Raw genomic sequence first — 72,089 nt, 5'->3', positions numbered from 1 at the left:
GGAGTTTGAGCTGTAGAAATTCACAAGAAGGTGTTTTGCTTTTACCTTGTGGCCAAAAGACCTATTATGGCAGCCTGCTGTCCAGACTGGGATGACTTCTGCAGGCGCAGGCTTTGTGGCTGGTACAGGGAGTCAGCTGCAATTCACAGAGACATTTGGTGGCATAAACCCTACTCTCTGTGCTATTTTCCATTGTCCTCCAAATCGTATTCAGATTACTGTTTTCAAACTTCCTTCCTCCAGCAGTCGTGAAATATGGCGTGGCACTGATTCTTACAGATTCCAGTGCTGATTCACCCCTAAAACACTTTCAGGACAGTTTCTACTGTAAATCTCACGAAAAAAGCTGAAACTTTTTTTGGAATGTGCTGCAGATCCATGCCAGCATTTTTCTTACTCAAATCGAGGCTGAGAACTGCTGGTTTTCCACCCTTCCTTGACCTGAAAGTCAGGTGTGAAGATAGTCTGGCCAATCAGAACTAATAGGACTAATTGTTAATTACCTTGGAGAAAAGAAAACAAGGACTGGGTTTGGATTCAAGGCCCAAATTTGAGTATCCATGACTTGGAAACTGCCAGATAAATAAGGATATCCATGTCTTGGATCACATTAATATTTGTTTATATTTGTATTAACAAACAGTGTTGTGTTTAATACCAGCAGCCATTGGATTTTAATAGGCCATATTTTGTAGCTGGATGGGCTTTACTGACACTCACTAACTGGTTTATTTCTTGTCTGTTGACCAGACAGTTTTTGTTTTTGTTTGGCTTTTCTGTGTCTTCTTTGGCACCAGTGACTTGTGCTGTCTCACAAGGGTCAATATTGGCACCTACTCTATATTATTAATTATTTGTATGCTCCTTCTCTAAAGGGCCATACATAAGCATAAGTAAAATACATATGCAAAAGCATTAGCACTTCTGCCCTTTGCTTTGCAGGTCACACTCAACTGTATTTGTCAATACTATTCATCCCTCGTGCTAGACTCAAAACAAAAGGGGATTGTGCCTTTTTCTATAAAAGCTCCCTCACACTGCAAGTAGATTTCCAAGTGAGACCAGGAAGACTCAAGTTTTACCTTTGAATTGTTAGTTTTTAATTTTTATTTATTGAAATGTTTTTTCTTCTTTTTTCCTGTTTCATTCCGTGTCTTCTTTTATCCATTTTTTTTTAAAGAACTTTGAATGCCTGGCATTCACACTGATTAAAATGACTAGTGTGGGAGGACTGCTGTGTACCATGGACAATAAACACTAATGCTAGACTGGAAGTGTTAAGGTCCCTCAATGTGTGAAGTAAGAAGCTGCTTACTGTAAGTGAGATCCCAGGAAAGCAGACACATTTCCCCTATATGTGCAAATATCCTACTGTACGGAATAGATTGAGGTATTTAATGTCTTATGAAAAGAGAAAACTGATGCTTAATAAAGTGACCATATCTTGGGGCTCATTTCAAAGTCACTTCACTGACATTATTGTAATAATTGTATTGCAGTTGGGTTTCTTGGCTCATGGGAACTGGCCTGTTTCTGTGGTAAATGCTACTTTTTTGTGGTCACACAGTAGTTGTGGCAGTTATATAGATCATTCAAATAACCAATACCCTCGTAAGCCTCATAGTCCACATGCCTAATTTAACATTTTCAGCCAGACACCATTGCGATTTGCAACACTTGCAAAACTGTAATACAGAAAATAAAAGAATGGAATGGAAATTATAATAGAATATTTATTAAATATCCGGCTCTTGATAATCTCTTACTCAATCTACTAAAGACAGATAAGACTGCATATTACTTTTTTAGGGTAATTTTACATTAATTCATATGTAACCAGACAAATACCAATGAAATTATAAGGCAGCGTTCTAGGTGTATCCTTTAATTCAATGGAGATGGGGTGCTTAATTCTAGGGACAATGGAGTTTTTATTTTTAGTGAAACCCTTTGAGATTTAATATCTTTATTAATAGTCACAATCAGACCTAACCCTCCTAGTCTATTTGCCACTGAAAATGTGTGAATGAGACAGGGAATTAAGCCCGCTGTGATTAAGCTGGTAGCCTGGTGAGAAAAGCTTTGGCTGCTTTGATCATCTGTAATTTCAGTATGAGGATCCCCCATGCGGACCGAAGCAGAGCAGTGCTGTCAGCTGTAAACCAAAGTGCTGCCACCTGCCCTCCGCCGCTGTTAACACACGGGGAGCCATCTTCGTTTATGTGATTTTGTTATGGTGGGGGTAACAGAGGAACCAAAAGCAGACAGGGGTGCAGAAAAAATGGCAGTTTTAAGTGCAAAAGCAGGGGCTGACAGAGCAGAGTCAAAAAACAGGCCAAGGTAAAAAAAAAAAACTAGGGGGTCAGTCCAACAAGGCAAAGGTACAGATATCCACAAAAACCAAAGAAGAGTCCAGGGAAGCAGGCAGGGGTCAAAACAGGAAATCCAGATAAACAAGGCAGAATGCCACTAGGGCAAGGGCTAGGGAACAGGGACTCGGGAACAAGGGCTAGGGAACAAGGGCTCAGGAACAAGGAGGCTAGGACTGGGGGACGAAAGAAAAGGGCTCGGGACTCAGACACAGGACAAGACGAACTAGCCAGGTGCAACAGAAAAGGACAGGTATAAATACACAGGGGAATGAGACAAACTAGGCAGGGCATGGGAGTGAGGGCGGTCTAACAACTGAACATCAGGTGAGACACATGAAAGGGTAATAGCACAATAACGAGGGGGAAACAAAAACGCGGACTGGATTCACAAAGACACACATGTAATACAAACAGCTCCGGACTAGGGAGTAGACAATTGCACAAAATCAGGAGATGCAGAGATATGGAGAGACAGGTGTGAATACTTTCTTGAAACTAAGCAAGTAATCAGTGATAGAATAGGGAGGCAGAGTTACAGAACAGATTTGAAACTGGAAATGTGTTAGTAAGTTAGTTAAGTGATTTGAATTACACATACCCAAAACTAGTGAATGTTAGTTTGTTAGTTTGATGAACATATTAGTGTGTTATTATAATTAGTACTGTACAAATTCTATGTTAGTTAGGATTAGTATATTAGTGCTATGTACAAATATGAAATGGAGAGAAAGCAGGAAGTAAGGAATGCAAGATTGGAAGGTTGAACCCCGGAACTACCGTAAACACACAAGTACAGGGGCACGCAGACAGGGGAGTGACTGGGCTCGTAAACATTCAGACTCAGACATCACAGGGGAAGACGAATGCAAAGACTAATGAATATAAACAGAACACCAGACATGAATATGAAAAATGACAATAAACTATGATAAACTAACAGACAGAAAACAGGAACATAACAGATTTAGTCATGTGTAAAAGGTTGTTTTGTAATCATTGTGTTGCTTTTATATTAATGCTATACCTTATTTTACTTTTCAGGCAACAATATACTGTACATTGAAACCTAATAAAGCTTGTATTTCATATTAAAGAATTACGTATTTGATACCTTCTCACAATGTGTTTGCAAAATGCAAGTGCCTAAAATCCAAAAAGTGTCTTTCAAGTTTGATATGTCAAACATTACCATGTCAGACAACATTGTTGGTTGTCTCCAGGCAGTCATCTTTCTCCAAAATATGCTACAGCTCAATTATCTTCTAAGGAAAATATGCACTCAGCTCCAAATCATAGCTTTGTTTTTACTCTGGTATTTAAGTGTGAAAGCAAACTGATATGTCAAACATTACCATTACCATGTCAGACAACATTGTTGGTTGTCTCTAGGCAGTCATCTTTCTCCAAAATATGCTACAGCTCAATTATCTTCTAAGGAAAATATGCACTCAGCTCCAAATCATAGCTTTGGTATTTAAGTGTGAAAGCAAACTTCTCCTCTGACTTTATCTGTCACTTTCCCGCTCTGCCTCTGATTCTCTCTATTACTGACCTGTTCTGCCTCTGACTCTCTCTGTCACTGACCCACTCTGCCTCTGACTCTCTATCACTGACTCGCTCTGCCTCTAACTTTCTGTCACTGACTCACTCTGCCTCTAACTTTCTTTGTCACTGACTCACTCTGCCTCTGACTTCCTCTGTCACTGACACGCTCAGCCTCTTTTCTGAATTGCTTGGTCCGGAGGTGTGCTGATGCTGTTGGGGAGTGGCAGACCTCAGGCTCTGCTGCATGGCAGTGTTCAGCTGCACATTCTCACTCTGCCCCTAATCCGCCCCAGTATGTCACTTTTCTTCATGTAAACAGTCTCACAGTTTAACTGGCTTTTGGAGATTTGTGAAGTAGACACATTTTATGATTTACAGAGACATCTCAACACACACTCCTACATTCTGTGAATTAGATATTCATTTGTAATGGAATAAAACTGTTCTGTGGATTTACTGAAAACTATATTTTTCTTGTGATTTAAAGTAAATAATAAATTGGATTCGAACTTCACAGCCATAAAATATGAATGTGAGCAAGGTAACTAAAGCAGTTCTTGAATATTTTAGCGAATGTAATTTTATTCATTTTGATCTGTGACTTTGGAGTACAATGTATCAATTCATATATATAATATTTTATATTTTCAAGGGTATTTTACTGCTTGTCATAAACTGTAATATTTAAAAATACTTAAAAATGTTCACACAACATAACTCCCTAAGATGTTGAGTAGATTTTTTCTACTTTTTTATTCATGACAGGTAGCATGACTCTGTATGGCCATTAAGCCTTACAGAGACAGGCTGCTGAGTGACATAACTAATAAAAAATAAATGACCAATTAAACTCTGTTGGTCCACTTCTTAGCTGGGACACCCTCGCCTTGGGATTACACTTGAAAGGTGCAGGTTTAACCTAAGCACTGGAGTGTGATGATAATGCTGGCGTGACTAAAATATGAAAATCTATTCAACCAAACAGTCCTAGTCCCAGATACAGTTTCAGTGGTACACTGTGGGTAGGATATGGTACAGTTAAAGTAGGTTTCCTTCTCTAATTACTGTTCCTGATTGTGGATTGATCAGGACACTTTCTGAAAGTATGGGGCATATTGTCACTCCTTTCACTCTTTCTTACATTTCTTAAGCACAAATGCATCAGAATGGAATAAATGTCATACCAAATAAAAGAATGCAGTCTCGGCACTGGTTTTGTATTCATTACGTCTTCATATTGTCAAGCACCAGAACAATGAACCCAATAGCAAAGTGAAACGAATGACTGTGCACAGAAGGTAACAAGAAGCAAAAACACTTAGGACTTGGACAAAAACAGATTACAGAAAACACAGATCCTGACTCATATCTTATCTCCATACAGAGGTGTAGACAGTTAAGTAGGGGAGTGTGCTTTTGTGACAACTTGCCCCATAAGTGAATAAGTTTTCACACTATGTGGGGTAAGTTGTCACGTTGGATCTTTCAACAAATAAGAACACAGCCAAGCCAAGTGAATATTGTCGAAGTAACCCTGAGCAAGACACCTAACTCCCAATACCTCCCACCGAGCTGATTGGTGCCTTTTGGTGTGTGAATGGGCAAATTAGAGATAATAATTGTAAAGCACTTTGGATAAAAGCACTGTATAAATACTGTCCATTTACTAATTTTGCACTGCTGAAAATGGCAATGCTGTAAAGTGGTAAAACACATGCATGTAAATAAATACATGTGCATGTAAATAAAATATATATATTGTCTGTACTTCTCATATTCATATATTAATCTCAAATCAAAAAATATATATAACAAAAATAACACATTTCTCTGTGCTGTCCCAATACTTCTGGAAGGCACTGTATCAAATACAGTAGCAGTGTACTCTACACTCTGAAAGACTGAATGGCATAGTTGAAACACACAACGCAGCTTTTGCAAGTTCTAATGACCATGCAAATACCCATTTTTGGCTTGTTCTTGACTTGACATTTCAGAGGTCAGGAGGCCTTGCAACACTTATTAAATATGATTGATATATTGCAGACACAAATTTAATGTGTTTATATTCATGAAAAAAAAAATCTGAATTGCAACTGTATGATTATTAAAAATACACATTGTTCAACATTGTTACACCTGGATTCATACTGAGGTAATTCATATGAGGAACCGTGCTCCATTGTGTGAAGAAGCACACAATGATGCACAAGTTGATGCACATCCTCTCGTACTGGTGAGAAAAGAATAAAAGCTTTGCATGAACACCGACTGAAGTTTTTATTGGTCACATAAAAAAGCAGGGCAATGATGCGTAAAAAAGAACGTGGTAGTTATGTCCATAAAGAGAATCCACTAGAATGGGCGGCCCTATTGCACAATGTAGCTGTAAAACTAGAGTGCTCTGAAGACAGGATGATGCTACAGGCAGTGTTTGTAATTGTGTCATTTAAATCCATTATGAATTCTAAAAAGCCTTGCCTTTCATCTAGATGAGTCTTCTACAAACATGGAGTCAAAGGTACAGTACAGAGTGCTTCAGCTAAATTGGTCCTCTTCAAACAGATTGAAAGTACAGTTCTATCAGAATTTACCATCAACTCATTCCTACAGCTGTACTGTATTACATCAGCTTTTACTTGTTGTTAAAACATCTGACTGTACAAGTGAGTATATTCAGATCATACAGCATACAGATAAGGGTATGTGCTAGCAGTTGAGCATGCCATGGTTACTGCTGCAGAAGTCATTCAGAACATCCCCATTAATCCAATCTGGTAACACACCTGGACAAGCGTAGAATAAAGTGGTTCTTACTTCCTTAAAATGTACTATTCTATAATGTGAATAATTTCCTTCCCATGTGTGCACTGAATGTAATGTAATGGGGGAAGTGCACTCCTTGGACAACAATAAACCTCTCACTGTTTCCCCACTGCACTTGTAAATCTCTTTGGATTAAAAGCGTCTGCCAAATGACTAAAATGTAAATGTAAAATATTAGCTGCGAGCACTTTTTGATCCATTGCTTAAGTTGCAGCAGCTTTCACCAGTTTAAGTGGTTACGGACTAAAGAGAGTATAACATCATTGCATGTGTATACCATATTCCACATTAATTCCAGAAAATCTCCCCATTCTTAAACATAATTATTATTCACAGTGCTGACGATGTACCATGGGGGTGGCAAAACACAGCTGGGTCTCTCACTCTGCTGCCAAGCTTTTTGTCTCCAAAGAAGTTTCATCAAAGCTTGAAATCCTCCTGCAAATTGCAATGTATCTGACTGGCTATGGGGGTTGATGGGAGTTTCAGCCCTTTTCTTTTTCAGATCTGTGCTCGTTCTATTTCCTCTCACATGCTGGCTTGGCCAGATCCTCCCTTCTCATTTTCAGAACTGCTACCCATCCTGAAGGCTACGAATATTCTGAGAAATTCTGTGAAGGCAGAATTTTAACGAGAAGGACAAGAAAAGGACATTGAGGATAAGTACCAACATTAGGAAGCAGATTCAGCAGCCCAGCCCTCTCTGATCTGTGAAGGTGAGGGTACCCTCATTGTGCCCTCATTGTCCCCTCATTGTGCCCTCATTGTGCCCTCATTGTCCCCTCATTGTGTCCTCATTGTGTCCTCATTGTACATTGTGCCCTCATTGTGTCCTCATTGTACATTGTCCCCTCATTGTGTCCTCATTGTACATTGTGCCCTCACTGTGCCCTCATTGTACATTGTGCCCTCATTGTGCCCTCATTGTACATAGTGCCCTCATTGTATTGTGCCCTCATGGTGTCCTCATTGTGCATTGTGCCCTCATTGTGCCCTCATTGTGCCCTCATTGTACATTGTGCCCTCATTGTGCCCTCATTGTGCCCTCATTGTACCCTCATTGTACATTGTGCCCTCATTGTGCCCTCATTGTGCCCTCATTGTACCCTCATTGTGCCAACCCAGCAAATCTTATTTTATTTTGCTTAGGCTTGCATTTGACATGTCCTGAATGGTGGTTTTTAATTTGTCTACCTCCGTGGATATATAAGCCTGCTGAGAAAGCTTGCTGGTTCCCCTGTCCCATTCATTTCCACTTGAAACAGAATACTGTACACCGCTGCTCTTGTGCATCACACCTTTGAGAACAATCAGAACAATTTCATTTCTCCTAATGTGTGTGACATGGGTACACTGATTTCAGACCTGGAAATGAGATGCAAAATGATTTAAAAAGAAATAAACACAAAACACTATTAACATGTTTCTGAAGTTTCCCTGAGTGATCTTTCTCTGCGACACAGAGCTCCTGTGCAATAATTAGTCGCCTTGAGTGAGATTATTATTGCTTTTTGAAAATAAAAGCATTCTTAACAGTAATTTCCCTTTAATTTAACTAGCTGTACAGAGGAACGGTAGTCCAAGCAGCATCGGCCTTTAATATAATAACTTGCAGTGATGTGATAATGTGAACCTAAGTCAGAATTAAAAACACCAGGGGCTGGTTTCTGTAGCATTTGCATTTCCTGCATAAGCTTTCTTTAGTGAGATACATGATAAAAAAAAACATGGAAAAAGCTAAACTAAAATAAACTAGGTCATTTCAAATCATGAGTGTGATTAATTGAGGAATAATCACACTGGATAGTTGATCAGTTGATTTAAATTGAATTGAATTACATTTTGGTTCCTTAGACAAGGATTAAGCCTTTTTCTAGAATTAAATTTTCTGGATATCTCCACTGGGGAAAGGTGTTTAGTCTAAGAGGCTTAATACTTAAGGGTAACAGCCCCATGGTCATTTATCACTGAGACCTAGTTGTATCATGTTGACTAGCTCATTTTAGCAAATATTCTGTTTTTCATTCTGTTATCAAGTAATTTGCCACTACCATTTCAGGCTAGTGTCCAGCCATTCCAAACAATACTGCACTTCATCTATTCTGTATTACCCTATGTAATGCAAGGTTCTCTTAGGCTTGGGTGTATGCAATATGTATGACATGAAGTTATTTCATAACATGTACATTTTAAATAAAATGCCATCATTCACAATGTTGTTATACCAATGATGTAACCTATAAGGACCTAGAAGGCTAACATAAAGGGTATGTTTGTTTGAGGTCCAAAGGAATCACAACCAGGGCATTGTGTCTGAAACACAAATTGATTAGTCATTAATGAATTGCTACCTAAAGTTCCCGTTCACATTAAAAATGCATGGATAATTAAGGCTCTAATTCACCATACACAGCATAAATGCCAGTGCTTTCCATGGATGGAGAAGCTGCACACACATAATTCAGTGTTAGCCTCTTTCCATGCTGCACACATATGATTCAGTGGTAGCCTCTTTCCATGCTGCACACACATGATTCAGTGTTAGCCTCTTTCCATGCTGCACACACATGATTCAGTGTTAGCCTCTTTCCATGCTGCACACACATGATTCAGTGTTAGCCTCTTTCCATGCTGCACACACATGATTCAGTGCTAACCTCTTTCCATGGATGGAGAAGCTACACACATGATTCACAGTGCTAGCCTATTTCCATGGTGGGGAAGCTGAAGAAGCATTTTCATATTTCATTTCAGTGTTGAAATATGTTATCTAACATTTTTAAATCCACAAATATGATGGACAGGAGAACTATGGAGACAGTACACATAATGGCATCATATCAAATCAATTAGCTGTTCAGAGGAAAATATTTTAACACAAGTATGATAAGATCCTGTTTATTGGAGAGATCAGATTTTTTTAAACAAATGTGAAAAGTTTAATTTAACCTCATGCCATCGCTTTTCATGAATAATGCATGACAAACACAACACTTACAACTGATATACAATAGCTGCACTGTGAAACTGTGAGGTTAAGAGATGTGTTTTTACAAGTGCAGTCAGCCTGGTTCCCAGATGGTCTGAGTCAACAGCAAGTTTTTATTAACTTTGATTTACCTACACAATGAAGGTCAGGTCCCACCTGTAAATCCCATAAAATCAATACCCATAACATCCTTAAAATGTCCTTGTAGCATTCACATTTATTGTACAGGCCATTTAGAAAAAAACTTTCCTCACAAACTGACAAAAACAAATTTCATGGTTTAGCAGTTTGCTCTGTGGTGTTTGTTTTATATTGGATGTCATATATATTACAGTCCATATTAACAGTAAATAACTATAAAAAAAAAGACCATAAACACATAAATATGTGTTACAATGCCTTTGGGTCATAACAGGAACAACAAACATATTTTTGTAGGATATGAAGTTTTTTGCATCATCTATCCCCTCTCATTATACACAGTTTAGAACATGCATAGTTAACGTGGGTGATGGCCTCTCTTATGAAGTGTTTCCACTGGAAATGATACATATTATGGTGGGGATAATGCTCAAGATAATTATAAAATTTTCAGAATTGTTCCAAATAGTTTATTTTGGTACAAAATTTGACAGTTTGATTGACATATGCTTCTGTTCTTAATTCTAGCCTCATAATAGCTTCTTTGAGATTGGCACATTGGTTGACAAACACCAATTACAGACTTCAAAGGAAATCAAAAGACTAGAATCAAAACTAGATGATGAAAGCTCTCCAAACCTGCACTAAAGTGACTAAACACACCTGACTCATCAGAAACACCAACAAATCCCAACAAATTTGTCCCAAGTGTTATGGCACCTTGTATAAAAAGGGTTGAAATTCCTACACAGATCACCCAATATGGATGTACAGTCTTCACATTAACACACAGTCTTCACATTAACCTCATTGTAATGTTATTTCATTTCAAATCAACAGAAATTATGTCAATGTCCAAATACTTACAGACCGCACTGTTCTGCATGCTCCCCATAGGTCACCTCACAAGTAATTTCAAGGTCAACTGTCCTTTCAAAATAACTTTGAGACAACAAATGTTACTGTAGCTGAGGTAGAAATACAATAAACTGTATGAGCAGTATCATATGGGCAAATTGTATATTTTTGGCTACACAAGTTAAAGGCAAAAGTAAGCTGCTATTATGACATTTAATATCATTATATATTACTTTGGTTTGTTCATGATACATATTTCTAGAGCTTTTGTATAGTCAGTTTTTGCCTTTATTTGATTTTAGACTAAAGTTTTGTTGCAACAGTTTGTTTTGAATAAGATTCCCTTTTAACTTTAAAAGCTCCAGCTGGATCCTCCATTAGTCAGCTGCAGCATTGTCGAACTTGATGTGATGCAAGCCTCAGACTTTGGGTTTGGCTCGGGAGTGGCGCGATTATCCTGCCGCAATATGCAAAGCATTGTTTGCTTTGTTTCTCTCCCTGCTCTCATTATCGCTGACCGGGCTTTTAAGATGCTGCGCTGAGATTTATAAATGTAAATCCATTCCAAGAGGTATAGCATTACCATGTCAACGGCACTCTCTCTTTCAATTTAAGGGTCCTGTTTATGAGGGAAGGATTACTGAAGCATGTCACAGGATGAGAATTACTCTGGCTAGGTCGGGTGGGCGTGCAGTGAGACTGAGGGGAAGGGAGAAGATGCAGCTTACCATTAAAAATATCTCAATGGAGAAGTCATGTTAAAATTCTCTCCCCAGGTGTGTTTTGAATTAATTGGCATTAACCAATGTTATTGTTATAGCATGAATTAATGATGTACAAATTCATTGACAGAGCTGTACAGATTAACTTCTTAGTAGTAGTTACTACATTACTACTACTACATTAGTTCATGCCAATTCATGGAACCTTATTGTAAAGTGTTACTTCCCCTGCATTAATCACACTCATTCATAACCAAGTTTATTGTGTGCACTATTATACGTTATTCAAATAGTTAGTCATAGGCATGGCATGTGTTCTCTTTGCAACTCCACACCACTGGAAATTAGATTTGTTGCTGAATTCCTACCATGTGAAATGAGCAACAATCTCAGAATAATTTCACTGTAGCTGCCTGCCACCCTCACAGATGTGCCTCCACCCCCATATTGGGAAATGAAAGCTGTCCCTTTGGCTCGTTGTTCTATTCACCCCCAAGTGACTTTTTTGATATTACTTTTTTTCCTGAAATGTTGAGCAATAATTGCGAACATTTTTACAGCTTGATCAAAATTAGTAATGAATGGAAAAATTGGCAGACCATGGTGTGCTCACATTACTGGCACCCATATACTGTGCAGATTCCCAAATATGCATACATGATTGTGAAATGCTACTTCCACAAGGGCTCAACACAGGAACGCACTGAAAACCAGCTCAACTACATCTAACTTCTATGATGTATTGATATGGATATTTGTAATAATATATTTAAAATAAAAGTCAGATGAAAATGAACCTGTTGCTGGCGCATAACTATGTCTGTGTGTTCTGTATGCAGAGGACATACCAGAGAAAGCTTCAGGGCTTCGATACTAAGATTGTCTTCTTGCATAAAATTCACCTGCTGTGGTCCACTGAGCTGGTCAGACCACTTGTTGAATATGAATGAGATGGAGGGATGGGAACAGAGGTAATCCCACACAGCGGGTGACCCCTCACCTCCTCTACCACAATCAACACTCAACGCCATCCTGCCATGCTTGCTTATACTGTGTGTGTCACGTTTTCCAAAAGGCTTTCAGTGCCAATTTGTTCATAATGTGTAAATGTCCTAGCCGTAGAAAATGTCGGCCCCTACAAATGCACGCGCGCACACACACACACATACATGTCCCACTCCTACACTGCTTGCCACGCCTACTGTTCTACACAGCCATGTTGAGTGGGACAGCCTCCATCCTCAGGGAAGAAGGGCACCAATCAAAGAGGCAAGATTCTCTTTTGATTCTCTTTTCATGTTGTTTGGTCATCCCTCCCGGGGTGCTGTGCAGCTGGCTCAGGTATCGCAGAAGTGGAGTCTAATGAATCAGGAGCTGGAGAGGAAGGCCTCCCAGATGTTTCCTTGAGGGACGCCTTCCAGCGACAGAATATCCAAATTCATCCCTCAGATTCTCTCCCTTCTTTTCTGCGCCCTAATGCTTTCAGTAAAGAAGTCAGCTTCGCTGATACATTAGTGAGTGTGAATGCAAGCATTTGTGTATGTGTGTGTGTGTGTGTGTGTGTGTGTGCATGTGTTTGTGTATGCAACTCGTACATTGATGTGACTACTTTACTCAAATGTGTTAACACATCACACCTTGGAAATATGTCACTCGGTACCCCAGGTATTTAAGTTTTGCTCTTTTTCCTCTTTTTGTCCATTCTGCAGTGTTCATCACAATTTTGGAAGAAAACAGACAAGCATTTGCTTTCCAATCCAGGTGCATTTTACCCTCCAGAAAATGGACTATCCTTTTAACAAGCAAGCTTGCAATCGACCCCATGGCCAGCCTGCGGGGATTGCTGCTACAAGATGACATGCTGTTGTCCTAGCTCTAATAACTAATTCTTACATTTTTTAACCATTGCCACAAGGCCATGTCACCACTGCAGCATCTTCCATCCGTCTGAGTGAAAGCAGAACCCATTGTGCTTCTGCTTCTTTCAGCTTCACATTCGAGGTGCGCTGTCATCACGTCTGAGGGGCCCATTTCATCCCAGCCATACTGCAGGTGCCTGTCTGAACAAAGGCTTCCATAATGAGCTACAAACCCTGTCTACCTTAATGATGCTAAGGCCAATTATCCATCTCCCTGTGGGGCTGCCGGCTACAGTTGGCAGATCATTCCCACTCTGCCATGCGCTACCTCAGCAGAAGGAGCCGCCCAGGAGCCCTATGTCTGTCCTCAATGCATTGACTGCATCAGATACCAAAGCCTTTAGCCTTTAGCCTCACTTCCTTTCTACGAAAATGCTTTACATGGGCCAAGAAGAAAGGGTCTGGTTACCTTATGTTCCTCAGTATTGTCTGAGCTAACAACCTTCCAGTATCAATGCAAATGCTTCACCTCAGGGACAATGAAGCAGGATTTCTCTTGTTGGCATGTTAGGGAGTATTCTGATCATTTATCACAATGTCCCAGCACAGGTCATTAACAGAGGTCCATGGGGACACCCTGACAGTAAGCTCGGACAGCAGGTTCCCGCTCCTTGCGACTGAGGCAGTGCAGAGTGCGCCGATTGGCTGAAGTAGAGACGGCTGTCTCTTCTGCTCTGTTCTCCATGCTGATCTCCTGTGTCGCTAAGCAGACGAGTATTTATTGCAGCACTTTATCTTGAAGGCACAGTGGCAATCGTCTCATTTGTTTTTCTTCGGTTCGATTGCCCTCTGAGCTCAATAAAAAAAAAACTTCTCTTCCCTGTGTAGTGTCTTCCAGCTCTATTACAAATGACAGTCATTCCGCTTAATTGCTTGGGCTCTAAATTACGAATATGCCAGAAGCACACTGAAATACCTTTATTAAAGTGTTTCTTGCTTGTTTTCTCATTCTGTGTGCTTTGTGCTGTATGTTTGCCCTGCAAGCACCATCCTCATTCAACTGTCCTTCATAAACACCAACACTATTGATAGAATTCAGAGGCTATGCACAATATTAAATGTAGACAGGCCCTGGAGAACCAGTGTCATTGCTCTAGAAAGTGAATGAAGTAAAATCTTATGACTTAATGGGGTGTTTTAGCAGTTCACTGCCCTGGTGATTTGTGTGTTTATCTGCTTTATTGGTCACTCATGCAGCTGATCAGGATTTACGATACTCGCCAGAGCTGTGCACAGTTAAGGTTATAGGCTTGTTTTGTTTTTGGGTTTTTTTGGGGGGGAGGATAAATTCTCTCTGTATTCAAAGCAGGTACACAGTGTATACAGCTTCAATCCCAAAATTACTAGTTTCAGTTGTTTTTTCAGGTTGGTGATAAAGGAATTGTTCATGAGGTTGTAGGTTTACGTCATTCATACCAAAGGAGAATACATCGTCAGGTAATGTAACAACCAAGGGTTGTATTATTGACATACGGAAAGGCATTAAAACTGAAAACATAATTAGTTGGGTTGCTGAAAAACGGACAACTTGTCATTGATGCAGCACAAAGGTGATAAAGTGAAATTACTGGCCAGATTGGCCAGGGCTCTCTACAAAGAAAGAGATTGTGTATCTCAATGGGACTCGCCTGGAAAAAAAAAGATGATGAAACAAAGTGTTAGACACAGAATCTGTTGTTCAAGAAGCTCTGCCTGATACTGTTCATTTTCTGTTCATCTGATAATTCTTCTCAGTTCTCCACTAGATAATCTATAATTACAGAGAAATATGTCCGTGCATGGACATTACCTTTACAGTGAGAAAGTGCCTCTAAATGTATATATTGACAGACTGACTACAGCTCAGAAGTTTTGTGAATCTATTAAGATAATATATTAATGAATTGTTTTTGGAGTTCCTTTCAATCATGTTCCAATTAAGGCCTTGAGAACAAGGTGTGTACATTCTTTAGCCAATCAAAGACTTAAATTAACCACTGTCTGGGGCTGAGAACATCCAGAAAACCTGCAGATGCTGCAGCCCTCCAGGACTGGCCTTAAACCTGCAGACACTGCGGCCCTCCAGGACTGGAATTAAACCTGCAGACACTGCGGCCCTCCAAGACTGGAGTTAAACCTGCAGACACTGCGGCCCTCCAGGACTAGAGTAAAACCAGCAGTCACTGTGGCCCTCCAGGACTGGAGTAAAACCTGCAGACACTGCGGCCCTTCAGGACTGGAGTTAAACCTGCAGACACTGCGGCCCTCCAGGACTTTGACACATGGGTTCTATGCTATGGTATTATTATACAATGAAAGTCGTATAAATAGGATTGAGGCTTATACTGGGGAATGATGGCTATATGAGTTTTGACCCTAAAACTTTGAACTGTGCAGGTATATATTGCTGAATTTTAGGAAAGATGTTCAGAAGAATTTAGATCCTTTATAAATGTGCTACATTATGCATGAAGCCACCAGTATCTGCCAGTCTATTTCTAAGGATTGGGAATATAAGATATAATATGCCTGAACCTCAGAGGTGTTGGGAGCTATGGCAGGGCAATCTACATGCATTACATCTCTCTCTCTTTCTCTCTCAGTCTCTCTCAACCTCACTCTCTCCCCCTCTCTATAATGGATTAAAAAATCTTGAGTGCTATATAATTCTAGATAATTACTAAAACATTATACTAAATACTTATATTAACTATACTATAAACTATAAAACTATATTATCCTGTGGTCTCCTTCTGAAAGGGGCATATAATGAAGTAGTGTGAATTGGTAGGACCTCATCTCACCTCACCTCTGCAATTAAACAGTAGGGATCATTTGTTTGAAATTATGCCTTGTGTACAGTGAGCCAAACAATGACAATGACAACAACTATGACAATTCAGTAGTACATCACAATTACTAAAAGTGTAAATTATTAACGCAGTTCTTTCTGAATTAAAATAATTTTTTTCCCGAAATATTTTGTAGCCTGTTTGAAAAACCTGATACTGGAGGCAGGGTAAAGATTTACACTGTGATCTTGTATATTATCTATAGAATGAAAGGTTTTTGAATGAGCTGCCGCAGAATTGCTCATGTTAGTCAGGGGATCTATTATGTGGTGCCATCAGGTGGGAAGAAAAGGTACTATCTTGGGAGACTTTACCCATTAAACATTTTCATCAACAATTTATAAAGTAAAAGTATACAAACAAAGGTTTATGGACTGATGAGTCCAAGGTTAACTTCTACCAAAGTAATGGAAAAGCCAAAGTGTGGAGAAAGAAGGGATCTGCTCATGATCCAAAACATACAAGCTCATCGGTGAAACACGGTGGAGGAAGTGCCATGGCTTGGGCTTGCATGGCTGCTTCTGGAGTGAGCTCACTAATCTTTAAGGATGATGTAACTCATGATGGTAGCAGCAGGATGAATTCAGAAGTCAACAAAAACATTCTGTCTGCCAATTTACAGAAAAATGCGTCCAAAGTAATTGGGAGGAACTTCACCATGCAGCAAGACAATGACCCAAAACACACTGCCAACACAACAATGGACTTCATTAGGAAGAAAAAGTGGAAGGTTTTAGACCAAGTCAATCATCAGACCTTAAACCAATTGAGCATGTATTTCAAGTCCGGAAGAAGAGATGAGATGAGGGATGAGATGTCCATACAGTATGTTAAACACCATATAAAATAATAAAAATGTTGAGCATTTGTCCCCCAGTTGCTATACTAATTGCCCATCTTACCCCCTTGCCCTGGTTATCAGCCCCCTCCCCAAATACTCCCAATCCATTATTCCAAGCCACCCAGCCCATATAGTACCCCATGATTAAGAGAGAACAAAATAACGAATAATGTTCATTAAAAATATAAAGTCAACCAACATCAGATTGAATGGAGGGGAGAATGAGAGAAAAAGAAGAGAGCACTCCAAACAACCATATAATTGAAACAGATGTTCTCAATGGTCATGATAATACTCTAGACTTATGACACTGAAAGCAAGCATATTTAGGACAGTTAGACTAATTGTTTTCTCATAAATGGTTCTAGTTTTTGGGAAAGAGCTTTGCAGATATTTTTTTATGTCACAGTAAAGCATAGATACTGTTATGTAATTAAAATGTTCAAAGTTAAAACAATCTATGCTGTATTCATGTGGTATGATAATGTAGAGGTTAAAAATTATTTTATTTACTAGCTCATGAAATTAGGGAGAGAGAAGAGGCCAGAATGTTTTATAGAAGAGAGAATGGATGGTCAATTACCATAGGTTCTTCTGTGGAGAGTTTGCAAAGACTGGTGTTTTTTTAAAACTATCTGACTGTGTGGACTTCACTGAGAGGATAAAGCTTCTGGTATAATTATATTAAAATGTAATTTTGTTTTCCCTCTTTTCTTCCTTTTATTGCTTGAATGTGATATAATGTTGCCTGTAATGATTGCCTTTCCTGCTTCCAATAGGGTGGAGGGAGCTCATTTGGGGAATTAATACAAGAAAACTCTTCCTCTTCTATTCTGTTTACTGACGTTTTGCAACTGGTTTCCTTAAAGACTGAAATCCCTAACAGTTTAAAATTGTGTTCGTTATCGCAAGTGTTGTCTCAGCTTATTGATTATTATTATTATTATTATTATTATTATTATTATTATTAGTATTAGTGTTTTATTTTATTATTATTATTATTATTATTGTTGTTATTATTATTATTATTATTATTATTATTATTATTGTTATTATTATTATTATTATTATTATTAATTTATTTATTTTTATTCTTAATGGAATTACCAAACGCAGGAAAAAATACATGGCCATCCATTTATAAAAATGGTCGTATTACAAATAGACTATTTGTCACCCAATCCAATAGAGGGCGCGCGATCAAATGAGCGTTTGAATTTTATCTGCGTCAATGCTTTGCGCTTTGGTTGCTGCTGGGAAATATTAATGGCGGAATTATAAAAAAACATCCAGGATTCATCAAACCGGTTGCGCTGCTCTAGATATTTTTGTTGGTTGGCTGACTTGATCGTTCTTTAATACTTAAAAACGCTTTACGTTTGTAGTAGCTGACTTGATCATTCCAACCGGTTCGCTTGAAAAGTCGTTTTGACTGGCAATTTAATAGCAAGCTGACCTACCTAGATAGTTAGCTAGCTAACTGTAAGCTAAGATAGTACCAAGGTAACATTGGGTAGCTCATGATAGCTGTCTAACATCATACACAGTTTTGGCAGAAATGGCAGACAACAATACAGGTTAGGACTATGTGATCGCTAAAATGATTCATTTTGTTTCGGCTATCCTGAGTTATGTATCGTTTATTTGCTATCTAGCTAGCTAGCTACCGTTAAGTTACCTGTTAATAATCAAATTTATCTAGCTAACGTGCAGATTCTGCTACAAATGTTATCTAGCTAGGAACTGTCCATCTGACTTTGCTTGTAAGTTAGACTTCCTAGCTAAAGTAACTGTACAACAAACGATATCTTATATGGGTTACCTGGACGGCTTGCTGTCAACCGTTTAATATCAAGAGAAAAATGTAAGGTCGCTGATATTAACACGATGTATCGTGCTGTTTTCAAGCAATACAGCTTCTGCTTGTTGGTAAACAATGTTAGTTGGGAGTGTGTTCGCTCTAACGTTGTTTTGTTTAGTCTTTCTGTTAGCTATCAATGAAGAGTACGATATGTAATTTAATGGAATAAATCCATTCGTAGTTTAATTCAGTCCATCAGATTGAACAAATAATTATGGTAGTCCGTTACACCATTAGCCATTTATTATTTATTGCTTCAAACGCAGCTACAGAATGGTGTAATCTGCTATTTTCACAGAACAAACAGCTGAAATGAAGCAGGACAATCATGCGTCCACTGGGAATGCAGACCAAGAGAAAGAGCTGGCAGTTAACGCGTTTGATGCTTTTACGGTAGGTAACTTGCCGGTTGACTTTATATTTTTGGCAAGGATTGGCTGTAGGGAAGCAAGCAACTCAAGTAACGTTAGCTAGAAATTCACCTAGGACTGGATTTGCCAAAAAGCTTTCTCATCTGTGAAAAGTCGGTATTTTCTGTGCCGATGAGCCATCGTAAAATAATGTATTTTCTCTCTGCATTCACAGTCTGGAAGCTACGACGACTCTCTGAAGCATCTCGGAACCCTGCAAGACTTAAACAAGGAAGATTATAAAATAGCAATGAACAAGGCCACAGCAGAATTTTACAAAAGTGGCCAAACTACCACGGACACCTTAAAACAGGCACTGCTAGCCATGAAAAACCAGGTGATGCAATATCTGAAAATGTTTTTGTTTTTTTACCTCGATAAAGAAAGATTTCATGAATGAAATGCCACTCCAGGGCTCATGTCACTCCAGCACGATTGTATGAATAGGTTGTACTATATATGTAAACTGTCTGGATATATGTGTAAACTGTGTCTGGATGAAAGCATCTGCTAAATGCTTAAAATGCTAACAATTAATAATTTGTGAAGCTTTCCCCTCAAATGTGGAACTAGCTTTGCTGTAGAGTACTTTCATTGGGTGCTGCATAAAGGTTAGATTGTATATTAATAGATTGCAGCAGTGCATTTAAGATAATACTATCTTACACTTACTGTGTTTCCCCCTATAAGGTCCATACAGCTGTTGAAGACATTGATGGTTTGGATGATGTTGAGAACAGCATCCTTTACTACAATCAAGCGATCATACACTACCACCTCAGGCAATACTCAGAGGCTATTGTGATTGGGGAAAAGCTATACCAGTTCCTGGAACCTTTTGGTATGTTTTGTTAGCATATCAAGTGAAATGGGAAATGTCAATGCATGGTGCCGGTTGGTTGAATGTAGATGGAAAAGGGGAAGTTAAATGGCAAGATGATGGTGGTCACCATCTTCATTGTGTGACAGTGGAGGTTGATGAAGTGTGTTTAAGCTCTCAGATCAGCGGTGAGTGAGTGAGTGTGTTTAAGCTCTCAGGTCAGTAGTGAGTGTGTTTAAGCTGTCAGGTCAGCAGTGAGTGAGTGTGTTTAAGCTCTCAGGTCAGTAGTGAGTGAGTGTGTTTAAGCTCTCAGGTCAGTAGTGAGTGAGTGTGTTTAAGCTCTCAGGTCAGCAGTGAGTGAGTGAGTGTGTTTAAGCTCTCAGGTCAGTAGTGAGTGAGTGTGTTTAAGCTCTCAGGTCAACAGTGAGTGAGTGTGTTTAAGCTCTCAGGTCAGTAGTGAGTGAGTGTGTTTAAGCTCTCAGGTCAGTAGTGAGTGTGTTTAAGCTCTCAGGTCAGTAGTGAATGAGTGTGTTTAAGCTCTCAGGTGAGCAGTGAGTGAGTGTGTTTAAGCTCTCAGGTCAGCAGTGAGTGAGTGTGTTTTGCTCTCAGGTCAGTAGTGAGTGAGTGTGTTTAAGCTCTCAGGTCTGGAGTGAGTGAGTGGTTAAGCTCAGGTCAGTAGTGAGTGAGTGTGTTTAAGCTCTCAGGTCAGCAGTGAGTGAGTGTGTTTGAGCTCTCAGGTCAGTAGTGTGTGGGTGTGTTTAAGCTCTCAGGTCAGCAGTGAGTAAGTGTTTGAGCTCTCAGGTCAGTAGTCAGTGTGTTTAAGCTCTCAGGTCCGTAGTGAGTGTGTTTACGCTCTCAGGTCAGTAGTGAGTGTGTAAGCTCTCAGGTCAGTCGTGAGTGAGTGTGGTTAAGCTCTCAGGTCAGTTGTGAGTGTGTTTGAGCTCTCAGGTCAGCAGTGAGTGTTTAAGCTCTCAGGTCAGCAGTGAGTGAGTGTGTTTGAGCTCTCAGGTCAGTAGTGAGTGAGTGTGTTTAAATTCTCAGGTCAGCAGTCAGTGAGTGAGTGTGTTTAAGCTCTCAGGTCAGCAGTGAGTGAGTGTGTTTGAGCTCTCAGGTCAGTAGTGAGTGTGTTTAAATTCTCAGGTCAGCAGTCAATGAGTGTGTTTCAGCTCTCAGGTCAGCAGTGAGTGTTTAAGCTCTCAGGTCAGCAGTGAGTGAGTGTGTTTGAGCTCTCAGGTCAGTAGTGAGTGAGTGTGTTTAAATTCTCAGGTCAGCAGTTAGTGAGTGAGTGTGTTTAAGCTCTCAGGTCAGCAGTGAGTGAGTGTGTTTAAGCTCTCAGGTCAGTAGTGAGTGTGGTTAAGCTCTCAGGTCAGCAGTGAGTGAGTGTGTTCAAGCTCTCAGGTCAGCAGTGAGTGAGTGTGGTTAAGCTCTCAGGTCAGTCGTGAGTGAGTGTGTTTAAGCTCTCAGGTCAGTAGTGAGTGAGAGTGTTTAAGCTCTCAGGTCAGCAGTGAGTGAGTGTGGTTAAGCTCTCAGGTCAGCAGTGAGTGAGTGTGTTTGAGCTCTCAGGTCAGCAGTGAGTGAGTGTGTTTGAGCTCTCAGGTCAGTTGTGAGTGAGTGTGTTTAAGCTCTCAGGTCAGTAGTGAGTGTTTAAGCTCTCAGGTCAGCAGTGAGTGAGTGTGTTTGAGCTCTCAGGTCAGTAGTGAGTGAGTTTAAATTCTCAGGTCAGCAGTCAGTGAGTGAGTGTGTTTAAGCTCTCAGGTCAGTAGTGAGTGTTTAAGCTCTCAGGTCAGCAGTGAGTGAGTGTGTTTAAGCTCTCAGGTCAGCAGTGAGTGAGTGTGTTTGAGCTCTCAGGTCAGCAGTCAGTGAGTGAGTGTGTTTAAGCTCTCAGGTCAGCAGTGAGTGAGTGTGTTTAAGCTCTCAGGTCAGTAGTGAGTGAGTGTGTTTAAATTCTCAGGTCAGCAGTCAGTGAGTGAGTGTGTTTAAGCTCTCTGGTCAGTTGTGAATGTGTGAGCGTTTAAGCTCTCAGGTCAGCAGTGAGTGAGTGTGTTTGAGCTCTCAGGTCAGTTGTGAGTGAGTTTAAATTCTCAGGTCAGCAGTCAGTGAGTGAGTGTGTTTAAGCTCTCAGGTCAGCAGTGAGTGAGTGTGTTTAAATTCTCAGGTCAGCAGTCAGTGAGTGAGTGTGTTTAAGCTCTCAGGTCAGCAGTGAGTGAGTGTGTTTAAGCTCTCAGGTCAGCAGTGAGTGAGTGCGTTTAAGCTCTCAGGTCAGTAGTGAGTGTTTAAGCTCTCAGGTCAGCAGTGAGTGAGTGTGTTTAAGCTCTCAGGTGAGTCGTGAGTGTGGTTAAGCTCTCAGGTCAGCAGTGAGTGAGTGTGGAAGGGGGTGAAGCTGTTCGGCATGGCTTGATGGTGTAATTTGTCCTAGAAGAGAAGTTTGCTCAGGCGGTGTGCCTCCTGCTGGTGGATCTGTACCTGCTCACCTTCCAGCCGGAAAAGGCTCTGCATCTCCTGGCTTTGCTGGAGAAACTCACCGTTCAGGGGAATAACAAGAATGGCAAAATGGATGTGAGTGGTCTCCGTTCTCTTGTTTTCTGGTCTGCACTCCAGTTCTACTTCCTGTGGTCCCTTCTGCTCTTTATATTCTAGGTTGTGTTCCCAAATTCTGGTTTTACATACTGTGTGTGCTCTCTTGACAGTAGGTACTATGGTCATTTGTTAATATTGAGTACATTCCACCCAGTGCTCCAAGTGTCTGTATATCCCCCTGTCATGAAACATCTCCTGCATGATTCCATTTTAATGAAAGTAAAAATAGATGCAAATTAATTTAGTAGAAATGTATAAAAGCTTCTCAATATTACTCATGAGAAAATTAAATAGCTGATGAATAAGAATTGCACATTTAGTGTGCGAGTTGTTTGTATCATTTGGAGTTAAGTAGCACCTCTACATTTACAGTAACCTAACTGTGGAATCAGCAGATGGGTCCATGTTCCTGACCTGAATCCTGACTGGGGATCATGTTTCTGAGGCGGCCCTAATACTGGACACTAGTGTCCATAAAGACCTGTAGGCCAAGTCCATGGGGTCAAATAGGAGGGAATTTGTTCTACAATAATGTTCTACAATAAAATAATGATAATGATGTTGCCTAAACCAAAATAGATAAAATCCTGCAGACTTTCCAGGTAACTCAGTGAATCAGTGGACAGCATTTAGTGAAGAGGAAAAAACATGTTTCTTTTGTTTACTGGCAATAATGAAATGGCAGACTGGGACAGTGCTGTTTACAGGTTTCATGAATTGTACCGGGGCTTTCTTCCAAACAGGCAAACAAAGATGCCAACCAGAAGGCTGACTGCACAGCTGTGATTGAAGCTGCAAAGTCAAAAATGCATCAGGTCAGTCACTGGAAAAAGCAATGGAGTCATTTATTACATTATCACAGAAAATAAATGAAGCCACATTTTTCCAGCTGTGAGATGGAAGGTATGGTTGGCTGACTGGTGGTGATTTTGTTGTCTCTGCAGTATAAAGTCCGAGCCTACATTCAGATGAAGTCACTGAAGGCGTGTAAGAGGGAGATCAAGTCTGTGATGAACACAGCAGGAACTGTGAGTCTTCGCCCCGGCTGTGCTTGTGTGTGCCATACGCTGTGAGCTTCTTGAAAGCACACAAATCAGCATGTTTGAAAAGATGATGCCATCTTGCCATCTTATGTGTATCAAGTGCATTAAGAAAAAACTAGGTCTGTATTTGAGTGTTAGTAACTACACTGGTTTCTCTTTCTGGTCTGTAAATAGTTTTGACTGCATTTCGATTTCATATACAGTAAATCATGTACATGTAAACGGTAAACATGAAAGATTCCACCTCACTTCCCGCATTCAGAAAAACTCACCTTTTCAAACTCGCTTTTAATGTATGACTTTGTCTGATGTTTGATGTTTTGTTTTTGCTTTTTTAACGCTTGCTTTTTATTTTTTATTCTTTGTTCAATTACATCTTTTTACTATGTGAAGTGTGTTTCATCTCTAAAGTCTTCACCAATTGCATGATGTGTGATGCCAGTCACATTAATATTTCCTCTTCTACTTTGCAAATTAATAAGCGTTTCACAACATTGAAAACCTCCTGACGGGTGAGTAAACGTGATGCTTTTTGTCCTCCTCCCTAGTCGGCTCCATCCCTCTTCCTGAAGAGTAACTTTGAGTATCTGAGAGGAAACTACAGGAAAGCGGTGAAGTTGTTAAACAGCTCCAACATCGCAGAGCACCCCGGGGCTCTGAAGACCGGTAACTATATGTTCCTCATACTCATAGCCTTGTGTCCAGTTCTAGGCCATTGTCCCCCTCATAGCCTTGTGTCCAGTTCTAGGCCATTGTTTCCCTCATAGCCTTGTGTCCAGTTCTAGGCCATTGTTTCCCTCATAGCCTTGTGTCCAGTTCTAGGCCATTGTTTCCCTCATAGCCTTGTCCAGTTCTAGGCCATTGTCCCCCTCATAGCCTTGTGTCCAGTTCTAGGCCATTGTTTCCCTCATAGCCTTGTGTCCAGTTCTAGGCCATTGTCCCCCTCATAGCCTTGTGTCCAGTTCTAGGCCATTGTTTCCCTCATAGCCTTGTGTCCAGTTCTAGGCCATTGTCCCCCTCATAGCCTTGTGTCCAGTTCTAGGCCATTGTCCCCCTCATAGCCTTGTGTCCAGTTCTAGGCCATGATCTTCCTTACAGCCCTGAGTCTATTGCAGCGACTCTCCACCCAGTATCTGGCACAGTGTTATTCTGACTGGCCGCTTCTAACTTTTGAAAATCAAATCCAAACAATTGATTTTGTTTTTCTTCAGAGTTTTATTGTAATGATAGAATTCCCATGGTGTGGTAAGGTTTTTCCTCTGTTTCCAGGTGAATGTGTTCGCTGTATGTTTTGGAATAACCTGGGCTGCATACACTTTGCGATGGGGAAGCACAACCTGGGCATTTTCTACTTCAAGAAGGCCCTGCAGGAGAATGACCACACGTGTGCCCAGATCGGGAACGGCGGAAACGGTCAGAGTAAGTGGATGTTTTATGGATATAATCACCTGCTAAATGTGGTGGGGGTGTTTGTTATTATGCACATAATGAATCATGTTTACGTGTTGTGTATATAAGGTCTGGTGTCAGATGTCGAGGTGATGGATATTGCAGTATGCAAAACCTGACTGACCAGTCAGTCAAACCGGGTATGAACCGAGAAGTAACAGCAGCAGTTATGCCTTTTCCACCATTTTATTATGCAATACATAGATTTTTTTTTAAACTGGAAATTCTTTTGTGGTTGCAGTTGTGCTGCAGTTGCACACCAGGGACCGGGGTTCGATTCCCGGTCCTGCCAAAAGCCAAGTTTGTCCGACTCTCGTGGAGCAGCATAATTGGCTCGCTGCTCCAGAGGGAAGGACTTGGCAGGGTTAGTAGATCACCACACACGAAGCACCTCAGGCGCCTCGGAATCACAGTCACGAGCATGAGACAAGACGGCTTGAAGAAGGCCTATCGCTCTCCTTCGGGCCGCCAAGGGACAGGGTGTGGGCGGTGTATCTAATACTGGCTCTAATTGAATCAGACGGAGTACAATTGGCTACCAAATTGGGAGAAATTTTAAAAATCTGAAATAAATTTATAGAAAACTGGAAATTCTTGTTTATTAATGTGTATTAGGTCCATCTAAAATCAGTGAAACATTTGCATTAGTCGTAATGCAAATCACCGTTCGATAAGTGATTTGGATTATAATTGGTCAAATTTGTTTTTGAAAGTTACAAACATTTCCGAACTCTGAACAGCCCCCGTTCCCAGCGGGTTGGTGTTGTCCCCCCGTTCCCAGCGGGTTGGTGTTGTCCCCCCGTTCCCAGCGGGTTGGTGTTGTCCCCCCGTTCCCAGCGGGTTGGTGTCTCTGAGGTTCTGCGGTGCGTTTATAATGGCCAGCGTCACAGCCGCCCCTCTGCCGTGCGTGTCGTTGCAGCGAAGTCGTTCTCTGGCGTTCCCATGTGTGCCCTGCTGGCCAATAAGCGTTACGAGCTGCTCTACAACTGCGGGATCCAGCTTCTGCACCTGGGGCGCCCCCTGGCGGCCTTCGAGTGCCTGATGGAGGCTGTGCAGGTGTACCACTCTAACCCACGCCTGTGGCTCAGGCTGGCAGAGTGCTGCATCTCTGCCAACAGAGGGGTGAGTCAGGATACACACTGCTACACTATATTTATTTAGCTTTTATCCAAAGCCACCTACAAAAACGTGCATACCGAGGTCATTAGAACAAACTACAGAACAGCTTGTGTACAATACAACAGAATCAGTCTACAGCCATGAATATTAAGTCTAGTACACATGCTAAATAGGCTAAGTAATAAGGTCAGGAACTGCAGTACCGGGATTGATATAAATGCGACTGTCCTAGATTAAGGGGCTAAATTATTGAGACTGAGGTGAAACAAGTGGCCCTGTGGTATGAAGTCATGACTGTGAGTCCACTGGGAATCATGTTCCTCGCTCTAAGGAATTAGGAAATCAGTGTACATGTGTAGTACATGCTGAGAGCTAAACTGAATGTTCTTTACCAGTTATTTTACATTGCATTACAACGCAGTGATTGCATTAAATGTAATGCTGCTGGAATTCAAAAGAAAAATGAAATGATGCATTTTGCCCGTGATGCTGTTATCTATAAAACAAGGGGCGCACGAGATCTTTGTGTTTCTCAGTCTCTTCCTAATCTTCTTCTTTTCATCCTCTTCTCCCCTCTCCCTTGGCCCTTCCCCTGCCCCTGTGTGTGATCTGTTCAGAGCTCGGAGCAGGAGAACAAAGGTCTGCCCAGTAAGAAGGGCATAGTGCAGTCCATCGTGGGTCAAGGCTACCATCGCAAGATCGTCCTGGCCTCTCAGTCCACACAGAACACGGTGTACAGGTCAGGGACCAGCCCCTCTCGCTGTGCTACATTCACTAAGGTTTTCAGGCTGCTGATGAACCCAGCCTCGAAGTGCTGGTCTTCCTCCTGATCAGCAGGTGGTGCTGCATTACAACGTGTACAGTAATATTCTGAAACTAACTGATCTTGCCAGGTAGTAGGTTTAATCCTGGGTTAAAGTGAACATGATTGGATAAATTTAGCATCATAACCGTTTTCAGTGCAGTGTCTCATGCCAAGTGCTTTCAGTTGAAGGCTAAGTTTGACAATTGATAGTCCGTGAGCCTCTGTGACAGCCTGGCTTTGATGACTTGTGTAAGGTCAGCCAGAAGGGGGCGTGAAAGAGCTTTACAGTGGAAAGATGTGTGAAATGTAGCTATTGTAGCTGATTCGATTGGTCGTCGCTGTAGTGACGGGCAGTCTGCAGCCATCCCTGTGGCCAGTATGGAGTTTGCTGCCATCTGTCTGCGGAACGCCCTGCTCCTCCTGCCTGAGCTGCAGCAGGAGGTGAAGAGTGACTCCTGCTCCAAGAGCTCCAGTCTGTCCGGCAGCACCGAGAGCGGCAGCGAGAACAGCGAGGCCTGCAGGTCAGAGACTGTGTGTGCGCGTGCGTCTCCGTCTGTATGTCCGTCCGTCTGTCCGTCCGTCCGTCCGTCTGTCCATCTGTGAGCCTGTGCCCTGTGCGTCTGTGTGTGGTGCTCCAAGAGCTCCAGTCAGTCAGTACTGAGAGGCCTGCAGGTTGCACACTACGTACTGTGTGTCTGTACACTTTTACTGGCATGCATACAAACATGAATGCAAACATACATGGTACCTGTATACATAAAATCAGTGTTGACTGACAGAAAAACTCTTTAACAGTTCCTTGTTTCATTCATACACTGATTACGCCTGTTCTTTGCCATGCATATTACAGGCTGAAAACAGGCTGTGGTCAGCTATGTGAGAGATCGTGTTTATGTTCAGCTGTTTGTTGAGCTGAGTTGTCGTGTCTTTGATGCGGTCCTGATCGTGTGTTCCTCTGTGTGTGGCAGTGGGAAAGGCTCTGACGGAGACAAGCTGATTCCTGCCGACCCATCCTCCCCCCTCAGGAAACAGGAAGTGGACAATCTGAGGTGAGGGGGCAGCAGGGCCTCGTGCTCCCTGTTCTGCCGAACTCTCTGCCAGCTCCCTGAGCTTTCTGCGGCTCTGAGCTGTAAATGCTGAATGCATTGGGGTGGTACTGAAACCGTTATCAGGAGGCGAGGGGTAACAGGAAGTCTGAACTTGTGCTCCATATTAGTGTTGGAATATTCACAGACACCCAACTCTTACCATACCAAATCCGTATGCTTATCATAACATTGTGACTGCTCTGAGATCAGTGTCCTGGTCTAAACTCTTTTGTTCTATCTATCTGCTTTCTGTGACTCTAGGTGTGTGACTGTGACTCATGTGCTGTAACCTCTAGGTGTGTGACTGACTCCTCTGCTGTGACTCTAGGTGCTCCATCCTGGCCTGTAGTGCTTATGTAGCCCTGGCACTGGGAGACAACCTGATGGCCCTCAACCACGCCGAGAAACTCCTTCACCAAAGCAAACTGTCCGGGTCCCTTAAGTATGATCACTTTCTCTTCCTCCATGTTTGTTTGTGAGATTATAACACAGTGCCTCTAGCACACCTCAACACAGGGCCTCTGACACAGGGCCTCTGACACAGGGCCTCTGACACAGGCTCATTCCGTATTGTTCCATGTACATATTCTTCATGCTCATATTGAATGAACTCTTAAGCAAAGCCATAAGGCTGAGCAAAACAACTTTATCCTAACTGCTGACAAACAAACGAACACATGAGTGCTGTAAGTATACACAGGCTTCCACACACAGGGCCTCTTACACAGGGCCTGGCATATCTGCAGCTTGCTCAGTTGACACACAGCGTGCGTACATATGACCGCGTTCGTGCCTGTGACCGTGATTGCCGGTGTCTGCCGCCACAGGTTCCTGGGGCACCTGTACGCGGCCGAGGCGCTGATCTCCATGGACCGGATCTCAGACGCCATCGCGCACCTCAACCCCGAGAACGTCACCGACGTGTCCCTGGGGGTCTCCTCCAGCGAGCTGGACCAAGGTCTCTCTCCTCAAATAACTCAAACTGTTTGCCAAACAATTATGTTTGCTGTTTTAAATATTTGCTGACTGTGTTAACGACTACAATACATATATGCACATTTTTGTGTAATTGTAGTATAAACAGAGGGGGCTCTGTAAAATGGGGCGAGGGAGTTTGCATTTCATCATAGCTGTTGCTTCACAGGTTCTGAAAAAGGGGATCTGGAGCCAGTGGAGTCTTGTGAGTCATTGCCCTTAAGCAGTTTGTCATGTGTTTTTGTCTGGGCTAGTTTTTGTGACACGTTAGCCTTTTTGTGTGGACGTAGTGTGTGCGCGCACACATGCATGCGTGGCGTGCAAAATGTGTGTGTGTTGGTACGCATGCTTTCTTTGTGCAATGTGTATTTTTGTGTGATGCTCCTTGTGTAATATGCAAGCGCCTTTGTGTGATGTGGCCATTTTTGTGTGATGTGTGTATACTCATTTCTGTAATACGTGAGTGTGTGTGTGTGTGTGTGTGTGTGTATGCTCCTTTGTGTTATATGTGAGTATGTGTGTGTGAGATGTGTGTGTATGCTCCTTTGTGTAAAAATTGAGTGTGTTGGTGTGATGTGTGTTTCTGCAGCGGGGAAGCCGGCTCCTGTGTGTTACCCCAGCACTGTGAGCTCCGCCCGCGCCATGATGCTGTTTAACCTGGGCAGTGCCTACTGTCTGAGGAGCGAGTACGAGAAGGCCCGCAAGTGTTTACACCAGGTACATACACGCACACATATACCCATGCGCACACAAACACACACACCTATACACACAGGCACACACGCGTATGCGCACACACACCTATACACATGTATACGCGCACGCACGCACACACACACGCACACAAATGGACACGCATGCATAAACACATTGTGGAGAATTCTGCTCAATGCAGTTTCAAGGTCATCCTAGAAAATATAGTGACTAGTTAAGTGTGAAATTTTCCTTAACTGTGTGGTGTTCCTGCTCTGACGTTGGCTTGATTTGTCCAGGCTGCTTCCATGGTCCAGACAAAGGAAATCCCTCCTGAGGCCATACTGCTGGGCGTGTACCTGGAGCTGCAGAATGGTAAGTGCGTGTGTATGTGTGTACCTGGCGCTGCAGAACGGTATATGTGTATATGTGTGTATGTGTGTATGTGTGTATGTGTGTATGTGTGTATGTGTGTGTGTGTGTGTGTGTGTGTGTACCTGGAGCTACAGCTAACGACTATTTTGATAATTGAATAATCTATCGATTATTGAAATGAATAATAGAATCGACTATTCAGATTATGAATCGCACAATTACTCAATGGCTCTACTCAATCAGCTTTTTTATTGAGCTTGAGGTTGTTTTAGGCATGTGCTAACTAACAATAAAGACAATAAAAATGAGTACTTAATTCAAAAATATGTGTTTTAATGAACTTTCCCGTTGGAAATAATAGCACGGCTTGGTTAAATACTCGTTTCTGATTGGCTGGGAGGGTGTGCATTATTTCCCAGTAAATGCACAGTAATAATCAACAGCTATGAAGTAGTTGCAGTGAAAGTACCCTTATCACCGTTAAATTAGTACACAAACTCATTCAACAATGCCTGTAGCGTAGTGGTTAAGGTAAATGACTGGGACACGCAAGGTCGGTGGTTCTAATCCTGGTGTAGCCACAATAAGATCCGCTCAGCCGTTGAGCCCTTGAGCAAGGCCCTTAACCCTGCATTGCTCCAGGGGAGGATTGTCTCCTGCTTAGTCTAATCAACTGTTCGTCGTTAAGAGCGTCTGCCAAATCCCAGTAAGGTAATGTAACACTATTGAAGATTACATTCACAACTGAACATAACGGCATCAATTCGGTCAACGTTATATAGCAACAACATAACGCGTTAACCATCAACAAAATTATATTTCCATCTAAAAACAAAGGATTCTCCAAAACCTTTGTGTCTTTTTAGCACGTATGAATACTATAAAAAGTGGCCCGTCTGTCAAAACGCCTGCCTAGAGACCAAGTGCTATGTTTAATGTTTTCCCTTTAAAAAAATGATCGCCCACCACAGCGAAAACAAAAATGTAAACGCCCGGTATTTCGTATGGCTTGTTTAAGATGACGCTTTCAATCGTTTTTTTTTCCTTCATGTCGCTGTGGAAGCGGTTTGGTTTTAACAAGTGAATACGATGTGGTCTAGCCATAGTTTCCACATACGTAGGCTACGTTAAAGACGACGGACTGTGTCGCTAACATTAATGTTTACATTAAATTTAAATTAAATACGATGGACGATGCATGGTTAAGATAAACTCTAGTTTGTGACAGGGGGATAAGTTGTAGCAGTGTGAGTGCATGTGTATCGTTACATAGTTATGTTTCTTTCAAACTAATGGGCAACATTTTAAAACCGCGTTATTTTAATGATTTATCCAGACTGTGCAGATGGTGATCGCTAAACACATTACTAAATTCCATTTAGTTAGCAAGGGTCTAGCTGTAGTCTGTGGATGTGCACATATAACTGTAATACTCTTTTCTCAAAATAATAAAATATGAATTTAAAATGAGCGCAGAATACTTTATTTGGTGAGTAGCCGTGGTATAAGCGGAATAAACCACTTCAGGGTCCAGTAAGAGGTTTCTTATGTTATGCATTTTGTATGTTTGTGAGATGATCAACTTGTTAGTAGGTCTATCCTCTTTCTTAACAAATGTGATCAATTAAAGATCGATCTTCCCCCTCTCTCCTCCCTCCCTCTCTCTTTCTTCCTCTTTTTTTCTCACCCCATTACCTCCCTCCCTCCCCCGGTCGACCCTCAGGAAACACACCCTTAGCCCTGCAGATCATAAAGAGGAATCAGCTCCTCCCCTGGGGAAAGTCGTCATCTCCCGACGTGCGGAAGAAACCAGCCACCTTCCAGCCCGTGCAGCCCATCCAGATGCCCTCGTCCTTCACACAGGTTCAGAGGAAATGATCCAGGACCAGCTCACCCAGCGACCAGCCCAGACCTCAGACAGGACGAGTTAAATGTGGATACTGATTCAGGATCAGTCATCTTTCCTACACCACCAGTGTCCAGTGGCACAATTTTCTCACGCCACTTAACACCCATCCCAATAAAAAGACAGAGGTTTTTCCGTAGATCTCAATTGCATGGCGGAGGATTGTGTTTTTTCTCTTCATTTTTAAATCCGAAAAGTTCCAGGTGGAGCAGGCCTTGCTTCACCCACAGTGTAGTGCTCCCCTCTCTGAGATAAAATGCTGTCTGGTGAGCAACTAAAAAATAAATGTTTATTTACACATAACATGCCTGTGTGTGCCTGCTTTAAAGTTCATTCTTGGAATATATATATACACTGAGCAATTTATTAGGTATTTTAGACTTCTGCATACCACTGTTGTAATGTGTCGTTATTTGTGTTACTGTCAGATTTGACTAGTCTGGCCCTTCTCCTCTGACAATTAACAATGCGTTTATTTTTCAGTTTTTCACACCATTCTCTGCAAACTGTAGAGACTGTTGTGTGTGAAATAATAAATTGCTCACTGAGTGATTATCTCCGATATATCTGGAATAGAAAGTTTGTGAATGAAAAATGACGAACTACTTGACCAATATAGACAATCATTATAAATGTTCGATATTCTCGCCTACTACAAAAAAACAAAAACGTAAAACGGATTTCCTTTTACGATGGTGTCCGCATGAATACCATTTCCTGTGCTCAGCCCGAGGTTACTGGAGCATTAGAGTCCCTAGGGGATGTTGATGCTGAGAGGGTGAGTCAGCCATCCACACCCTTCCCCCTCACAGTGGGAAGCTCTATCACCTTGGCAGCTTTGACGCCATTTCCCCACGCAGATGAATTTAAAACCAAACTGCGTGCTGGTTCATCCGGCATCCAGGAAGTCGGGGGGGGCTGAGTCGTGAGGGCCCCTGGGACATGCAGGCGGCTCTGAAATGACCCTCTCAATTACAGGGAGTGGAGTCGCACTGCATGAGAGACGGGGGTGGGCGGGGGGATTACGGTAAAGGAGTCCAAAACTAGGCCCGGCCCTTAATGGAAATCCGATCAAAGTCATTGAGCTCTGTGCTATGGAAACATGAGTAACAGGAGACTGGACTTACTGGTTCCACACACACTGACATTCTCTGACATGCACATTTTTCTACACTGAGCAGCCTCTCCTCACTCCACAGGGAGCTCAGACATGTTACTGTCCACTCAGCAGCAACCGATACCGGGGGTCCTGAAGGGCCCATCTACATGCTGCTTTTGTTCCAACCAATTACCAACATTTTTTGTTTTGTGACCACTCTGTAAACTATACTGGTTCACTCCTGTACTGGATCACACTAAAATCTTTAGGATACTCCTGCAGTATGTGACTAGCTTGTGCTTATACATGTAACTGATTTAGACATGATTGAGCTAATTAAATAATAAAGAGCAGAAGCTGCCACAAAATCCTGAAACAGATTGGCCCTTGCTGTGCACCCCTGACCTATACGCTCCATTCTTATGACTGAATCCAGACCAACATTTTGGTCAAGTTGACTGGAGGGGTGAGGCATCAGGAGTATCTGGAGTGCTGCTGCAGGATGATGGTAATCATCATCATCATCGAGGTGAAGAAGCTTCTCCATCACTATTGAACACCATCTTGTACATCAGTCATCAGATTGAAGATGTCAGCACTCGGTGACCAGCCTGGTGGATGTATGTATGGCCTCAAAACAACACCGCAAAACGACTGCTCATACAAACTGGCAATGCCTTGTTAGAGGGTACCTACATTCACTAACAGGCAGAGATGCATGTTTTTTTTGGATTAGCAGTTTAGCCTGCACTTAGAATGAATACATCAAGAGCCAGTTCCACAGACAGGTTAAACATAGTCCTGGGGAATCTCCATTCAAAATGACGTTTAGAATTTAGTCCAGAACTAGGATCAGTGTCTATAAAACTGACCCTTGGAGGGAGAACCACCCCGACGCCTGTGTTTACATGCCACCCGTATACACTTCACTACTGTCAGCAATGTCCTTTTTATCTCCAAATTTCCTTTGGCCAAAAATAAATTCCTACTTGCTACTTTTTAGAAACAAAATGATTGGCATGTTATGCTATGACTAGTGCAAATACTGCGATGTCTGATTAGGGCTGTAAAATTGTCACATCCAGACAGGTCTGTCCTAGTTTCTGATGCACGTTAAGTTGCTGTGATTGAACCCATCTGAGAGGAATGTTATAAAAGGTGGATTAGGACGCTATGCGTGTGCACGTGCGTGACGGTGGGAGGGATTTGTCCTGAGGTAGGTGACTGAGCACTCTGCTGAGAGCCAGTGGGACCACACAGGGAACAAAGGCTGAACGGAGGCTCTGCAGGCCCCAGCCCTGACCCTCTGAGGGCCGACGCCAGGACTCCTGGTTCAGCTGCATTCCTGAGAGACCAGGCTGGAGCCGCAGGCTGCTCCGTGTGTTTTATGTACATCCAGAGAGCGCCTCGGGTGTCTGCCACGGTAAAAAATCACCTAAGTGCTCCATCCGAAGATACATATTGGAGGACTAAATGTATTTAAACTTGTAAAATTGTATATTTATCCAGCACCTTATTACCAATTCCCAGTCAGGCATGCTGCCATGCTATGCACACAATTAGGTTTTCTCTGAAAGAGCATAACTGCTGAGGTTTTTTTAACCTGTTAATTGAAGACATCTACAGAATACATATTTTGGCAGTTATCCATGGGAAGAAAATTTTTAATTTGAAAAATGTAACAGGTAAAAAAATGTCATTAATTTTGAATGTACCTGAGACCAGTTACAAAGCCTAAAATGATAGTCTTAAAAGCAGTCTAAGGCTCAATTGACTATTTGAGATAATGCTTTACATCTTCAACTAATTAAGTAAAGCATATTATTAAATTGGAGGCTCAGATAAAACATTCTTTTCAATTTGTATTTGCAGATCACCTCTAACCACACATTGCTTGAAGTAATTCTTGCATGAATACACTATGGAATTTACCAAATAGATCAACAGCAGTTTCAACCCAGCAAGTACTTAGTTCTTCTAGGTCCCTAGAATAGTGAAGCACACAAATAAATGCTTGTGCTGTAAAATTAGTTTTAGTCAACCAAGGGCCTCATTCACATAATTATTATTACTAGTATTTTGTAGTAGTGAGTCACATCTTTGAAATGCATAGCCAGCATGCCCACTCCAAAACATGTTTTCTCCTTTAATCTCAAGCGGTGACCTGTTGACCTTCTCAGATGACCTTTTGACCTTCAGACCAGTGGTATGCCTGGACAATGGTAGGTATTATTCCAGTTTGATGGGACAGGGCACTCCCCTGCAGGAGGTCGGGGGTGGGGGGTTGGGGTTGTTGACACTGAAACTGGAACACGGTCTCAGTATCAACAACCTGGTTTGTCCACATTTGTAACCTGCTCTATCTAAATAAGTCCCCCCAAAAATACAATGAGTTTTTACTAAAAAGAGGAGAAGTAAGCTTTCTAACGATACCAAAGTTATCTCTCGATTCCAGATTCCCATTTAATTTTGACTGCCACCGAACAATGTTTTTTAGAAAAACGGCTTCAAAGTTTGGTCGTAAGAGTTCCGTAGACTGGGCTAACAAAACTCTGTGGCTATAACTTATGATCTTATGCATCAACCCTTTACTAACTATATTTTATTCTGAAATTTACTTAACATTAAGACATGAAAGCAAATAATGTTACATTAACATGTGGCCACGAATTCAGCGGATGTGGTTGTTTGTGATTGGTGAACGGTGACAAGCTGCCAAGCCTCCATACTCCAGTGTTACTTTCACTTTAACGTCTTGCATTTAAAAGCTTAAAAACTACACTGATTTTGGAATTGAGATATGCAGATTATGAAAGCCAAGATATTGTTCTACAAAATGAAGATGAAAATCAAGTAACATTTTTACATTAATATCGATGTACGTGAAATTGACTGTTGCGACTTTCAGGTCACATTTTTTATTATTTATGATAAATAAGTCTAGTGCCATTCAATGGTATTTTTAGATGCAACAACAGTACAGCAATGCTAAAATAATAGATAATAGTAACATATTAAGTGAAAAGACTAAAAACTGTTTAGAAATAACTAATATTATGAGTAAAAACCCAAAAAAAATTAATGGACAGCATTTTACATATATGTACAAAAAAGTGAACATTCACATGTGTGTGAGAGAAAGAGAGAGAGAGAGAAAGCACAAACTCAAAACACTCCTACAGGATCCGAGAAATACCACTTTATTTATGTGTAAACAAAGAACATAAAAAAACTGCATAGGAGATGTTTAAAGTCCACAAAGACAACAGGAGATGGCCGCAGGCAACCAACATACAGTACTCTCCTTCACCTGATTCAGACGGAGAATGTGAGACCTTCACTTCCAGTCAGCCCTGAGAAGAAGCTGGGAGGCTTTGGGGGGACTGTGTTCTCTGAGACCATTCATAGCTCCCCCCTCTCATAAACATATCTAACCTCCCAGCCTGGGTGCAGACCTCCTGGGAGGCAAGGACACAGACATCTAAACACAGGCGGTCCCACAGGACAGCCTCTCTGTGGACTGCACAGCGGATACATTCACTGGATTTCCGTTTACCTGAAGCACACCACCAACAGCCAAGAGGACACGGTGCATTCTGGGAAATGTTTTTCCAGTTTGCTAGGGGCTGGAAAGAGGCGGTACTAAATAGCTAACAGACTTTAAGCCTACCTTTAAGGATAATTCAGTCTAATAAAGGAGAAAGATCTCATCAAATCTGGAATCTTGAAACCTTTCAACTACCCCCCTCATAGTAGGTTTTCCTGCCTCTCTTTGGACTGTTTTTGTCACCGCAATCAAAAAGCTCCCTACCCAGATCACCTGCCCGTGGCTGTCTGGTGGTATGACCAAAACAAGAGAAAAACAACCCAGGTTCAAAAACATTACAGCTGTTAGCTCTATGGCTGTCAGAATTGTATATTCATTCATTGAATAGAGGTAATCAGTGAAAAATTATTGAGACTGAATGTGATTTTTAGATCAAGAGGTATGTATATATGCACAAAAAAAGAAGAACAGAAGAAATACTCTTACTACAGGACACAAACGTTTAACTGATTGAGCTTCACATCAAAGCTCTGAAAGCTACCTGAGTTTTTATTTATTTTATTTATATACATTTTTAAGATGATACAATCATTAAAAAGGGTCCAAGACCATGCACATATAGGCTGGTACACTTTACTCATCTTTTTATGCATAAGAAGTCAAATAACAAGGGGGTGGGGATTGAACCCATATCACAGGAAAGAAAATAATCAGAATGACACACAGCTCTGCTGGCTAGGCCACCTGCATATACCTACTAAATAACATATTCATATTCTGAGTCATATTCTGCTTGACCAATGTACGCCAAAGCCACTATAGTGGCATTGGGGCTTATTAAGAGCAAGCTGACTGGTCTATGATGCGTCATCTCTTGATGCAGTTTTTTACATTATCATTTGCTCAAGTCAAAAGGAGAAGAAGCAGCAAATTCCTAAATTCTTTTGGTTCTCTTCTTAACTAGTTAACGTCATGAGATCAGATCGACACTGTATACTTCCAAAAAGACACTATGACAGCTACACATTCAACACTGATAAGACACCAAGGAGCTACAACTTCTTAAACGCTCTTAAGTAATGCTAGTCAGTTTAATTTTGAGGGGTATACACTGATTTAGGTTGAGCGTAAGAAGGTCAGGTTTATTTCATCTTTGGTCCAAATTTTTGAATTTTGGAGCTGAGGTTTCACCAATGTACCTGAAACACTCCCCAGCTAATACTAAAAAGATTCTTACAGGTTAAGGCCAGACAGGCTGCACTGTATTCATTGTTGAGTAAACGTCACCAGCATCTAGCTGCAGCAGGCACATAAGGCACATGCTACATGTAGCCTGAACTGTGTAAACTGCATCTATGAAGGGAGGAGACAATCTAATATTCAGAGCCACACACAACATAATTCAGTTTTTTACAGCCGTATTTTTCTACAAATGCTGTGAAATAAGATCCAGGTTTTTTTGTATACCTCTTATAGGGTGACCTAATGTTCTCAAATTTCACAAGAAAGCATGGAAACAAACCTAACATGTATACGAAACGCAAGAAAGATCATGTTAGTTTTGTTCAAAGGTTCTAACACTGATCCTGAAGAGCCGCAAGGTCTGGTGTTTTTTTCCCCCTTAAAATCAGCAACCAATTCAGGCCCAGTAAGCCAGATGATGTAAATTACCTGCAATAAACTGATACATTAAGTGCTGTATAATAAGTAAAACCAGCAGAACCTGCGCTCCCACTGGGACCAGGGTTACGAACCCTCATTTTATATGGTCTATTCAAATTAGTGGGCTTCTGGGGCCCTAAAATAATTTCACAATGTGCTACTTACTTGGCAAATAGGTGTCAAACATGCTTATAGTGTATTTGTGTATTCAAACGTTTCACTGTTCTCCTTGCGTCAGATACACATTTATACATTCATTCCAATGAGATAAAATGCCATTGTGCTGAGGTTGAGGTACAGTCAATGAAGCAGACAAAGATGCAAAGCTACTTTACAGTTTGAAGAAACTTAACGGCCTAATGTGAGAGAATGTGAGAGAATCTCAGGATGGTGCTCAAAACCATGTAATACTCATGAGCTAATCCTCTCATAACTAGCTTCCTTCTCCAACTCAGTCACACAGCCTGGTCTCAGCAACTCTGATCATCTGACCCTCACCATGTCCACTATGACGAGTACTGTAATTCTTGGAAAATCCTTTACTCATCCTTCCCCAATAAAAGGCACAACCATGAGCACAAACGGATGAGTCCACCCTCTGGAGTACTTTCAGAGACATTCCCTCTAATTACACTTAAGTGTTTGCATACCAAGAGGTCACTGCACCTCATGCAGCATGCCTGACATGAGCAGGTGAGCACAAGGTCCTGCTTGTCCTGCTGTCCTGCCGCTCCCAGATTCAGGGGAATGCTACATCCTTCTTAGCTGGTTTCAGATTAAACAAATCCAGGCTTTCTCCTATAATCTCCCATTTGGTACAGCCAACTTTACAACCGCCTTGTGTCACTGCTCTACAAGCCGAATACAGTTCCACCTCTGCAGACTTCCGGCTATAGTTGAAAGGAGAGGGGGAATAGATTCACAGCCACATACGTACGCCTTTACGAAAAACATTTTTAGAAAGGCGTCATAACTGTTAGAGGTCTGTATGACAGGGCAAATGAGGACAGCCAAATTACTTCAAGAAAATGCCTTGCCCATAAAACTGAAGACGGGTTTTCAGTACATGATCATCTGATAAAGGGGAAACCTCTTCCTTCCTTCCTCTCCACAAAAGCTTCAGTTCAGACCTCATACATCTTAATCCAGGGTCTTAAAGCGCTGTGGTGCGGAAGCCGCCAGTGAAATAGTAATTTAGTGCCGTCACTGTTTAACATGACAAAAAACCACCTGAAATAAACCATTTACAGTGCACAAACTGAACCCTTGTGGAGGTGAAAAATTAACAGGATCTATATTTAATATAACAAAGAGAATGACATAAATCTTGTTCTTGCTCACTTGAGGTATCCTTAAATCAACAGTAAACACAAACCTGAATCAGCTAGACAGGAAAGAATTTCTGACTAATTAAGGAGATGCACACAGATAAATGTGGGGCTGAGAGATGCTTGCAAAATCCATTTGAGTGCCCAAATATTACACTATGTTCCTTATTTTAGCTGGACTAACCATATCCAAATTTTAACTGGCTTTTTAACTTCCCGTTTCAAAATTAAACTTAATTTTATACTTCCAACGATTAAGACATGGGCAAAGCATTTATGTCTTTGCTCAACTAATCAAAAGACCTTCTCTGGTGGGAGTGGGGGGGACCAAACTGTCAACAATTTTAAAAAGACAAAAGTTAAAAAGTTAATCAGCCAGCCTAAAGAAGTTGTTTGTGCTGCTATTCTAACTTTGGTATTTTCCTTTAGCCAGACAATCAATACAGGCCTGTTCTTTCCAGACTTCAAAGGAGATCAATAAATATAAATGTACTCCACAGTGCTGCTACAAGGTTTGGATTAAATCCAAAAATCTCCCACAGCCCTTTACATGCTTAAGCCTGCTGGCTGTCCTTTCGGCAGTCTTGAGAACTACACATTGGCAAATGCACCATTGTGCTCTAGTTACCTGTTCATTCAGGCAACCTGAACAATCTTCATACAACAATAATCCTCCACACCAAATAAAACATTTTTGGCAGGTTTCTAGAAAGACTTAAAAGTTAAAAGAAACATTGGTTTCTTTATGAAAGTCATTCATTCTCTCTTGTAATGTGTGTGCCACAAACAGAAAGAGAAGGCATATTCTTTGGGGTTCACACTATTTGTACTTCTATATCAGGGACATCGGTAATGCCAATCATATTCTTTACAGGCCTTACTTTACACAAGGGTCATAATCAGAGATTAATGATAAGATTAAAACATAGTACTCAACAAAATGTTTTTTCAGCCACGCGTTAAGACAAGAGGTAACGATTTCTCCTGCCCGTTAAATAATCATAATATTTCTACTGCAATACTGTCTTAGTACCAGTACTAGTAGTAAAGTACTACATAGTACTGTTGTGTGTTGAACAGATCTGCAGCTTCCAGTAAATATTATCTGTATACAAAGGTCTAAGAGTTATGTCAAGTTATAAAGTAGATGGAGGTCTATTTATAATAAAATATCAATGAACAACACATAATACAATAGTATATTAATCAAAATGTCTGGACTCCTTCCATCCTAAACGTGTTGCCTTGTGTCTGAACAGTGTCAGCAATAGAAAGGTTTTTAAATTGCTTTGTGTGCACAGTAACAATGTAGAAAAGTTGTGCGAGCTGTGCAAATATAAACTAAACATCGTTTTCTTTTTCTCTCTTAAATAAAAAAGAATTGAGGTAGACATTTTCTTCTTTATAAAACTTTACGGACTAAATCTCTGCACAACAAACACAAAGTACATTCATATGAGTTAGATGAGGTAGATCCAGAGAGTAAAATATTTCAAGAATGCAAAAGAATTCCCTGAGACAATTAAGCAAACATGATTTTAAGGTACACATGATGGACATCGACAGCCCTTTGTCTGGCAGGGTACTGATGTATGCTCAGAACAGCCTGTGTAAATCCAGAAATGTGCTGGATGGATAAATACAAGGAAATAATATCCCAAAAAAGGCTCTCTCAAACATTGGCCACTCTCACCTGAAGCAAAGGCTGATTTCTTCAATGTGTACCTTAAAATCCCCTTTTCCTGTTGTAATGCTATTCTCCCTCCTCCAGGTTCATGTGTCCAAACAAAAAGAGTGGTGGTGTTGGTTCAGAACACAAGGATTCGGTTGTTGCCGAAGTCGACAGCGATGATCATTCCATCTGGAGTAATGGCGATCCCTGACGGACGGTCCATCTGGCCGAATCCATTTCCCTGGGTCCCAAACTTGCATAAAAAGTTGCCATTGGGCTCAAACACCTGAATGCGGTGGTTGCGGGAGTCTGCGACGATGATGCGGTCCTCTTGATCCACGGCGACCCCCTGTGGACGAAGGAACTGCCCGTTCGCCGTGCCCTCCGAGCCCAGGAAGCGGGCTGACTGGCAGTCTGGCCGGATGACCAATAGCCGGTGGTTATTGAAGTCCGTCACCACGAGGTGGCCCTCTTGATTGAAGGCCACACCCCTGGGGGAGTCAAAATGCTTCCAGAGCGCCCCCTCGAATCCGTACTTATTCAGAAAGGTGCCGTCTGGGCCAAAGAGCTGGACGCGGTGGTTACGGGTGTCTGAGACCAGGATCTTGCCCTCCGAATTGACAGCCACATCCCAGGGGTAGTTAAACTGCCCGTTCTTGGAACCCTTTTCTCCAAACTTCAGCAGGAACTGGCCCTCGAAGGTGAACACCTGAATGCGATGATTGTCCTTGTCGGCCACAATGATCCTCCTCTGAGGGTTGCAGGCCACGCCGGCGGGCCGGTCGAACTGGCCGGGGCGAGACCCCAGAGTGCCGAACTTCAGGTGGAATGTTCCGCAGGGCTTGAAGATCTGAACGCGGTTGTTGCTGCGATCCGCCACCACCACGTAGCCCTCCCGGTCCACACAGATGCCCCAGGGCCGACACAGCTGGCCGTCCCCGTCCCCCTCTGCCCCGAAGGAGGCCACGGGCAGGCCCACGCCCCCGTAGCTCCGGCCCGACTTCACCGGCACTTTGAAGGGGCTGCCATCGATGTGCTGGCTGCAGAGGAGCACCGAGACCAGGTGCTCTCCCTCCATTTTGGGCAGGTAGCTCACGCTGTACGTGCCGTTCTGGTGGTCTGTCACGTCGGCAGTGGACAGGGTCCCATCCGGGCTCATCACCACGGCCGAGATCCCGTCCCCGCCTGACAGCCGGGGCTCCCCGTCGTGGTCGTAGCCCACCACGGTGAAAGAGGCCACCTTTCCCTGCAGCGCCCTCTTCAGGCCGTCGCCGGTAGCCTTGGTGACGGGGGCGAAGGCGCCGCTGCTGATGAAGCCCATGGAGTTGATGGCGATGAGGAGGGCTTGGTCCGGGGCGGTGAACATGATGCGGTCGTCCTCCTGGGGCTGCAGAACGCCCCGCAGGGCCTTCAGGTCCTGGATTTGGGTGAGCATGCGCTCGCGGGCCAGCAGGATCTCCATGCTGCGGCCCTCCTCCAGAGCCTGCTGCACCGAGGCGATGGTGCTGTCCAGCTGGCTCAGGTTCAGGTGCAGCTTCTCCACCTGCAGGTACAGGGCCTTGGCCTTCACCTGCCGAATCTTCTCCACCTGACAGGGGAACGGGAGAGGCATCAAAAACGTGTGGTCCCGAAAACACAAGCTTATATCTGCACCAGTGCACAAAATCTCCAACGCCTGGATAAGAAGCACTCACAAGAACAATACAAACTCAATGCAACTTCAAGTGAACACTTCACAACAGAAGCAGAAGGTGTGGCAGCATTTATATACATCACTCAGTGCTGCATAACATATTCTGGAGGCCCTGTTCTGCTTTAGAAAGCTCTACAAGTCTAGAATGAACAAAGTACTACCTGCAAAATAATTAGATTATACCTGTACAGAAGCTGCTCACACACATAATGGAGCTGGGTTTTTACCACATGCATGGCATGTCCTGCAGTACAGTGCACTCATCTGAAGCCCTACATGGTATATAACTACTTCCAGGAGAAACCTGGGCTGTCTGTAGGTTGCTGATCCCAATGCAAACCAATGACAATCTTGCTTGGCTTGAGTCACTAGCCAGGACTTACAGGGTGGCATATCAGCAGCAATGAACTGCCTGGGGCAGAGACAGTCACTCTACTTCCACAAGATGGAGGGTGACCATTTGTCCTTTACCATTCCCATCCAGTCCTCATTAAGCACCACATGAAAGAAGGTATTTCTAGTAAAATAAATATCACCTTAATTCAGGGCTTAACGTAGGAGGGTCCACGTAAACGGATATACCCAAAAGATTATATTACCGGGATACAGGCCCTATACAAAGGCCTAACATTTTTAATGTTTATGTTGCCTAATTTAATTCATATTACTAATAAAAAAAAGTAAGTGTACAGTATGTCACTAGATGGTAGACTTATTTACTGATCCAATCCTTCCCAGTGCAAAGAGAAAAAGTATAAAAATAAATAAATTTAGAGATATCCTTGAACAGACCATCCCTCACCCCCTTTGCTAATCAACTGTGTGAACTGTGACCTATGAACTGTGACCAAGACCTCCTTTGCTTATTTTTTTATAAGCCCTTGCCCAATAGTGCCCTGCACATACTGTAACTTTAGACTCTCAGACACCCCTGAATTATGCTTTAATCCAAGGTATGCAGCATATGACCTGTGAGTTCATGTGTGAGTATGCAGTGGCTAATACCATTTTAACGCTCTCAAATGCAGTACTGCACCACCTTTCTGCACTTTCATAATTTCACATTTATGCATCTACCTTCCACTTAACATCAAGCGGATTACAGATTTAGAGGCCAAGATATTGTTCAATTTCATCTTAAACTAATACAGGGCCTCCCAACCCTATACCGAAGGACCCCTTTGTATGCTGGAAAGCATAGTTTAAGTTCAAATATGACCATTTCTAATTAAAAACAGCTCACAGCTCTTTATAGTCTTTTTATACAGTACTTCAGGAATTGCGATTAAAAATGGGGTTCTCCATGACCAAGGCTAAAAATGCTTGAACAAACTGATTTGGTATCTTCTTGTTGAGAGGTGACAGCACTACTCACCACAACTGTGCTGCCCCTGAACTAATATGAAAGTAAGTTGCAATGGTGCTTGATGGTACATGGCTATCTTTGATGCTATGCCAAAATAACCCATGCAGACCCACTGAAATTCACACACACACAGAACACCACAGGAACATAGGAACATAGAAAACATTTCCAAGGGGCAGATATTAGTGTGACAGAATATTATGCTCATTTAGTCCTGTGCTCACCTTCCACAGCAGTTCACATTCTCGCTCCTCCAGGGCCTTCTTATGCCGCAGAGTGATGGCTTTCACCTCTGACTGTACCACCTTAGCTTTGATCTCCACCTGTTCAGCGATGGCCTGGGCCTTCTCAATGCTGAGCTGAAACAGCAGAGAGACACAGTCCAGCCAGGGACAGCACAGGGGCAGCACATACTGCATTATGTAATCCTCTGACACCGTTACTAGAGTGGAAAGAGATGGGATTGGCTAGAAATGCATTGGTATTGGCTCGACATTCATAAGAACTTATTTTCAGAGGTCCTTGACTGATCCGTTCTTTCCTGTCAAGTGGTCACACAGAGGCCACAGTGATAACAGTATTATTCACTGAACCCAACACCCATAGCTTACGCATTTATACCTAGGCTGAATAGCTTGTTTGATTTTAAGAGTCATTATTTTTAATCAGTTTTAATGTTAGAAATACATAGGGTAATATAGAGTATATGATTTGTTAGCAGTATTTTTAGAGCCTATTTATCAAGGGTGCCAATAATACTGCACGTGCTAAAATGAGATGAACACGTTACTACAATGAGTGGCTGTATATTATACAGCAGAACTACGGTGAGTATAATGCCAGAGGAGTTGCATATGAGCCTGGGTGGGCTGATCTGGGTGCAGTGACTGTGGAGGCTCAGCTGGCAGATTACAGAGCACAGATGAAGCATCAGCCATAGCACATGCTTTGGAGGATGTGCCCGTTAGCGTAAACCCCAAAGAACTGGAAGATTATGGAGACAAATGTGGGAAGGGAGGATAAGAAAATTACAATTTCATTTCAAGTAAATCATCCTGTTGTGCTGACACCGACACAGAAACAGCAGCAACTGGTAAAAAGGTAATAAAGTCAAACGGGCAAGGGGGTAGGGTCTTTGCTTGGTCAACCACACTGACAGGGTGCAAATTCAGGGTCAGCAGTCACAGGAGATAATACGTCTGGCAGTGTATGGGACTGTACTGAGAGAGGAAGCAACTCTGATTTGTTTACATGCTTGGCTGTTTACTCTTAAGGCTCAGACACACCAAGCTGACATTAAGGAGAGCGAGTTAGGATATGGTACAGTGGAAGGTGGCACCATCACTGGAGACAGAACGGACAAGAATCTTCTGTGGTTTTAGAGTGATGGAAAGCCATACCATTTCACCTTGCTACCATTTCAAAACCCTCTGAGAGTTCATCAAAGACAATTGATGAAATGACTGAGCATAGTTCAAGGATTCAAAGCTCTTCTTAAGATCAGACGTTTCAATAGAGGCCACTTGGTCCATTGTGGACACATAAATGTTTCAAACTATGTTACCCAAAGTTTTTACACATGGTCTACGTTTCTGTGGTATATTTCCTGGAACATGATCTTCTGAGAGGTGGAAGAGATAAAATTGAGCAGTGGAGAAAGGAGTTCAATTCCTGAAAATGAGATTTGGTGGGATAATGTGGTTTTTGCAGTCCGGGGTCTACTTATAATGGTGTTTTACGGTCAAAGCCTTGTGCTTTGCTTAACTCCAGCATATGCTTGCAAGACCATACGCACAAGGTTGTTTAACCCTGCGGAATAACAGGATTATGGAGACACAGCATGAGTCTACAATCGGTCACCCATACAGCACAGTTCCATATGCTCGCACATGACCCCCCTTATACCAGACACAAACTCTGACTAAACTGAACTCATGAACATTTCATGAGTGGGTGGGTGGATGTGAATGTGGGTGTGGGGATGCGTGTCAGTGTGTATGGGAGTGTGTGTGGGCATGCTTCTCAGTGTATGTGTGTGTGTATGTGTGTGTGTGTGTGTGTGGGGATGCGTCTCAGTGTGTATGTGTGAGTATGTGTGTGTGTGTGTGTGTGTGTGTGGGGGGATGCTTCTCAGTGTGTAAAGTGTGAGTGTGTGTGTGTGTGTGTGTGTGTGTGTGTGTGTGTGGGGATGCGTCTCAGTGTGTATGTGTGAGAATGTGTGTGTGTGTGTGTGTGTGTGTGTGTGGGGATGCTTCTCAGTGTGTATGTGTTTGTGTGTGTGTGAGTGTGTGTGTGTGTGTGGGTGTGTGTGTGTGTGGGGATGCGTCTCAGTGTGTTTGGGTGTGTGTGTGTGTGTGTGTGTGGGAATGCGTCTCAGTGTGTTTGGGTAAGTGTGTGTGTGTGTGTGTATATATGTATATATGGGGATGCGTCTCAGTGTGTAAGGGGGTTTGTGTATGTGTGTGTGGTGATGTGTTTCAGTGTATTTGGGAGTGTGTGTATTTGTGTGTGGGGATGTGTTTGTGTGGCAGTGTAGTTGAATGGGGGTTGGGTGTGACACAAGAGGTGGACGTATTCCCAAACTTCTTTTCTGTCGACCCCCCTGACCGCACACAGCTGGATTCCTCTCAGCTCCCTGACACCAGGCTGATGTGAAGGCTATTCTCCAGGGCGTTATCCCCGCAGGCCCCTCCCGCCTCTCCCAGCCTCTGAAAACAGGCGACAGAAACGCTTCCTCTGTCCTTCACTAATGACCCATCTCTGCCTATCACCCCCCACAATGCAAACTGTCAGCTAGCCAAGCGCTCTCCCCCACCCTTCTTAATTTAACCCCCCAGGAGAGGGAGGGAGGAGGGGAGGGGCTGTGTGCCAACTGCCACCATGTCATCAGCTCCTTTCAAACCCCACATTCAGGTTTACAAAAGCTGCGCACACAATAATGCCTCTTGCTTCTCTTTCTGTGCTTTCCTGCTCATTTCTCCTTTTGAAGAGAGAGAAACAGAGGGGGAGATCTGGGAACTTACACCCCAATACAGAGAATGCAGGTCTCCTTCCTGTCATAGCCCTCTCACACAGCGACAATGATGTTGTGTATACATAAAGATTCAAACTATACAAACACACATGCACATACATAAACGCATGCATGCATATACACACACACACACACACACACACACACATGCATGCATGCATACACACACACAAAAACACACACACATATTAATTCTTTATTTAGGTCCATATTTACAAAATTCATAATAAGGCCCAAATATATTTTGTCTCACTTGAGTAGCAGAAAGCATACCAGTAGGATCTATCAAACAATATGCAGAATGGACACTGGCCTCTTAATTGCTCCAGCAAGAAACATTATGGGTACAAGACACCAACTTCTCCATATTACAGCAACTGCCTATAATGGAGGAGACTGGGCACTATTTTGCAAGTTGCTTTGCTCTCCCTTTAGTCAGCCCGATTAATCTTACACCTCTGAATACTAGCCTGTGGACATGGCCTAAACTTCCAAAAATAAAAACTTGAAGCTGACACTTATAACCTGGTACAGATATGGCTTGTAGTAATGGGTGGTACTTTAATTGCTTTGTTAGGTATGCGTCTTCCAAACCTTCTTGTGAATCGAAGGCACAGTCAACTTAGGAGGAACACCTATTTCTGGACCTCATCAATCATAGTGAGATCGGGCTTGTTTGCAGTTACATTAGAAAATTGATGGAGGTTATTACTGCGCTGTGGTTTTACAGCAGAGTTTATATATAACACAACAGATAGATGGAGAATGGATATCTGTATGTGTGTGCATGTGTGTGTGTATGTATGTGTGTATATGTGTGTGTGTGTACTTGTGTACACTGTATGTGTGTGTATATGCATGTGTGTGTGTGTACACTGTATGTGCGTGTGTGTGTATATGCACGTCTGTGCGTGTGTGTGCATGTGTGTGTGTGTGGATATATGTATGTGTGTATGTGTGTGTATGTATGTATGTATGTGTACGTGTGTGTATGTATGTATGCATGTGTGTATGTGCACATGTGTGTATGTGTGTATGTATGTGTGTATGTGCAGGTGTGTGTATGTATGTGTGTATGTGCATGTGTGTATGTATGTATGTATGTATGTATGTGTGTATGTGCACGTGTGTGTGGTTCTGTATGTATGCATGTGTGTATGTGTGTATGTGTGTGTGTGTCTATGTGCACGTGCGTGTGGTTGTGTATGTATGTGTGTGTATGTATGTGTGTATGTATGTATGTGTGTATGTATGTGTGTGTATGTATGTGTGTATGTGTGTGTGTGTGTGTGTGTGTGTATGAGTGTATGTGTGTATGCGTGTGTGTGTGTGTGTGTGTATGAGTGTATGTGTGTATGCGTGTGTGTGTGTGTGTGTGTGTGTATGCATGTATGTATGTATGTATGTGTGTGTATGTATGCGTGTATGTGTGTGTGTGTGTGTGTGTGTGTGTATGTATGTGTGTATGTATGTATGTATGTATGTGTGTGTGTGTATGTATGCGTGTATGTGTGTGTGTGTGTATGAGTGTATGTGTGTATGTGTATGCGTGTGTGTGTGTATGTGTGTGTGTGTATGCGTGTGTGTGTGTGTGTGTGTGTGTGTGTGTGCTCACCTGTATGGCCTGGCGGCCCTGCTGTGCATCAGACAGCAGCTGGATGGTGATGGCGCGGGAGTCCTGCACGGCCTCCTGCAGGTAGATGAAGCTGTGGCCCATGTGGAGGCCCACGCTGCACTCTCTGCAGATGGGCACCGAGCACGAGTCACAGAAGAACCGGAACACCTGGGACAGAGGAAGAGGAGGACATTCAATCAGCTCTGAGGGCAGGGAAGAGCCTGTCTGCGATAGTAAGGACACTGCCACAATATCCTTCATTGTGAAGAAAACCCTGTCAGGGACAATTTAAAAACATGCGCTAAACCAAAGTGATTATTTTTAAAAATATATATATATTTATTAAAAAACCAGACAGAAGAATCCATTTGAGCAAATCCAAATCAGTCATAAGGAATCAACAGATCCTTAACTGAAATTCTTGATAATTGTGTAAAATTGCAGTGGAGGTTCAGCCAGGGGAATGCACCTCACACAGAAATGTCCCCCAGCACTGACTGAGCCCCATGCTGCAAAACCCCAAGCAGCCTGTGCCTGATACCTCACAGCTCCACAGTTTTCATGGATTTGTACAGATATGCTTACTTTGCTATTTAGGCGAGTTGATACAGTTGATTAGATCCAGCATCAATGTTTAGGTAATACACAGGATAACATGATCATGTATACATGTACATACAAGGAAAGGACACATAGTTTAACACGCACACATGCAGACATGCACGTACGCTCACAAGAAGAAAAACCTAAAGAATGAAATCCTTCTCAGGACTGGATGGATTCTCCCCCTCCAGTCTCCAGTACTGGAGTTAATCTGAAAGCCTAGCACAGCATGACAGCTAGTCACAACTGGCAAAATGCCAAGAATAAAAATGCTTACATTGCAGAGATTTCAAGATATATATTTATCTTATAAGCATCACTGCCATGGAGTCAGATGACTGTTGGGTGTGGTGTGTATCCACAGCTGAAAGTGAAGTATGTCAACATTTCCATAGTAACAGTCAAAACACTGAGCCAAATACTGCTCAGCCGTGGTGCGCCCATCAATGTCTCCCTTAAGTGTGCTATGTTATCAATAATACGTGCAAGTTAAAATAGTCCTATTGTGTATTTTGTCATTGGACTGTCAGACAGTGATTAGTTATGCGTCTTTGTTATGGAAGTTATGGACAGCGATTTGTGTCTTTGTTATGACTGCTAATAGCAACCTCTGTGAACAATACTTATCTTCAAGCCCTTCAGTTTTTTTAAGCAGGACAATTTCTCAACAAAAGAAACAGATGAAACAATCAACTGTTGGTCATTCAACAGACGCCGTGCCCAGCAAGAATGCACTGAAGCGAACTTCGAGAGTGCTTTGCACTTAATTTTCAGAAGAGAATTGAAATGCTACTTTTTTTATCTACAGACAATACATTAGCCAATTTCTTTATATTTTAGTGAATGTGGTCATGGAACCATGCAGATAAAAACTCAATTTCACCCACATGTTCAGTTCAAATTAGGGCGAAATGAAATAGCACGTGTAACTCATGTTCCCCATGAAAACAGTGCTGGTTTGATGGAAGAATAGAGAAATTTGATCAGAATCAAAACTGTTCATATTCACAGCTACTGCATATGCCCTGATCCGTTTCAAACAAAAACTTCCCAAAAACATTTTCATGGCTGTCATTTTGATGTTCATATTCTCTCTCCATACCAGAGTCATGCACAGCAGAAGATTGAGACAGATCCATGGAAAGGATGAGATACACCAGCTGACCCCTGCTATTGTGCAAATAAGCAAGGAATATCTCAGAAACCAAACCAAGCTGGGGACTGCATTACACAAACACAGTTGGGTGGACAAAGCAGAGGAGAGAAAAACATTACTTTATAACTGAATGTAACTAAATGTACAAAAAAAACAGGATGAACCATCACTCTTTATTGTGGAAATGTGGTATGATCACAATGAAGCAAGATGGTTTTCATAGACCAGCTCTCTGCACAGATAAAGGCTTCTTGTTCCTCCACGGAATTGCATTGAATTTCAGTGTTACACAAGCGCACATACATCCACTCACTGAATGAACCTTTTGAGTGTGTGGTGATTAAACCCAAGGGGATATGCTGTGTTCATTTTCTTTTCAGTCTAAATGTATTTACATGGAGTGTCTGGCTAAGGTGAGGTTAAAATGACCGCCCTAGCCTCTCTTGCTACAGTACAGCAGCAGTGGCAGCAGCCAGAGGCCCTGAGGGACTGTAGCTCACAGAGGACTGGCTCCGTTCCCATTGCGTAACACTTCCCACCGCCTACAGTGCCATCAATCCGCTCACTTTACGTAAGCTCCCATCTCCTGTAGCTAAAACGGATTGATTACCGTTTCTGCAATCCGATCGCACTGCTTGGAAGTTTTTTTATTTTTTTTACATGAGCAGATTCATTATAATGAGGCATGTTTCCATGCTATGCATGGGTCCTTCAATAATATAAAACATTACTTACACTGAATTCATTTTAATCCAAATTCAAGTGTATCATATTTAAGGAAAACATATTATACAATAAAATCATTAAATATCAATGCCTGCTGAAATATATTTTGTAATGTAATACAATTCAGTACTCTCAGGGATGAGAACATATCTTCCATACAAAAAATCATTTGATCCTTTTGCTGTCATTTTCCAGTCATGGCAGATGATGTAAGTATACAAAGGCTGGGTACTAGAGTCAAGTATTCACATTTCCCACTGAATGCAAAACATTAAACTGAATGGTTAATATGAATATATTAACTACAACCACATCTCCTGTTCTCTAGAAACTGCTAAGAGGGTACATTGCCAAAAAGACAATATTAAATTAACTAAATGGAATTTAAACTGGCATTGATGCAGAGAGGCACGGTTGGACAATTGGCCTGTATTGTGTTCACAGCACCCTGTCCAAACACATCACCAGCAAACTGGGTCACCTTCTACAGACAGAGGGATCTACACAGGACCTAACTGGGCCAGCAGTGCAGCATGACGGCCAGAGAACAGAGACTACAGCCAGGGTTTGCCAGTGTGAATCCCAGCTGGGGTACTCCTGTTGAGCAGAGGCACTGAAAGGGGCACAGCGATTCTAATCCTGCTGTGTAGATGTGTATTATACATGTGTACATGATGCTTGTATGACAGGGACATAGTTTAATTCACATTTGAGGGGATGTGTGCCAACCACAATATCATACTACTTCTGAACTTGTGCTACACAGCGGTGTGTAATCCACTCACCTGAAACAGGAATTAACTTTTAAAAAATAGGCCTAAATGATCAATTTCCTTCAAATTATTTTGTGACCTACCAGCAACTTTAATGAAAAAGACTTACAAATAAATTGGTTTATAAAATGGATACTTTATATGCTGAAAAATGCACTTACTTGTCATTAACAGATTGCGCCACAGTTATACTTGTTTAGAAGTGGGTTGCAATGTAAGAATTTGAATGCTAGATTGATACTGACAGTAGAATATCAGGCAAGGCAAGCTTCTAATTGCAATAATTATCTCCAGCTCCAATATTTCATTTTCTTCTATGAACAGATTCTTACAACTTCTCCACTTTGTCCAAGTACATGGAAAAACACAAAAAGCACCCCAAATGCAAGTTTCAGTTCAGCTATTTCTGTAAAATAGCTGAACACACATACTTAACATGGGATTACAAAACATGTTGTGTGCTGGAAACATCTTACAAAGGCTGTCTTCAACAGTAATGCGGAGATGATTCAAGAGGACAAAAACCAAGTCATTTCAGACAGAAAACTGGAATCGCAAATTACACCAATAAAACGGGGCCATGTTGTGATTGCTGTGACTTCTCCACATAACAGTCCTACCAAAGGCCAGATCAGATGTTAATTAGATCAGAGACAGTGCTCTGTTAGGAACAGCTGCACGTAAGCCTCGAGTCCCAATTTAACTCCAGTCACCCACTTTTAAAACAAGCATTCTCCAAGGGCTACTCACAGCTCTGAATAGTAGTAGTCTGTACAGAGGTCAGGCCTGTGTTAAGGCTAAAGGGAGGGGGTGAGAGGGCATCCTGTTGACAAAAAGCAGCAGCATCTCCCCCACAGCACCCCCCATCCTGCATCCCAGCCCTCCTGCCACCCAGCTCTGTCTCCTGATGCAAGAGAACACAGTGCCATTCACAAACCTGCAGCGACCGCCTCTCAGCCAGAGGCTGGAAACGCTACAAATATAAAACTGCTCAAATTAAGTAGCTCAAAATAAGTCATTTGTTAATAACCTATTTGCTTGAAGGTTGCTTCATGGCAGTAGAAATCCACAAATGAAACAAAAATAAATTCACATTTGAGTGAGGCAGCGAGAGTGAAGTCGCATGAAACAAGTGCCTGTTCTTCAACATGGCTGCTAAAATAAAGGTTCTTTCTGCTGACGAAAATGCTGCCTGCGTGAATCGTATGCCAATCTTCCAATATGCAAAAGTAAAGCTGCTGAAGTCTACACTTTCAAAACATCTCAAAGACAGGGACAAAATGCCATAAAATCAGGAAGAGGAATGCAAGCTCACAACACTGGTCTCAGTGCACAGAACAATAAAGGATCTGCTTTTATCACTGCATAGAAGCGTAGTGTTGCCATGTGAAATCAAACTGACACGAGTGAAATGGTTCAATTTGTGGTTTGTTTATTTAACCTATGTAGGAGGGAGAAAATCAAATGGCTTTTGCACCTTAACCAAGTCCATGTCAAATAGATGTCCGTGGGTGCTTAAGTACAAAATAGATGTGGTAAATTATTCATGAATGCACTGGATTATACATCTTATAGTCATCAGAAACGAAGTTTCTGAAACTCTGAACTACCCTGCTCTCAGTAAAGGATCACAAAATCCCCACTTTCAACTCTCCACTTCTGGACCATTGACCAAGTACATAGATCCTAAAGAGGAGGAAATAGGGAGTAAAAACTCCTGCAGTATGAAAACAAGCATATTTCTTTACTCCTAAATGTTACAGCGATAGGGTCTGTATGAAGTCTAAATGAAAGTTCAGGGGTCACCGCTGAGACAAGACCCCCTTCCGTGAACATGCACACACGTGTGCACAAAAACACATACGCACACACATACACAGGCACAAGCATAGTTGGTTCCTTACAGGTCACTTGACAGGGCAGTGGTTTATCTACTGATAACGGCTATACTCGGACAAGGGAAAAACAGTGCACGGTAGGCACACTTCAAACTTTACATAGACAGATGTTATCCTGGCCTCTTTGTGACCTCTGAAAAAAAGAAGAATCACCCCAGAGCCAGTCTGCCTGCCTGTCTCCTGTGAGGTTCTCTCCTGTCTGACTCAGCTGTATGGTTTGTTTTGTCTGCTAAAGCTCCCATGACTGTCTGGCTGATCGAATGGTGCAGTTGCTGCAGCAGACATTACATCTCCCTGCACCGTCTGTCTAATTGAGCTGTGTGATTTGTCATGTCTGGCATAGCAACATGCACTCACGGAGTCATGGGGAGTAGGCATGGGTGTCCGTAACCACCGCATTCAAATGTAACTGCCCCCCACAGTCAGCTTTCTCTCAGAACAGCGAATGAGAAAGCAGTACTGAGAATCGCTCTTCACTCAAATGTTTCACATTTGAGCCTGAACAGGAGGGGTGAGAGGTAGTAATGCAAAGAAACTTCATAATATCGTAGTTACAGTAGCTAGGTACACACACCCAGACACATACGCTCACACATACAAGCTCACGTACACAGGCACACGTGCTCTCGGTTTCACTGTTGTTATTCTATCTGTTTTTTGAAACGGGATCAGATACTTCAACTGCCTGTCAATGTCTTAGTCCCCCAGCCATCATGAATTTCACATCATGTATTATTATCTTATGATAAAACCTCATTTTAACATTCTGTGTGGATGGTTCTGAATGTAGTTAATGAAATCCTTAGATGCCTATTATGGGTTAAAAATTAAAATGACAAGCACAGAATGACACAGTAAGTAAAAATTATTTCTGAAAGTAAAAACTAAATATAATTGAAATGTGAAAGGGACACATAGGCTGCATAAAATTCATTTAGAGCATTGCTCAATGTAAACCTTGTCATCAGGCTGAAAAAATATGTCTCATGAAGATCAGTGTTAAGTGGGATCAGAGATTTAAAAAAAACATAGACCTGACACATTTCTAGGGAAACTAAATTTAATACCCAAAGCCAACAAGCTGATGACAAAATGTATTACCTACATATCCATTCACCTTGGTTCCACATGTCAGCAAATGCCACTTTGTAATATGCTTTCCAAGAATATTGGCCTTGAGCTTCCCTGTAGTACACACACACACACACACACACACACACACACACACACACACACACACACACACACAGTAGGCAAGACAGATCTTAAATCTCAAAGGCCAGTGTGCAGGGGTGGGTCGGCTGGCCAAGACGCCTGATTGGCTGCTTTCAAGTAGCAAAACAGTATCAGCTGGGCCCCAGTGCAGCGTGGGGAAGAAATCATGATGGAACACGTGTGCTAGAGCGAGAGAGAGCAACGGGGCGGGAGGGATTGAATGCATGTGTCCGTGTGTGTGTGTGTGTCAGAAGGCAGAACCCTATAATTTGTAGCCAAGCAAACACACACTACTGTGTGCACAGCAGCACAAACACCCATCATTCATGCGCCCTGTTTTAGTCAATTTCTACTCCTGGTATTTGTGAGATGAGCTTCGAGATAAGACTTTATTTGGCAATTGCAATTCCATAAGATTATTACAGGTAAAGGACAGGAATCAGGACAAAGCACCGATTAAGAAATCATTCTCCCCAAGTCAAATAAAGGAAAAGACTGCAGCCATAATACCACCCCACATACAACATACAATATTTCAACAAACAGCAGTCAAAAGAAATAAGAATAATGACTCTGTCAGGGCTCTGAAGGGGGTTGACTTGATAAAGTAAGTAAATTAGCTCTGCTGTGGAGCAGACAGCTGGAACATTCCCCCATGTCTTCGAGTCAGACGGTTTAGTCAGCACCTGCACCAGACTAGGCCTAAACCTCAGGCCCAGTACAGGGCCTCAGAAACACATTCCAGATGGACAACCACCTCCCAGTGCAACTGATACTCACTTTCCCACAGTAAGTGGATGTCTAATAAGTGGAACCCCTTTTCTTTGCAACATCAGCTTCATTCTTCATGCTTTCCTCGATTACAGAATTAAACAGGCAGACAAGCACTGCATGTTAAATTAGTAGTAACAGTTCATGCTTTAAGGGAACAGAATTACTCACTCAAGAACATCAAAGGAGTAAAACGTTTGGCTTAATGTTACATCAGCCTTGTCCTGTAATAAAAGCCAGTGAAATATACACTAAAGTATCAATGTAAGGCTTTAAAACAGAACTAATCCTCTCAAACACAGGGCAGAGGCAAAACCCTCAGTCCAATGGCCATGAAGCCATCTTAGCTTGTCCTACCAGTTCCTTTCATGAACTGGATACCAGAGGTAAACTTTATGCCTCCCGAACAACTCTGCTTCTCCATCAGGCAAGCCCATTTCACAACATTACAGACTGCAGAGTAGTCTAAAGGCAAAAGTGGCAAAAGAGACCAAAGGAGGGAACTCATCCTAGTAAAATGCTTTGGGAAGTGGAGGCCCACAAGGATCAGTGTAGGGAATTCTGCTTTTCCATCTTTACATAAATCATGTGCATAGGGAGATTAGTAGCAAATGGCTTAATTTTGTAAATGATAGTTAATTAATCTCGGAAGATTTTAACATAATTTGCTAAATGTAACATTTTTCAGGTGGGAAATAAATAAAAAAATCACCAGCGTACTTGGTGTCGGAGGGGCAAAGTTAAAATGTTGAACAGACTGGAAGTAGTAGTCAATCAAAGTCTGTCAGGATCCAAGTATTGTCCTGTAGTCACTAAAAAATGGTATATAGCATATATAAATAAACATATATAAAGTATTGTGGAGGTCATACTGATGTTATGTAACGCCAACAACGCATTGCAGGCAGTTCTGTACACTACAAGACAGATCAAACGACTCAAAAAGTACAAAGACGGATAAATAAATTTGATCTAGGTATATAAAAAGTAAAAGTTATGAGGAGACTTCAGAGACTACCTGTTCTCTTCAGGTTTAGCAAAATGAGACTGGTGGGAGAACTGATTTATTTAGGTTTTTAAATTCATAGGCACTAACAAGGTCATGCAAAAGAATGCCTTGTTGAGTTCTGTCAGTGCATCAAGGGTGCATTGGTAAAAATTATAAGTAAATTAGATAAAGATTCATCCATTCATTCAGTACATGTGAATGGCGGTTTGTCAGGTCCCAAAGCAGAAAGAGACATGGAAAGCCTTACATGAAGGTGTTTCCCATCAAAAGGTCAGGGACTAACTTGCAAGCTCTGTCTGTCAAAGGTTATAAAGCAAATAAAATACTCAGGGTTAAAGTACCACTAGAGACGACACTCATTCCCCTTGTCCGGCACCTTTGCTTACCTCTAGAAATGATTCACAAATGTCTCTGCAAGCAAAATTTTAAAATACCGTGATTAATGGTGTCTGTTTGAGACGATAAAAAGGAACACTGTATACTATGCAAGGTGTCCATCCATTACAGAGAGGAAATGAAGAGGTCTGTTACCTCAGTAGACTCACTTATCTTTACAAAGCATAGAGATGCATTCATCTAACTAATCTCTCCACCATCAAACCATCCACAGTAATATCTGTGGATCTGGTGACACCTCTAAACTGATGGGAAATCATTTGATTCAGTAAAATGTATACTTCTAAGACAGCCACATCTATGAGTTAACTACACTATCAAAAACAATGTGAAGCCATATCTAACACTAAATGGGACTAAGGAAATTCTATATTGCACAGTGCAACTACTACATTCTCTGATTTAACCAACAATAAGGCTGAGGCCTACATGTAAACACCTGACACCTAATAAAAGAAATGCGTACTGAATAAAAAAAGACACTCACTGAACACTGTTGCTCAAAGGAAAAAACACATTGCAGCTATTCAACAGAATATTGAATTTCTACTCTAAAAATTCAAATTTCACATGATAACCTAAGAGCCATGACCAGGAGAAAAATTACTGATTTTAATTATGACATTCCTGCACATTATAACTGTGAAAAACCAAGGAAGCAGCAGAATATTTTTTTTCAGAAACAAATCAGCCAGCAGATTGTCTTGTGCAGAACACTAGGTTTTTGTTAGCTATTGCAGACACTCTTATCTAAAGTAACTTACCAGTCCATTACGACATGTGCAATGAAGATAGCATGAAATGATCAATGCAACGCAAAAAGACACATTGCTCATCTCTCCTGAGAAAATATACATAGCCAGAGCTCCAGGTTCCACAGATAAGCAATGTCACAAGTGTGAGCGTGTGACCCGTCCACTGAGCCCAGAGCATCCACTTAAGGCTGAATGAAACTGACCGTTCTCAGGGCCTCCCGTTTGCCTGCATGTTTCTGTTTCAATTACATATTATCTTACACCTATTATTCAGCATACACCCTATCCTAGCCTCTTGCATAGCTTTCATCTTTTACATTCTACCCATTAACACAGACATGTATTTACTGTACAGCTTACTCAAAGGTACCACTGAAACAGCACACCTGGGAACTGGAACTGTAGGTCAAAACAGGGCTCCTTAACCCTCCTTGAGTCACATTTTTCTCATTATACTTCTCATATATACAGTGAGGTTCAAAAGTCTGAGACCACATTGAAAATCTGGGTTTTTCTTCATGTAATCCTGGAAATAAACAGAATGTTTGAATATTTGAAAAAATTCTAACAAATGAAAGTTACTTCAAAGCTTTGAAGGAACTACTCGAAGACCAAAGAAGAGCAAGGAGCGCTGGACAATCCACAATCACCATTGAACATTTATGGGGGCACTTGAAGACTGACAAAAGACAAGCATTCAGTAACACCACAAGATGCTCTTTGGAACATTGTCAAATAATGCTGGGATAACATGAATCATCAGGTTTTGCACAAATGTGTGGAGCTTGAGTGCATGTTGCCATTAGAACAAAAGGTGGACACACTAAATACTAAGAAATTCTGAAAAGAATTTTTTTAAAGATTCAACATTTCACTCAAATTGCTATGCTGATAATATAATTAGGAATGAAAAAGTTATTAGAAAAGAATGCTAAATAGGAGCATTTTCACTAGTGGTCTCAGACTTTTGGACCCCACTGAATATAATTATACAGTAGTGTGCAAAAATGTGGGTGCCCCAGGTCAAAAAGCCTCTTACAATTAATATCCAAGTGAACAGAAGCAAACCTGACATCTAAATGATACAAAGTTAAACATGACACATTTCTTCAAATTTTAAAACAAGATTACTTTCCTATTTCTATTTTTTACAGTTTCAAAATAATAAAAAAAAGTTGAAAACCCTGCCAGTTAGTACTTTGTAACTCCTCCTCAGGCAAATATAACAGCTTGTAAATGCTTCCTGTATTCAGCTAAGAGTCTTTCAATTCCCACTTGAATTTTTCCCCATTGTTCAAGGCAGAACACCTCCAGCTCAGAAACATTCTTCAGCCTGCTTGCATGTACGGCATGTTTCAGATCTCTCCACAGATTTTGAATAATATTCAAGACTGGGGACCGTGGTGACCATTCCAAAACCTTCATCCATCTTTCCTGGAGGTACTTCATGGCTGATTTCGAGGTATGCTTTGGATCATTGTCTTGCTGGAATATCCAGCCTTCTTCAACCTCAATATCTGGACTGACATTCAAACATTAGCCTCTGGAAGTTGTTGATATTTTATGCTATCCATTCTTCCTTCCACACAACCCCAAAGCATAATGGATCCACCTCCATGCTTAACAGTTCGCAAGATGTTCTTCTCTACAAAGGCTTCTCCCTTTTTTCTCTAAACATACATTTTTTGGTGATGGCCAAAAAGTTCAATTTTGGTTTCGGTTTACACTGCTTAAAAAAGTACAGCTTGCTGTAGTTCTGTGTTGAATGGTAGCTTGCCTACACCACACACCCCATCCATTCAGCACAGTTAAGTCTTAAATTGCAAAGAAAGGGCTACAAAATGTCTTCTCGCTTTGTAAAAACAACTACAACCAAGCCTGTTAAAACACAGAAACTAGATGGCATTTTTCCCCAACCAGGAATATAAAGGGCTTGATAAAATACTGAGAGCATGACAGGCTGGTCATTACAATGATTTGTGAAAAGGGCTTTGAGGTTGATGTTTATGTCGTTTGCCTGGCCCACAATGCAGCAGCTCGAGCTTCGCTCTGGCCTGACCCAGTGACCTCTGACCTCCGGCCTGAGGGGAGAAAAGACAGCAGCCAGAGTTTCAGAGGTGGGGCTTTTCCCATGAAGCTTCCCCCTCTGCAGGAGTTACCATGGAGATGGCACATTCTCACAATTCAATCCACAGCCTTGCGCTTCCACTGGATTAGAAGAGCCAATGTTCCTGCCTTCTCCACCAGGGCACACAGGCTTTCTGTAAGCTTCACAAGCTATCACCATTACTGGCAGACTGCCATCTGATAAAGGAGACTTATCTTCATCGTTAACTTAAAATATAACTTTAAAATAAATGACTTTACACTTACACATCTTAGATCTTGCAGCATTACCATTATGTAGTGGGTTAGGTTCTGTGAAGAGATAACACCAATAACTCCCAGGCAGGGAGCAGGATCCCTGTTAATGTTATCCAGTATTTCAAGATCATACAATGCACTTAATGACAGCACTGCAGCAGGCAGCAGGCATAAAACTCTGAACTACCTTCAAAACATTAAACCTCTAAACCACATCAAACTTGACCGTAAACACTTAAATAGCTTTAATAAGCAAATCGCTTTACTACTGAAGTATCCAAAATAACTTGAAGGGAGTGAGTAAAAGTGAAGACTAATCTTGTGTCGGCCAGCCAGTAAACACTGTACTGTATGGACAACATCAGAACGAGATGGAAGAGGAGTGCACTGTGAGACTGAGACGCTTGGTTTCCAGTATTCTCAGGAACTCAATATCCAGCTGCTCTCCTACAGTAGTCCGGTGAAATGTGTCTTTCAGTGGATTAAAAATTCTTTCAAATAAAAATGTCATTTCTTGCGAAAGCTCGGTGAATCATGGCATTTAAAAAATGTGCTTTAAAATGCACCTCACAAAAAAGGCACATTCCTGATTTTACTTCATTTCCGTGATTAAATAATAGCTTCATGGCAACAGTTCAAGTTTGGAAAATTTGCAATGAAATTCAATAGCACCAGTTCCTGTGGAGGGATTCCAACAAGTCTCCATGTTTATTCTTTTCATTCATGGGGCAGCTGAAAACACGCGCACGTGTCCGTAATTACTGTATAAAAGTACTCAGGAGTGAGCACACGTGCACACACAGCTCCGTGCTCCTGATTCTTTCATTTCTGAAACTTTATTTTTTACTAAATGAATTGCTCAGCTCAGATATTTAAATGATGACTGCATGAAAACAGTCTAGAAAAAGGAAAAAGAACCCTCTAACAGAGGTTCTGCCATAATCATACCCTACTGTACACCCACAGGATGACAGAGAAGGGATTGTTGAGAAAGCAATCTTATCTTAAACAGAAATGACTTTTTAGCCATCTCTGGGGCCTTCAACAAATGACCATAGCAAAACCATGATATGGGTGACCCAAGCAAAATTTGTCACAGCAAAATAAACCACAGGCAACAATACATTTTGGGAGTGGACACTGAAGTGGCAGGAATATAATGCATTTAACAGGTCAGAGGACAGAGGATAGGTCATACTCTCAAATTCGCGGTCGGGAAAAAAAAGTTGTGTAGGAAAAGGATAATCGGAAATATCTCATTAGAATCGTAATAAAAGGGAGCACGGGCACTAAAAGGCTGCAGTGGGGCACAGTGGCATTTATGACGGTGAGTGTTAATGGGGTTTAATCGCTGTGCTTTATGAGTGGCTCATTGTGGAGACGGGAGGTTCTACCTGCAGTCAGAGATGCTCATTCAGGCCCATTAAGACTTCACCAGACTGACTCCATCCCCCCGAAACTATTGTTTGACCTCTCACATTCAGGATGTCCGTACCCTCGCCCAAATGCCCCCCCAGCGAGCAGGAATGTTCACTGATCAATGTACTTCACTTCGGTCACTTCTCCTGCAGATGTCCCAGCTGAACAGGACGACAAACGCTGAACTGGACCGTGCAGCCACACAGCTCCACCCTCCCCCTCCCCCTCCCTCCCCCGCCCATCCTGCCCCCCGACCACATTCCTGCTTTTACTGCCCTACTTTAGACACCCTTTCCAACTCCAGGAGGGGTTTGCTGCTCAAAGAGCGGAGAGACAGAACATTAACACTGTAGAAGACTCATCAGCCAAAGCCCCCCTAAACTCCAATTCATTCATATGTGCACACACATATGGAAAAGCAAGCAAAACACACATACACTGACATACACACACACCTCCCCATTCCACATGCCTCCAACCCCCCCGTCAACCCTGGGCCATCCCCACCACACCCAGGCCACCCCTGTCCCCCTGCACCACTCGCTGGCCAAGAGCTGCAGCAACAGCATTCCAGTGTCCTTCTTCCTTTGCAAGGACTTCCAGAATGTTCTGTGCTCAGCCTCTAATGGAGAGGAGTGAACCCATGATCACCTTCTACAATTTGTGTCAGATGTTCTATAGTTTGAAGATAATACAACAATAAAGTGATCCTGCACTACTGGGGTCAGTTAGCTTTAGCTGTAGCCTGCGCCACCTTCTAGCTCTACATGGAAAGTAGCTACTTTTTTAGTGTAAGCCTTCAGAGGTGTGCCAGTAAAATAGGTTTCATCTGAACATGCCTGAATTTGCAACAGGTAACCTGGTAACATTGTTCCCATGAGCACTTCACCTACTGAAAGCCTGTGGCCTTTTACATCCTAATCATTCCTCTGACCCTAGTTATTCAAGAGTAACTACGGCCAGTTTACAGCAATCAGATTTACAGCAATCACAATTTTTATAGTCATCTCACAGAGCAATCAGGCCATTTTGGATGGGTCAAACACACAGTGGACCATTGTTACGTGATCAAAATGCGTCCCACCTGCACAGACCGCATTTAGAATTATATTTACACTACAGGGAGCAACAATAGAGTTGTACTAGTGTACTAGCTAGCTACAATCAGAGAGATGCATCCACTTGTTGATGACAACTGATAAATGAAGGCTTGTGAGTAGCTAGGGTGCACTGGTAGAGTGGTAAAGAAGAACCCTGGCTGAGAAGCTCACCCAGACCGTTTAACCTGTTTTTTGAAGAGAGACATGAAGTTCAGCACCAAAGTCTAAAGAAAAAAATCCCTTCACTTGAGAAGAAACCCAGAAGAAACCATTAACTATTTAGATATAAATGTTACAGGCTATATGTATAGTCTCCAGACTGGCAAGGTACAACGTTTACTCATAATGTTAAACTTTCAATGTACAAATTCTATAGCTTCTAAAAAAACGACTTCTAACTACAGTGTTACTGTACAGTGGGCCTACACACCTCATGTATAACTGCAGAAGTAGAGTAGGCCAGCACAGTATATCAACAGGTTAAGGTAATCTTTGATTAATATGTATTAATGGACAGGGCTCACCCTATTTAACATGCAATGTGTGTACTGCGGCATAGGCCTATTACATGAGTAAAATCACAATGATGTGTATGTCAAAAGACAATGAAACAGAAAACATTTCCAAGCTTCTACCCAAATATTTACTCTGAAATCACCCAGGCAATACCTCAATGTCTTAGTAATTGCTGATCCTTAAGAAATGCAATTTTGCATGTCCAAGAAGGGTCACACTATCACCCTGGAGGGACAAAATGAACTCACCTCATTGTCGTGTTGCTGACAGTATCTAGTCCGGTCCGGAAAGATGGGAAGCAGCGAGTAATTCGAGTGGTAGGACTGGGCCAGAGACACTGGAGTGTTGGAGATATTGGTTCGGCTTGTGAGATGCAGTCTCTCCAGCAGCCGTTCGATGAAGTGGTCTTTGGTCAGCCGGACTCGCTGGTGTGCGCGCATGCAGTTGTCGCAGAGGTACTCCTGGCAATCCAGGCAGTGTGAGGTAGCAGGGTTGCCCTCGTCGCACGAGCTGCACTGAGGTTCCCCGAGGTGGTGAGGCTGGAGAAGGCCACCATGGGGGTGGCTGCGTCCCCTGGTCTTATTCTGCTCCTCGGAGGAAACCACAACGTCCAGCAGATTGCCGAAGAGGAAATTCGACGATGGCAATGCGTCCACTCCGGATTCGGAGATGGAGGCTTTTTGGTCACAAGTTGGGCACCGAAGTTTCAAGGGGTCGCCAGGACTCCGTTGCCCTTCCAGGCACTGCCTACAGAAGGCGTGGAGACAGGGGAGAGCGTGGAGCCTTCTGTAAGATGAGGTAGAGCAGCTCGAGGTATGAGACGAAGATGATGAGGTAGACGAGTTGGACGATATAGGAGTAGAGGAGCCACACAATTCCTTACAAAGAGGACACGTCTGAAGATCGGAGTCAGGAAATGAAGCCATTTGCGATTGAGAGAAGGATTAGTCTACTTAAAGCACCCGTTGCATCTTTTTGGTTTAAATGCTTTCTTTTTGGTTAAATGTAGCAAAATAATGCACCGTCTCATGAGATTTCGAACCACCTATAAATAGTTATGTTCGTCTTCTTCATTGCAAATAAATAATCTGCATGACCACATAAAAACGATAACCTATGTCACTGCGTGTTCGCGTCAAATAGTTTCCGAAATCTAGAATTTAAATGGTGTTCATTTAGCATTAGTACAATTACGAAACTGTAGTTTAATAGGCTAAAATAATATCAAATTTTAGTCACTTTTATTTCTCACGAACTGTCGAATAGGCCTAGTGCAAATATTTACAACATCTTTTAATTTAGCGATCGACTAACATTTTTGAGGTCTGTTTATTATCCCAGGAGAGGAATTTGTAACATTATCGATAAACATGAAATCCGCCGTGATGTTCCTACTCTGATCCTCCCCCGCCACCGCATGACGACACGCGCCCCACGGTCAATACTGTATCAATTTCTCTATTCAAATATTAATGTATCCTCGTTATTTTTTTACCAAAATGATGTTTGGATTCCTTTCTAATCCACCATTGGTTCTACTTTGACAGCATCAGTCGCGTTGAACGCAGTCAGTAGCATCTTAATAATCGAAGCATTTGATCAGAAGTAGCCAGCCAATATGATCCAGTTCCGAGTTCTAGTGGTTGTCTCCGTGAAAATATTCTGGTCTTCAGTAAAATCCCCCCTGAGCTCCGTGCATGTAGCCTATCGGACACATAGGATACATTGAACTAAACACAAAGCAACCCTTTCCTGCAGAAAAATGCACAGTATTTTCCATCGGTCTTTCTGGAACATCCGACGGAAAAGCACGCAATGGTGTAGGTTCGTCTGACGCTTGGGAAGTGACCAAAAGAAATGTTTCACTTGCGCATTTTCTTCTCCTGCACGCCTGCTGAGGTAACCGAACTATAGCAAGCGATATGCTCCAGGTTCGTACTTGGAAACGTGTGTTTGACGAGACTGATCAGAATACCTTTAATCCCGAGAGGAGAGACCACGCTTCCGCCCGATATCGCAGGGGCCAGGCTTCGATGAGTAGGGGGCTGGGCGATTGGAGGAAACGCAATGAAACTGCCACTCACTGTCGCGTCCAACCATGCGAGGCGCATCTTGGGTGTGCTCAGTCAGCCTTGGAATTTGAATTCAAGTAGTCATTGACCGCGTATGGCGTTGTCTAAAAACATCTGAATTCCTTGTGGTAGATGTTGTTGAGACGCAATCAAAACAGTGTAGTTTTGACAGCGTACCCTTTGGAGAAACTTCTACCTTGGCTTGTCAAAGAGACAAATTAACAACAACAAAAAGTCAAGCTATTAGACCTACTCGCGCTGATAAGCACATGGCACTAGTAGGAGAAACGCTACAGTTCCAGGCAAGTTGTTACAGTAGTCTTCTTTTAGTAAATGTGCATAACTGTTATGCTGTAACATATTAAACTTCATGTATTTATACATATGTAAAAATGAAAAAAATTACATGTAGCCTAACATTGTCATCGAGGCCTAGTTACCCTACAAGGTGTAAGACATAGGAGGTTACATATGACCCATTTAAAAAAATGCTATGAAATTATTAGACTACATTGTAATTTGTGCTGCATCAACGAAGGTACATGCGTAGTGAACAAGTGTAGCCTGTTTCTAATTAGGCCTACCCGATTATAGGCCTACTTCGTGGATTTAGGCGTGGATAAGTAGCTTGTTTTAAATCAAAGCATTATAGCCTGTGTTATAGATGGAATATGACCAGTATGATCGTTGTAGAAACAAGGTAGGCTATTATTTTATTCAAGACCGTGTCAAGTGCAAACTATGTAGAGCTGAAATTCCCCATTCTTCCATTCTTTAAATCTCACAGTCTACTAAAGCCAATTGCTTAATTTTCTCCCCACTGTTTGTGAGTTTTTATCCTCACTGGGGATTTTTTTTCTTAGTTTCTTACCTCATGTACTCGCTATTTGGGGGTTTATGCATGGTGTTTTCACCTTTTCTGCCGTTATGTAACTACGAAAATTTTGTTCTTAGATTGAATTAGTAATCAATGACTATTTTTCCTTTTTTTCCAATTTGATTTGTAGTGGGTACATTTACATTTGTAGATTGTGTTTCCTTTGTGGGCCTTTTCATTGTAACGAACTGTAACAAGCCTAGATTACCTTTACCAACTGTTTTTATAGAGGTTAAATGTTATATGAATGCAGACCTTTTACCAATATGTTCACTTCTGTATTTAATTACAATTATTAGTTTAACATAACACCTGTGGGATTTGGCAAGGGTTTCATGAGGTGAGATGTAGTATCTGTAGCCATATTGATGGAGTATTAAACAAAGAGAGATATCTGGCCACTTTCCACAACAGATTAAGCCTATAGTCCTTGACGAAACTCAATTTTGAATAAAATTTGTTCATACAAAACAAATTTCAGTCTAGGACTAAATTTAATCTGTGTCTGTAAAACCAACTTGTGGTCCTCTAAACCCCTTGATCAAATAATGAGTGCATTTTTAAAATGATGTGAAATCCAGTTCCTCCAGTTACTGGCTCAAGAAAGTGGTTGGCCCTGTTTTTATGTGTTTTGTGCAAATACAGTGGGCTCCAGAATTATTGGCACCCCTGACTGGCAATAAACAAAATAAACAATATTGTGAGCAAGCTTGGGTTCCATGGCAATGAGCAGCGAGACAAGCTCAAGAATTTGTTCTATTTATTAGCAGCGCAAGAACTCAAACAGAACAACTTGACTGAGTTATCAAGGCAAGCCACTCTGTCACATCCGTTTCCACAACGGTTGCACAACATGAATTTGAACCAAATACATTATTGCAATCTGTGATATTTACATAACAAAATAAAATCAACAGAACTGTGAAATTACAAATGGAACATTAGTAAAATCAACAAACGACAGGAAAATGTCCACTCCGGTTCAGGCAGGGCCCCAAACACCAAATCCACTGGTCTCCGCAACTCCCGCCCAAACACAAGGGTAGCCGGCGTGCACTTGGTTAAATCCTGCACCGCCGCCCTGTACGACCAGGGGCAGGTGATGGTCCCAGTCTCAAGGGATCTCAAGTCTATGAGGATGGCAAGCTGGGTGGCCTTATCGTCTTATTAAACTGTTAAAGCAGTCTATCACTCTGCGGAGGTAGAAGTTCAAGCCCTGGTCGCTGTGCAACTCCTTCGGTGTGCCGACATGGCAGAACATCTCTTCCACTAATTTCCCAGTAGTAATGGCACTCTGGTCTGGGATCGCGTATGCCTGGAGCCACTGGGAAGCTGCACAGCTCAGGCACATCACAGGGAACTGGCCAGTCCTTCACAGCTGCCACCCTGGCTGGGTAGGTGGCCACACCATCAGTGCTCACAACCCAACTGATTGCACTTCTGGGGTTTGAGGCGCAGGCCCATCTGGCGGATGGTGGTGAGTACCTCCTGGTGATTTTCCAGTGCCCCCTTGAAGTCTGCTGCATGCACCAACAGGTCATCAAGGCACACCAACAGCCCGATGGTGAATGCCATCTTGAGTTTTGCTTCTGGGGCCAACCTCACCTGCCAGTAGCCACTGCAGAGGTCAAGGGACTTGAACCAGTTGGAGCCAGAGATGTGGTCAACTGTGTCATCGATGCGGGGGAGTAGATAGGAGTCCTTCCTCGTGACCGCATTGAGGCGCTGATAATCACCGCAGAACTGCCATGTCGAATACTTTTTCCGGGCAAGGACTCCCACAGCTGTCCATGAGCTACAAGAGGGCTTGATGAGACCTGCGTCAGCCATAAATACATCATTTTTCTGCTTGGTCACCTAAAGTTTCGCTGCCAGTGGGAATGTAGATGCATGGGCAGAGCCGTGCCGGTGTCAGTGGTGTGCTGCACCAGACCAGTCTGCCTGCACTCTTCATCCCAAGCTGCACAGATATCGATGTACTGGATGAGGAGGTCTCTGAGCGGTTGTCGCAGAGTGGTGTTGAGGCTCTTGCTACTCCAAAAATAATGTATTTTATTAATGTTTTAATGGAACCAACCAAAACCATAGATTAATTAAATAAATAATTTCACAGTAATCAAGGCTTTATCATTATTGGCACCCCTGGCTTAGTACTTGGTGCATCCATGTCTGGCAAGGATAACAGCATGGGGTCTTTTCCTGTGATGTTTAACAAAGTTTGCAAATCCTTGCAAGATCTTTCACATTCTTGGATTCGCGTTTATGAACGACCCTCTTAAGTTCAGCCCATGGGTTTTCGATTGGACTGAGGTCCGGTGCCTGAGATAGCCATTGCAGAACATTTGGTTTCGATCATTGCCTAGCTGGAAAGTCCACCTTCAGCCAAGTCTCAGCCTTGTGGCAGAGGCATCATTGCCTAGGGAGCTAACACAGCTTAGGGAGCATGAGGCTTTAGGGTTTTCCTGATTAAGGCCTCCCGATGGCTGAGTGTCCATGGAGGGGGTGTGAGCACTGAAGTGGAGTTAGATTCCAGATGTGAACACCCCCTATAAAATGGCAGGTGGTCAAGATGAACGGCAGAGTGTATAGGGGACTTCTATTATCCTAGACAGGATGAGTCACTCCCCCTCTGTCCTCGCACACAAACCTCCCTAAAACTTAGACCCTCCCCATGCCAAAAACCACAAGCTTTTATTTTTTGGGGACATGAGCTGGGGCTTAATCTGATACAATAAATACCTGTATGTCAGTTTCAATTCCTCATTCAACAGCATTAAACCAAATGAAATGAAATGCTCAAATAATTACAAGCAGGTAATATGATTTAAGCATGTGATGATGTTCTGTAAAGATTAGTTGATGCCTTGCCTGTGCACACTTTTAACATTCCTGCCCCTCTCAGCTCTAGGGAGAGATAAGATTGTAGGTACAATACAATAACAAGACTGATGTCTGTCAGTATCTTGGATGCTTTGGGGTTTGGGGTTGCTTCAGGATTATTGAAGCATAGCTTGGACCTCTGGCTTCTTCCATGTAGTTTAACTGTCACCTGAAGATGTGTCTGCACTAGGGGAGTCAGGCATGCTCAAGAAACCATGTGTGGAATCTGCATTTATCATTCTCACTGCCATTTTTACCATTCAGGCAGTGAAAAGGTATCTCTCTATCCATGCTTTTTCTGTGTCCTGTAGCATTACTGCCAGTCAACTAGTTAAATGCAGATAATTTATAATATTATATTGTTCTCTGAAATTGATTTGCATAACTAATAAGATAAATTAAATTAGATGATAAGCTAAGTTAAAATAAGGATGAGACATTAGCAATGGGTTTATTTTTCCATTTCATCTCAACTGGGGGTTCTGCCTTTCTGCACTTTCTGCACTTTCAATGCAATCATTTTTATTATTATGAAAACGACTATTGGTTTGAGTTTAAAACTGAAATTGTTAGTCAAAAATAATTTCATGGAAGCTCATTTCTTCTTGTACAATTAAAATATTTTGTGTGAATTCTACAAAGGTAATGCAACTACGACATTAGGCACTATTAAGTTAAATGGTGAATCCGCTTAAATTGGCTCAGCTTCCCCCATTGATGTATCGGGTGCCTGCAGTCTTTCATCATTAAATAAGACTTCTTCCAATGTATTAAATTGTGTTGTGCCGTGTGCCCTGCGGGAGGTTATGTGCATAAAGCCATTGGAACATCTCTCACCATTAAGGTAATTGTTGTCAGTCACTTTTTGCCAGGTTAAATCTAAGAATGCAGACACTTGCACACACCCATAACAGAAAGATGTGTTTATGTACTCCCACTGTGGACATAGCATCAGAAAGGAAATTGTCCTTGCCCTGTATATACTGTTTGCATGTAGAAATAAACAAATAAATGCTAGTTAGCATTATAAATGCACACATTTCAGAATGTGAATTTGTCAATTTGTTATGATCTGACAAAATAGCCATGGTACTCAATAAACCTACATGTATCTCAAGACTGTTTCAGGGTCAGGTTCACTGTCAGTGTCCTTCCTGGATGAAGAGCATTGAGTTACTTGCAATTAGGTACAAGCAACCTTTGTGATCAACCATACAATCTTGGCCAGGGGATAGACAAAAGGTTCATTAAAATGATGCTGATGAAATGACAAACAGTATCGAAGAGGGATTCGCCAGGAAGGCAGAACACAATGTCAAACTGAAAGCCTCAGCTCTCTGAGCCAGTGTGCTAATGGAAGAGGCTCGCAGGTTTGGTCGTGGGAAGAGCAGGGTAGACCTCCCATGGCTCCTGTCTCTGAAAAGGAAGAGAATTCAGGAGGCTGTGTCCAGGGAGTGGCCTCTTCTTAGAACACCGCAGGGCACTTTTGTGCTGGCCTCACTCTACCAGTGCAGGAGTAAATCTGCCAAGTGCAAGACCAGGGGGGTGAAATAAGAAACAGGTTCTGAGGTCCCCCTTCAGTTGTTAAAAAAGCAAAACAAAAAACTGAGCTGCTTTATTGTAAATAGTCAAAATGTAGTTGGGGTGGTAATCTACTCCTAAAAGAAGCAACTGGGCTTACTGTGATGGCCAAAGATGGGGCACTACCAAACAGTAAGGTATATAACCTGAATTGTGTCCATAAATATCCAGCAATATAAATTGATGAGGTGGAAAGCAATATATATTTTTTATTCTACTATTCTAGTTATGTGCTATATAATGAACTGAAAACAATTATTCAATCTGCTGAATTCAGGCTCATGTTTTATGAATCGGATCTCTAGCAATTCAATACATAAAGTAACGTTCAATGATGTCTAAACATGAAGGCCAGATGCTAAAAAGGCTGTAGAAGAGGTAACATGTCCGTTAAAGCATCAAATAAAATACCTTATGAAAGAAACCATGCAAAAATGCATTTTGTTCATTCTGACTAGTGGGCAGAACTGTGATCTGACTTTGACACAATTTCCTGTGATACACAGCATTGATCTCGATACAAATGTGGAGGATACAGATTTGTAGTGACACTACTAGTGATAGACAAGTTTGGGTTTAAAAGCTGGCTGTAGTTAATTAATTTTGATGAAGGCTACAACTTCTATAAGAATGTTGCACTTTCTTTGAACTCTTTATTATACAACATTGTTGACTACTGTGTTACAGTAGAATAGAGCCAGATGTACAATGGAGCAGCGAGTAACACTGTGGGAAGTGACTCTGGTATTCACTCTGCCAGGTGCAAACAGTTTTAGGCAAGGCAGGTACATGCATTT

At 42.0% G+C, this 72,089-nt stretch overlaps 2 protein-coding genes across 3 annotated transcripts; one reads left to right on the top strand and one right to left on the bottom strand.

The window, feature by feature from the left end:
* Positions 1–18,311: 18,311 nt before the first annotated feature.
* Positions 18,312–32,468, top strand: cnot10 (CCR4-NOT transcription complex, subunit 10). Of its 2 annotated transcripts, none has more exons than XM_061243246.1 (19): positions 18,312–18,621; positions 19,204–19,298; positions 19,491–19,652; positions 20,006–20,156; positions 22,555–22,691; positions 23,456–23,527; positions 23,657–23,740; positions 24,304–24,421; positions 25,025–25,174; positions 26,124–26,326; positions 26,941–27,062; positions 27,473–27,649; positions 28,097–28,177; positions 28,545–28,658; positions 29,044–29,174; positions 29,361–29,396; positions 29,781–29,908; positions 30,184–30,259; positions 31,983–32,468. In XM_061243246.1, the coding sequence occupies exons 1-19, from the start codon at positions 18,603–18,605 to the stop codon at positions 32,135–32,137; spliced, it is 2,211 nt and encodes a 736-aa protein (XP_061099230.1). In that variant the 5' UTR covers positions 18,312–18,602; the 3' UTR covers positions 32,138–32,468. The 2 variants fall into 2 exon arrangements, with proteins under 2 accessions (XP_061099230.1, XP_061099222.1); XM_061243238.1 differs by having other exon boundaries at positions 22,552–22,691.
* Positions 32,469–40,951: 8,483 nt separating this feature from the next.
* trim71 (tripartite motif containing 71, E3 ubiquitin protein ligase) lies at positions 40,952–65,016 on the bottom strand. The gene is made up of 4 exons (XM_061216412.1): positions 64,131–65,016; positions 49,182–49,349; positions 44,757–44,891; positions 40,952–43,061 (listed from the first exon to the last, which is right to left on the bottom strand). Exons 1-4 carry the CDS (start codon positions 64,806–64,808, stop codon positions 41,610–41,612), a joined length of 2,433 nt encoding a protein of 810 aa, XP_061072396.1. The 5' UTR covers positions 64,809–65,016; the 3' UTR covers positions 40,952–41,609.
* Positions 65,017–72,089: the final 7,073 nt, after the last annotated feature.

Source organism: Conger conger, chromosome 1 (genome assembly GCF_963514075.1).
Source record: "Conger conger chromosome 1, fConCon1.1, whole genome shotgun sequence".
NCBI lineage: Eukaryota > Metazoa > Chordata > Actinopteri > Anguilliformes > Congridae > Conger > Conger conger.
The sequence above is the reverse complement of the archived record's forward strand: the minus strand, read 5'-3'. Positions and strand labels throughout refer to the sequence as shown.

Excerpts from the sequence above, each read along its gene's own strand:
- cnot10 (XM_061243238.1), top strand. Across the intron at positions 23,741-24,303 it reads TGATGAACACAGCAGGAACT|TCGGCTCCATCCCTCTTCCT; the intron begins GTGAGTCTTCGC and ends CCTCCTCCCTAG. Across the intron at positions 27,650-28,096 it reads GAGAACAGCGAGGCCTGCAG|TGGGAAAGGCTCTGACGGAG; the intron begins GTCAGAGACTGT and ends TGTGTGTGGCAG.
- trim71 (XM_061216412.1), bottom strand. The coding sequence starts at position 64,808 with ATGGCTTCATTTCCTGACTCCGATCTTCAGACGTGTCCTCTTTGTAAG. Across the intron at positions 49,350-64,130 it reads GTCAGCAACACGACAATGAG|GTGTTCCGGTTCTTCTGTGA; the intron begins GTGAGTTCATTT and ends CCTCTGTCCCAG. Across the intron at positions 43,062-44,756 it reads AATGTGAACTGCTGTGGAAG|GTGGAGAAGATTCGGCAGGT; the intron begins GTGAGCACAGGA and ends TTCCCCTGTCAG.